General features: G+C 40.3%; 1 long non-coding RNA gene and 1 pseudogene across 1 annotated transcript; one reads left to right on the top strand and one right to left on the bottom strand.

Moving 5' to 3' along the window:
• Positions 1 to 32,423: 32,423 nt before the first annotated feature.
• Positions 32,424 to 58,352, bottom strand: LOC137617791 (uncharacterized). The gene is made up of 3 exons (XR_011039660.1): positions 58,290 to 58,352; positions 38,626 to 38,728; positions 32,424 to 33,387 (listed from the first exon to the last, which is right to left on the bottom strand). It is a non-coding gene; the product is annotated as an uncharacterized lncRNA (long non-coding RNA).
• Positions 58,353 to 61,421: 3,069 nt separating this feature from the next.
• LOC137617995 (neural-cadherin-like) overlaps positions 61,422 to 65,480 on the top strand; it is a 47,270-nt pseudogene continuing 43,211 nt past the window's right edge.

The raw sequence follows: 65,480 nt of genomic DNA on the forward strand, positions 1-65,480 counted from the left end.
AAACTCTAACTCTTAAAAAACTCCCCAGTAAACTATTCCTAGAAATGCCTTGAACTCTAACTCTTGAAAAACTCCCCAGTAAACTATTCCTAGAAATGCCTTAAACTCTAACTCTTGAAAAACTCCCCAGTAAACTATTCCTAGAAATGCCTTAAACTCTAACTCTTAAAAACTCCCCAGTAAACTATTCCTAGAAATGCCTTAAACTCTAACTCTTGAAAAACTCCCCAGTAAACTATTCCTAGAAATGCCTTGAACTCTAACTCTTAAAAAACTCCCCAGTAAACTATTCCTAGAAATGCCTTGAACTCTAACTCTTGAAAAACTCCCCAGTAAACTATTCCTAGAAATGCCTTGAACTCTAACTCTTGAAAAACTCCCCAGTAAACTATTCCTAGAAATGCCTTGAACTCTACTCTTAAAAAACTCCCCAGTAAACTATTCCTAGAAATGCCTTGAACTCTAACTCTTGAAAAACTCCCCAGTAAACTATTCCTAGAAATGCCTTGAACTCTAACTCTTGAAAAACTCCCCAGTAAACTATTCCTAGAAATGCCTTAAACTCTAACTCTTAAAAAACTCCCCAGTAAACTATTCCTAGAAATGCCTTAAACTCTAACTCTTAAAAAACTCCCCAGTAAACTATTCCTAGAAATGCCTTGAACTCTAACTCTTGAAAAACTCCCCAGTAAACTATTCCTAGAAATGCCTTAAACTCTAACTCTTGAAAAACTCCCCAGTAAACTATTCCTAGAAATGCCTTAAACTCTACTCTTAAAAAACTCCCCAGTAAACTATTCCTAGAAATGCCTTGAACTCTAACTCTTGAAAAACTCCCCAGTAAACTATTCCTAGAAATGCCTTGAACTCTAACTCTTGAAAAACTCCCCAGTAAACTATTCCTAGAAATGCCTTGAACTCTAACTCTTAAAAAACTCCCCAGTAAACTATTCCTAGAAATGCCTTAAACTCTAACTCTTAAAAAACTCCCCAGTAAACTATTCCTAGAAATGCCTTAAACTCTAACTCTTAAAAAACTCCCCAGTAAACTATTCCTAGAAATGCCTTAAACTCTAACTCTTAAAAAACTCCCCAGTAAACTATTCCTAGAAATGCCTTAAACTCTAACTCTTAAAAAACTCCCCAGTAAACTATTCCTAGAAATGCCTTGAACTCTAACTCTTAAAAAACTCCCCAGTAAACTATTCCTAGAAATGCCTTGAACTCTAACTCTTGAAAAACTCCCCAGTAAACTATTCCTAGAAATGCCTTAAACTCTAACTCTTGAAAAACTCCCCAGTAAACTATTCCTAGAAATGCCTTGAACTCTAACTCTTGAAAAACTCCCCAGTAAACTATTCCTAGAAATGCCTTGAACTCTAACTCTTGAAAAACTCCCCAGTAAACTATTCCTAGAAATGCCTTGAACTCTAACTCTTAAAAAACTCCCCAGTAAACTATTCCTAGAAATGCCTGAACTCTAACTCTTAAAAAACTCCCCAGTAAACTATTCCTAGAAATGCCTTGAACTCTAACTCTTGAAAAACTCCCCAGTAAACTATTCCTAGAAATGCCTTAAACTCTAACTCTTGAAAAACTCCCCAGTAAACTATTCCTAGAAATGCCATAAACTCTAACTCTTAAAAAACTCCCCAGTAAACTATTCCTAGAAATGCCTTAAACTCTAACTCTTGAAAAACTCCCCAGTAAACTATTCCTAGAAATGCCTTAAACTCTAACTCTTGAAAAACTCCCCAGTAAACTATTCCTAGAAATGCCATAAACTCTAACTCTTAAAAAACTCCCCAGTAAACTATTCCTAGAAATGCCTTAAACTCTAACTCTTAAAATACTCCCCAGTAAACTATTCCTAGAAATGCCTTAAACTCTAACTCTTAAAAACTCCCCAGTAAACTATTCCTAGAAATGCCTTAAACTCTAACTCTTGAAAAACTCCCCAGTAAATTATTCATAGAAATGCCTTGAACTCTAACTCTTAAAAAACTCCCCAGTAAACTATTCCTAGAAATGCCTTGAACTCTAACTCTTGAAAAACTCCCCAGTAAACTATTCCTAGAAATGCCTTGAACTCTAACTCTTAAAAAACTCCCCAGTAAACTATTCCTAGAAATGCCTTGAACTCTAACTCTTAAAAAACTCCCCAGTAAACTATTCCTAGAAATGCCTTGAACTCTAACTCTTAAAAAACTCCCCAGTAAACTATTCCTAGAAATGCCTTAAACTCTAACTCTTAAAAAACTCCCCAGTAAACTATTCCTAGAAATGCCTTAAACTCTAACTCTTAAAAAACTCCCCAGTAAACTATTCCTAGAAATGCCTTGAACTCTAACTCTTGAAAAACTCCCCAGTAAACTATTCCTAGAAATGCCTTGAACTCTAACTCTTGAAAAACTCCCCAGTAAACTATTCCTAGAAATGCCTTGAACTCTAACTCTTGAAAAACTCCCCAGTAAACTATTCCTAGAAATGCCTTAAACTCTAACTCTTGAAAAACTCCCCAGTAAACTATTCCTAGAAATGCCTTGAACTCTAACTCTTAAAAAACTCCCCAGTAAACTATTCCTAGAAATGCCTTGAACTCTAACTCTTAAAAAACTCCCCAGTAAACTATTCCTAGAAATGCCTTAAACTCTAACTCTTAAAAAACTCCCCAGTAAACTATTCCTAGAAATGCCTTAAACTCTAACTCTTAAAAAACTCCCCAGTAAACTATTCCTAGAAATGCCTTAAACTCTAACTCTTGAAAAACTCCCCAGTAAACTATTCCTAGAAATGCCTTAAACTCTAACTCTTAAAAAACTCCCCAGTAAACTATTCCTAGAAATGCCATAAACTCTAACTCTTAAAAAACTCCCCAGTAAACTATTCCTAGAAATGCCATAAACTCTAACTCTTGAAAAACTCCCCAGTAAACTATTCCTAGAAATGCCTTAAACTCTAACTCTTGAAAAACTCCCCAGTAAACTATTCCTAGAAATGCCTTGAACTCTACTCTTAAAAAACTCCCCAGTAAACTATTCCTAGAAATGCCTTGAACTCTAACTCTTGAAAAACTCCCCAGTAAACTATTCCTAGAAATGCCTTGAACTCTAACTCTTAAAAAACTCCCCAGTAAACTATTCCTAGAAATGCCTTGAACTCTACTCTTAAAAAACTCCCCAGTAAACTATTCCTAGAAATGCCCTGAACTCTAACTCTTGAAAAACTCCCCAGTAAACTATTCCTAGAAATGCCTTAAACTCTAACTCTTGAAAAACTCCCCAGTAAACTATTCCTAGAAATGCCATAAACTCTAACTCTTAAAAAACTCCCCAGTAAACTATTCCTAGAAATGCCATAAACTCTAACTCTTGAAAAACTCCCCAGTAAACTATTCCTAGAAATGCCTTAAACTCTAACTCTTGAAAAACTCCCCAGTAAACTATTCCTAGAAATGCCTTAAACTCTAACTCTTAAAAAACTCCCCAGTAAACTATTCCTAGAAATGCCTTGAACTCTACTCTTAAAAAACTCCCCAGTAAACTATTCCTAGAAATGCCCTGAACTCTAACTCTTGAAAAACTCCCCAGTAAACTATTCCTAGAAATGCCCTGAACTCTAACTCTTGAAAAACTCCCCAGTAAACTATTCCTAGAAATGTCTTAAACTCTAACTCTTGAAAAACTCCCCAGTAAACTATTCCTAGAAATGCCTTGAACTCTACTCTTAAAAAACTCCCCAGTAAACTATTCCTAGAAATGCCTTGAACTCTAACTCTTGAAAAACTCCCCAGCAAACTATTCCTAGAAATGCCTTGAACTCTAACTCTTAAAAAACTCCCCAGTAAACTATTCCTAGAAATGCCTTAAACTCTAACTCTTAAAAAACTCCCCAGTAAACTATTCCTAGAAATGCCATAAACTCTAACTCTTAAAAAACTCCCCAGTAAACTATTCCTAGAAATGCCTTGAACTCTACTCTTAAAAAACTCCCCAGTAAACTATTCCTAGAAATGCCATAAACTCTAACTCTTGAAAAACTCCCCAGTAAATTATTCATAGAAATGCCTTGAACTCTACTCTTAAAAAACTCCCCAGTAAACTATTCCTAGAAATGCCTTGAACTCTAACTCTTGAAAAACTCCCCAGCAAACTATTCCTAGAAATGCCTTGAACTCTAACTCTTAAAAAACTCCCCAGTAAACTATTCCTAGAAATGCCTTGAACTCTACTCTTAAAAAACTCCCCAGTAAACTATTCCTAGAAATGCCCTGAACTCTAACTCTTGAAAAACTCCCCAGTAAACTATTCCTAGAAATGCCTTAAACTCTAACTCTTGAAAAACTCCCCAGTAAACTATTCCTAGAAATGCCATAAACTCTAACTCTTAAAAACTCCCCAGTAAACTATTCCTAGAAATGCCTTAAACTCTAACTCTTAAAAAACTCCCCAGTAAACTATTCCTAGAAATGCCTTAAACTCTAACTCTTAAAAAACTCCCCAGTAAACTATTCCTAGAAATGCCATAAACTCTAACTCTTAAAAAACTCCCCAGTAAACTATTCCTAGAAATGCCTTAAACTCTAACTCTTGAAAAACTCCCCAGTAAACTATTCCTAGAAATGCCATAAACTCTAACTCTTAAAAACTCCCCAGTAAACTATTCCTAGAAATGCCTTAAACTCTAACTCTTGAAAAACTCCCCAGTAAACTATTCCTAGAAATGCCATAAACTCTAACTCTTAAAAAACTCCCCAGTAAACTATTCCTAGAAATGCCTTAAACTCTAACTCTTAAAAAACTCCCCAGTAAACTATTCCTAGAAATGCCTGAACTCTAACTCTTAAAAAACTCCCCAGTAAACTATTCCTAGAAATGCCTTGAACTCTAACTCTTAAAAAACTCCCCAGTAAACTATTCCTAGAAATGCCTTAAACTCTAACTCTTAAAAAACTCCCCAGTAAACTATTCCTAGAAATGCCTTAAACTCTAACTCTTAAAAAACTCCCCAGTAAACTATTCCTAGAAATGCCTTAAACTCTAACTCTTAAAAAACTCCCCAGTAAACTATTCCTAGAAATGCCATAAACTCTAACTCTTAAAAAACTCCCCAGTAAACTATTCCTAGAAATGCCTTGAACTCTACTCTTAAAAAACTCCCCAGTAAACTATTCCTAGAAATGCCTTAAACTCTAACTCTTAAAAAACTCCCCAGTAAACTATTCCTAGAAATGCCTTGAACTCTAACTCTTAAAAAACTCCCCAGTAAACTATTCCTAGAAATGCCTTGAACTCTAACTCTTAAAAAACTCCCCAGTAAACTATTCCTAGAAATGCCTTGAACTCTAACTCTTGAAAAACTCCCCAGTAAACTATTCCTAGAAATGCCTTGAACTCTAACTCTTAAAAAACTCCCCAGTAAACTATTCCTAGAAATGCCTTGAACTCTAACTCTTAAAAAACTCCCCAGTAAACTATTCCTAGAAATGCCTTAAACTCTAACTCTTGAAAAACTCCCCAGTAAACTATTCCTAGAAATGCCTTAAACTCTAACTCTTGAAAAACTCCCCAGTAAACTATTCCTAGAAATGCCATAAACTCTAACTCTTGAAAAACTCCCCAGTAAACTATTCCTAGAAATGCCATAAACTCTAACTCTTGAAAAACTCCCCAGTAAACTATTCCTAGAAATGCCTTAAACTCTAACTCTTGAAAAACTCCCCAGTAAACTATTCCTAGAAATGCCTAAACTCTAACTCTTGAAAAACTCCCCAGTAAACTATTCCTAGAAATGCCTTAAACTCTACTCTTAAAAAACTCCCCAGTAAACTATTCCTAGAAATGCCTTGAACTCTAACTCTTGAAAAACTCCCCAGTAAACTATTCCTAGAAATGCCTTAAACTCTAACTCTTAAAAAACTCCCCAGTAAACTATTCCTAGAAATGCCATAAACTCTAACTCTTAAAAAACTCCCCAGTAAACTATTCCTAGAAATGCCATAAACTCTAACTCTTAAAAAACTCCCCAGTAAACTATTCCTAGAAATGCCTTAAACTCTAACTCTTAAAAAACTCCCCAGTAAACTATTCCTAGAAATGCCATAAACTCTAACTCTTAAAAAACTCCCCAGTAAACTATTCCTAGAAATGCCTAAACTCTAACTCTTGAAAAACTCCCCAGTAAACTATTCCTAGAAATGCCTTGAACTCTAACTCTTGAAAAACTCCCCAGTAAACTATTCCTAGAAATGCCTGAACTCTAACTCTTGAAAAACTCCCCAGTAAACTATTCCTAGAAATGCCTTAAACTCTAACTCTTAAAAACTCCCCAGTAAACTATTCCTAGAAATGCCTTAAACTCTAACTCTTGAAAAACTCCCCAGTAAACTATTCCATAGAAATGCCTTCGAACTCTCTCTTAAAAAACTCCCCAGTAAACTATTCCTAGAAATGCCTTGAACTCTAACTCTTGAAAAACTCCCCAGTAAACTATTCCTAGAAATGCCTTAAACTCTAACTCTTGAAAAACTCCCCAGTAAACTATTCCTAGAAATGCCTTGAACTCTAACTCTTAAAAAACTCCCCAGTAAACTATTCCTAGAAATGCCTTGAACTCTAACTCTTGAAAAACTCCCCAGTAAACTATTCCTAGAAATGCCTTGAACTCTAACTCTTAAAAAACTCCCCAGTAAACTATTCCTAGAAATGCCTTAAACTCTACTCTTAAAAAACTCCCCAGTAAACTATTCCTATAAATGCCTTGAACTCTAACTCTTGAAAAACTCCCCAGTAAACTATTCCTAGAAATGCCTGAACTCTAACTCTTGAAAAACTCCCCAGTAAACTATTCCTAGAAATGCCTTAAACTCTAACTCTTGAAAAACTCCCCAGTAAACTATTCCTAGAAATGCCTTGAACTCTAACTCTTAAAAAACTCCCCAGTAAACTATTCCTAGAAATGCCTTGAACTCTAACTCTTGAAAAACTCCCCAGCAAACTATTCCTAGAAATGCCTTGAACTCTAACTCTTAAAAAACTCCCCAGTAAACTATTCCTAGAAATGCCTTAAACTCTAACTCTTAAAAAACTCCCCAGTAAACTATTCCTAGAAATGCCTTAAACTCTAACTCTTAAAAAACTCCCCAGTAAACTATTCCTAGAAATGCCTTAAACTCTAACTCTTAAAAAACTCCCCAGTAAACTATTCCTAGAAATGCCTTAAACTCTAACTCTTAAAAAACTCCCCAGTAAACTATTCCTAGAAATGCCATAAACTCTAACTCTTAAAAAACTCCCCAGTAAACTATTCCTAGAAATGCCTTGAACTCTACTCTTAAAAAACTCCCCAGTAAACTATTCCTAGAAATGCCATAAACTCTAACTCTTGAAAAACTCCCCAGTAAATTATTCATAGAAATGCCTTGAACTCTACTCTTAAAAAACTCCCCAGTAAACTATTCCTAGAAATGCCTTGAACTCTAACTCTTGAAAAACTCCCCAGTAAACTATTCCTGGAAATGCCTTGAACTCTAACTCTTAAAAAACTCCCCAGTAAACTATTCCTAGAAATGCCTTGAACTCTACTCTTAAAAAACTCCCCAGTAAACTATTCCTAGAAATGCCCTGAACTCTAACTCTTGAAAAACTCCCCAGTAAACTATTCCTAGAAATGCCTTAAACTCTAACTCTTGAAAAACTCCCCAGTAAACTATTCCTAGAAATGCCATAAACTCTAACTCTTAAAAAACTCCCCAGTAAACTATTCCTAGAAATGCCATAAACTCTAACTCTTGAAAAACTCCCCAGTAAACTATTCCTAGAAATGCCTTAAACTCTAACTCTTGAAAAACTCCCCAGTAAACTATTCCTAGAAATGCCATAAACTCTAACTCTTAAAAAACTCCCCAGTAAACTATTCCTAGAAATGCCATAAACTCTAACTCTTAAAATACTCCCCAGTAAACTATTCCTAGAAATGCCTTAAACTCTAACTCTTAAAATACTCCCCAGTAAACTATTCCTAGAAATGCCTTAAACTCTAACTTTTGAAAAACTCCCCAGTAAATTATTCATAGAAATGCCTCGAACTCTTCTCTTAAAAAACTCCCCAGTAAACTATTCCTAGAAATGCCTTGAACTCTAACTCTTGAAAAACTCCCCAGTAAACTATTCCTAGAAATGCCTTAAACTCTAACTCTTGAAAAACTCCCCAGTAAATTATTCATAGAAATGCCTTGAACTCTACTCTTAAAAAACTCCCCAGTAAACTATTCCTAGAAATGCCTTGAACTCTAACTCTTGAAAAACTCCCCAGTAAACTATTCCTAGAAATGCCTTGAACTAACTCTTAAAAAACTCCCCAGTAAACTATTCCTAGAAATGCCTTAAACTCTACTCTTAAAAAACTCCCCAGTAAACTATTCCTATAAATGCCTTGAACTCTAACTCTTGAAAAACTCCCCAGTAAACTATTCCTAGAAATGCCCTGAACTCTAACTCTTGAAAAACTCCCCAGTAAACTATTCCTAGAAATGCCTTAAACTCTAACTCTTGAAAAACTCCCCAGTAAATTATTCATAGAAATGCCTTGAACTCTACTCTTAAAAAACTCCCCAGTAAACTATTCCTAGAAATGCCTTAAACTCTAACTCTTGAAAAACTCCCCAGCAAACTATTCCTAGAAATGCCTTGAACTCTAACTCTTAAAAAACTCCCCAGTAAACTATTCCTAGAAATGCCTTAAACTCTAACTCTTAAAAAACTCCCCAGTAAACTATTCCTAGAAATGCCTTAAACTCTAACTCTTAAAAAACTCCCCAGTAAACTATTCCTAGAAATGCCTTAAACTCTAACTCTTGAAAAACTCCCCAGTAAACTATTCCTAGAAATGCCTTAAACTCTAACTCTTAAAAAACTCCCCAGTAAACTATTCCTAGAAATGCCATAAACTCTAACTCTTAAAAAACTCCCCAGTAAACTATTCCTAGAAATGCCTTGAACTCTACTCTTAAAAAACTCCCCAGTAAACTATTCCTAGAAATGCCATAAACTCTAACTCTTGAAAAACTCCCCAGTAAATTATTCATAGAAATGCCTTGAACTCTAACTCTTAAAAAACTCCCCAGTAAACTATTCCTAGAAATGCCTTGAACTCTAACTCTTGAAAAACTCCCCAGTAAACTATTCCTAGAAATGCCTTGAACTCTAACTCTTAAAAAACTCCCCAGTAAACTATTCCTAGAAATGCCTTGAACTCTACTCTTAAAAAACTCCCCAGTAAACTATTCCTAGAAATGCCCTGAACTCTAACTCTTGAAAAACTCCCCAGTAAACTATTCCTAGAAATGCCTTAAACTCTAACTCTTGAAAAACTCCCCAGTAAACTATTCCTAGAAATGCCATAAACTCTAACTCTTAAAAAACTCCCCAGTAAACTATTCCTAGAAATGCCATAAACTCTAACTCTTGAAAAACTCCCCAGTAAACTATTCCTAGAAATGCCTTAAACTCTAACTCTTGAAAAACTCCCCAGTAAACTATTCCTAGAAATGCCTTAAACTCTAACTCTTAAAAAACTCCCCAGTAAACTATTCCTAGAAATGCCTTGAACTCTACTCTTAAAAAACTCCCCAGTAAACTATTCCTAGAAATGCCCTGAACTCTAACTCTTGAAAAACTCCCCAGTAAACTATTCCTAGAAATGCCCTGAACTCTAACTCTTGAAAAACTCCCCAGTAAACTATTCCTAGAAATGTCTTAAACTCTAACTCTTGAAAAACTCCCCAGTAAACTATTCCTAGAAATGCCTTGAACTCTACTCTTAAAAAACTCCCCAGTAAACTATTCCTAGAAATGCCTTGAACTCTAACTCTTGAAAAACTCCCCAGCAAACTATTCCTAGAAATGCCTTGAACTCTAACTCTTAAAAAACTCCCCAGTAAACTATTCCTAGAAATGCCTTAAACTCTAACTCTTAAAAAACTCCCCAGTAAACTATTCCTAGAAATGCCATAAACTCTAACTCTTAAAAAACTCCCCAGTAAACTATTCCTAGAAATGCCTTGAACTCTACTCTTAAAAAACTCCCCAGTAAACTATTCCTAGAAATGCCATAAACTCTAACTCTTGAAAAACTCCCCAGTAAATTATTCATAGAAATGCCTTGAACTCTACTCTTAAAAAACTCCCCAGTAAACTATTCCTAGAAATGCCTTGAACTCTAACTCTTGAAAAACTCCCCAGCAAACTATTCCTAGAAATGCCTTGAACTCTAACTCTTAAAAAACTCCCCAGTAAACTATTCCTAGAAATGCCTTGAACTCTACTCTTAAAAAACTCCCCAGTAAACTATTCCTAGAAATGCCCTGAACTCTAACTCTTGAAAAACTCCCCAGTAAACTATTCCTAGAAATGCCTTAAACTCTAACTCTTGAAAAACTCCCCAGTAAACTATTCCTAGAAATGCCATAAACTCTAACTCTTAAAAAACTCCCCAGTAAACTATTCCTAGAAATGCCATAAACTCTAACTCTTAAAAAACTCCCCAGTAAACTATTCCTAGAAATGCCATAAACTCTAACTCTTGAAAAACTCCCCAGTAAACTATTCCTAGAAATGCCTTAAACTCTAACTCTTGAAAAACTCCCCAGTAAACTATTCCTAGAAATGCCTTAAACTCTAACTCTTAAAAAACTCCCCAGTAAACTATTCCTAGAAATGCCTTGAACTCTAACTCTTAAAAAACTCCCCAGTAAACTATTCCTAGAAATGCCTTAAACTCTAACTCTTGAAAAACTCCCCAGTAAACTATTCCTAGAAATGCCTTAAACTCTAACTCTTAAAAAACTCCCCAGTAAACTATTCCTAGAAATGCCTTAAACTCTAACTCTTAAAAAACTCCCCAGTAAACTATTCCTAGAAATGCCTTAAACTCTAACTCTTAAAAAACTCCCCAGTAAACTATTCCTAGAAATGCCATAAACTCTAACTCTTAAAAAACTCCCCAGTAAACTATTCCTAGAAATGCCATAAACTCTAACTCTTAAAAAACTCCCCAGTAAACTATTCCTAGAAATGCCTTAAACTCTAACTCTTGAAAAACTCCCCAGTAAACTATTCCTAGAAATGCCTTGAACTCTAACTCTTAAAAAACTCCCCAGTAAACTATTCCTAGAAATGCCTAAACTCTAACTCTTGAAAAACTCCCCAGTAAACTATTCCTAGAAATGCCTTAAACTCTAACTCTTAAAAACTCCCCAGTAAACTATTCCTAGAAATGCCATAAACTCTAACTCTTAAAAACTCCCCAGTAAACTATTCCTAGAAATGCCTTAAACTCTAACTCTTAAAAAACTCCCCAGTAAACTATTCCTAGAAATGCCATAAACTCTAACTCTTAAAAAACTCCCCAGTAAACTATTCCTAGAAATGCCTTAACTCTAACTCTTAAAAAACTCCCCAGTAAACTATTCCTAGAAATGCCTTAAACTCTAACTCTTGAAAAACTCCCCAGTAAACTATTCCTAGAAATGCCTGAACTCTAACTCTTAAAAAACTCCCCAGTAAACTATTCCTAGAAATGCCTTGAACTAACTCTTAAAAAACTCCCCAGTAAACTATTCCTAGAAATGCCTTAAACTCTAACTCTTAAAAAACTCCCCAGTAAACTATTCCTAGAAATGCCTTAAACTCTAACTTTTGAAAAACTCCCCAGTAAACTATTCCTAGAAATGCCTTAAACTCTAACTCTTAAAAAACTCCCCAGTAAACTATTCCTAGAAATGCCATAAACTCTAACTCTTAAAAAACTCCCCAGTAAACTATTCCTAGAAATGCCTTGAACTCTACTCTTAAAAAACTCCCCAGTAAACTATTCCTAGAAATGCCATAAACTCTAACTCTTGAAAAACTCCCCAGTAAATTATTCATAGAAATGCCTTGAACTCTACTCTTAAAAAACTCCCCAGTAAACTATTCCTAGAAATGCCTTGAACTCTAACTCTTGAAAAACTCCCCAGCAAACTATTCCTAGAAATGCCTTGAACTCTAACTCTTAAAAAACTCCCCAGTAAACTATTCCTAGAAATGCCTTGAACTCTACTCTTAAAAAACTCCCCAGTAAACTATTCCTAGAAATGCCCTGAACTCTAACTCTTGAAAAACTCCCCAGTAAACTATTCCTAGAAATGCCTTAAACTCTAACTCTTGAAAAACTCCCCAGTAAACTATTCCTAGAAATGCCATAAACTCTAACTCTTAAAAAACTCCCCAGTAAACTATTCCTAGAAATGCCATAAACTCTAACTCTTGAAAAACTCCCCAGTAAATTATTCCTAGAAATGCCTTAAACTCTAACTCTTGAAAAACTCCCCAGTAAACTATTCCTAGAAATGCCTTGAACTCTACTCTTAAAAAACTCCCCAGTAAACTATTCCTAGAAATGCCTTAAACTCTAACTCTTGAAAAACTCCCCAGTAAACTATTCCTAGAAATGCCATAAACTCTAACTCTTAAAAAACTCCCCAGTAAACTATTCCTAGAAATGCCTTGAACTCTACTCTTAAAAAACTCCCCAGTAAACTATTCCTAGAAATGCCCTGAACTCTAACTCTTGAAAAACTCCCCAGTAAACTATTCCTAGAAATGCCTTAAACTCTAACTCTTGAAAAACTCCCCAGTAAACTATTCCTAGAAATGCCATAAACTCTAACTCTTAAAAAACTCCCCAGTAAACTATTCCTAGAAATGCCATAAACTCTAACTCTTGAAAAACTCCCCAGTAAATTATTCCTAGAAATGCCTTAAACTCTAACTCTTGAAAAACTCCCCAGTAAACTATTCCTAGAAATGCCTTGAACTCTACTCTTAAAAAACTCCCCAGTAAACTATTCCTAGAAATGCCTTAAACTCTAACTCTTGAAAAACTCCCCAGTAAACTATTCCTAGAAATGCCATAAACTCTAACTCTTAAAAAACTCCCCAGTAAACTATTCCTAGAAATGCCTTGAACTCTACTCTTAAAAAACTCCCCAGTAAACTATTCCTAGAAATGCCCTGAACTCTAACTCTTGAAAAACTCCCCAGTAAACTATTCCTAGAAATGCCTTAAACTCTAACTCTTGAAAAACTCCCCAGTAAACTATTCCTAGAAATGCCTTAAACTCTAACTCTTAAAAAACTCCCCAGTAAACTATTCCTAGAAATGCCATAAACTCTAACTCTTAAAAAACTCCCCAGTAAATTATTCCTAGAAATGCCTTAAACTCTAACTCTTGAAAAACTCCCCAGTAAATTATTCCTAGAAATGCCTTAAACTCTAACTCTTAAAAAACTCCCCAGTAAACTATTCCTAGAAATGCCATAAACTCTAACTCTTGAAAAACTCCCCAGTAAATTATTCCTAGAAATGCCTTAAACTCTAACTCTTGAAAAACTCCCCAGTAAACTATTCCTAGAAATGCCTTGAACTCTACTCTTAAAAAACTCCCCAGTAAACTATTCCTAGAAATGCCCTGAACTCTAACTCTTGAAAAACTCCCCAGTAAACTATTCCTAGAAATGCCTTAAACTCTAACTCTTGAAAAACTCCCCAGTAAACTATTCCTAGAAATGCCTTAAACTCTAACTTTTGAAAAACTCCCCAGTAAATTATTCATAGAAATGCCTTAAACTCTAACTCTTAAAAAACTCCCCAGTAAACTATTCCTAGAAATGCCTTAAACTCTAACTCTTGAAAAACTCCCCAGTAAATTATTCCTAGAAATGCCTTAAACTCTAACTCTTAAAAAACTCCCCAGTAAACTATTCCTAGAAATGCCTTGAACTCTACTCTTAAAAAACTCCCCAGTAAACTATTCCTAGAAATGCCCTGAACTCTAACTCTTGAAAAACTCCCCAGTAAACTATTCCTAGAAATGCCTTAAACTCTAACTCTTGAAAAACTCCCCAGTAAATTATTCCTAGAAATGCCTTAAACTCTAACTCTTGAAAAACTCCCCAGTAAACTATTCCTAGAAATGCCTTAAACTCTAACTCTTGAAAAACTCCCCAGTAAACTATTCCTAGAAATGCCATAAACTCTAACTCTTAAAAAACTCCCCAGTAAACTATTCCTAGAAATGCCATAAACTCTAACTCTTGAAAAACTCCCCAGTAAACTATTCCTAGAAATGCCTTAAACTCTAACTCTTGAAAAACTCCCCAGTAAATTATTCATAGAAATGCCTTGAACTCTACTCTTAAAAAACTCCCCAGTAAACTATTCCTAGAAATGCCCTGAACTCTAACTCTTGAAAAAATCCCCAGTAAACTATTCCTAGAAATGCCTTAAACTCTAACTCTTGAAAAACTCCCCAGTAAACTATTCCTAGAAATGCCATAAACTCTAACTCTTAAAATACTCCCCAGTAAACTATTCCTAGAAATGCCTTAAACTCTAACTCTTAAAATACTACCCAGTAAACTATTCCTAGAAATGCCTTAAACTCTAACTTTTGAAAAACTCCCCAGTAAATTATTCATAGAAATGCCTCGAACTCTTCTCTTAAAAAACTCCCCAGTAAACTATTCCTAGAAATGCCTTGAACTAACTCTTAAAAAACTCCCCAGTAAACTATTCCTAGAAATGCCCTGAACTCTAACTCTTGAAAAACTCCCCAGTAAACTATTCCTAGAAATGCCTTGAACTCTAACTCTTGAAAAACTCCCCAGTAAACTATTCCTAGAAATGCCTTGAACTCTAACTCTTAAAAAACTCCCCAGTAAACTATTCCTAGAAATGCCTCGAACTCTACTCTTAAAAAACTCCCCAGTAAACTATTCCTAGAAATGCCTTAAACTCTAACTCTTAAAAAACTCCCCAGTAAACTATTCCTAGAAATGCCTTAAACTCTAACTCTTAAAAAACTCCCCAGTAAACTATTCCTAGAAATGCCTTAAACTCTAACTCTTGAAAAACTCCCCAGTAAATTATTCATAGAAATGCCTTGAACTCTACTCTTAAAAAACTCCCCAGTAAACTATTCCTAGAAATGCCCTGAACTCTAACTCTTGAAAAACTCCCCAGTAAACTATTCCTAGAAATGCCTTAAACTCTAACTCTTGAAAAACTCCCTAGTAAACTATTCCTAGAAATGCCATAAACTCTAACTCTTAAAAAACTCCCCAGTAAACTATTCCTAGAAATGCCTTAAACTCTAACTCTTGAAAAACTCCCCAGTAAACTATTCCTAGAAATGCCTTGAACTCGACAGAAAAACTTCTACGGAACTATTCCTATAAATACCTCATTTGACCTATACACAGGCAAAAGTTGTCTATCGTCGACTTTAGTAACCATATTACTAACAAAGTGAACCTATGCAAATCAATTATATTTTGTACATTATCTATAGAATAAAGGTTCAGAGAATCAACCTCTCATATATAAGACCAGTCTTACATTTCTGTCATGAGAAATGAGCAAACTCTTGGGCTTTTGGCATTTCTAATATGAGAGATATTAAGAAATAACCTCTCCTCACTAAACCCCAGGATTGCTTAAGACATATAATTTCCATTATGAATGAAGAAGTTTATTCTAATTAGCTATTCAAATACTGTACATTGTACTCAATATTATGAATGAATCATGTCCAACTCCATGACTATAATAAACCTAGAATATGAATAAAGTAGTCAGTAATGCCCATATTAGGACGACAAAAATGCTGGGCCAGCTACCTTTACTTATTAAATACATGTATTTATACCATTAGCACTGGTATGTCACTTTTTTGCCATAAATTATCATTCAGGACCCTTACTCTTGTACCTTCAAGTATTTTTGTCCGTGGCAATTTTTTCTTATGCAGTTGACATTAGTGAGCAGCACATATTGTTTACAAAATATTTGAAATTATCGTTATAAATAAATGATTATTATAAGCAATGTACATTTAAGAGTTAAATAAGCATATCTTGTCTCAAGTTTTAATGATTAATATCTGTATCTATTAAATTTGCAAATGGCAAAATAGCATTTTACTGTATATATATAAAAAAAAACTGGTTTTAAATATTTGATATCTTGGTTTTACAAAGTAATTCTACCTATAAATTTTTAATGTTTAAAAAATATAATCTACATTTTTATTACAATTGAAAATATAAAACATATCACCCTCTAAAACTGTAATTATTATTCTAATATACCCCTTCAAAATGCTACATTGAAAAGAATCTCGCTGAAAATCACTAAAATACTTTAAACCTATAACTTTTTCTTTGAGCTCCCCTATAGGTAATTATTCCTCCCATTGTCCTAAATAATTGATTACAACCAGATTACTTTTTTCTCCAAAATTTATGCAATTCCTAAATACTGTACCTTTAAGCTTAACCTAAGTATCAAGAACCAGCTATATTTAAGCACTCTCTTTACAAAATATTAATCTTAACTCTTTCATTAACCATAACTACTTGAAGTCTTTCAAGAATAATTTGTAAATTCTACATTAAAACTACTCTTAGAACATCTACTTTAAGAAATATTCTGTGAATGTTGATTTAAAACTATTGGCTGATGGTTTCCATCTATTAAGACTACCATAACTCAAACTGAATTTCTATTCCTTTCATAAATTTTTTTTTTTTATATAAACTTAATTTGTAAAATGATCCATACAACAACTGGTATTAACTATATAGGATATATTCTACACTAGAGTACGAGGCATTCAATTGCATCTTTTATATACAGAATATGCAAAAGTTTAAAACCAGAAGACAAGATATCTTATTTTAATAGCAATTTTGTCACTACTGTTTGGAAACAAATTCCTATTCACTAGAATAAAGAAAAATGGTCACGATCTACTGCAGACAAGCTCTTGGAATATTATATGTGATCAGAATAATTAAAATATTGATATTTTGGAAAAGAATTATTTAAAAAAAAAATGACTAAAACTTATTTGATTTGAAGTTTTGAGATTAAGCTCACAAAAACACTGGGATAAAGAAGTTTCATAATCTAACCTTAAATCTTTTGTTGTGGATATAATCTTAATTGCAAAAGAGAGAGAGAGAGAGAGAGAGAGAGAGAGAGAGAGAGAGAGAGAGAGAGAGAGAGAGAGAGAGAGAGAGAGAGAGAGAGAGAGAGAGAGAGAGAGAGAGAGAATTATACTAGCCTTCTAATACTTAGCGATACTATTTAAGGCCTTAAATATAGTGATCCCCTTCACAAATAATAAAAATCATTCTATACATTACTTTTCTTGCTACAAATACTGTACGATAAATGCAATAGTTGCTAGCAAAAATTTAAACCTATTTAATAAATAAAAAGCTAAATCTTTAAAGCACACTTTGTTCTCCCTTTAACTGAAATACAGTATATGAAAAACTACAAGTTTTAATACGATTTGTACTTTTCCCAGTTATGCAATCTAGAGTCATTTATATGGGTAACTACAAGACATGTTTTTCTATGACTAGCCAATGAAAGAAGAATGGTTTGATTGTACCATGCTTTGTTGCTAGGCAACTACAGAGCATGCGCATGGAACAGGAGTCCATCGCCTCCTCACAACACTTACCAGATCAAAGAACCAGGTCAAAGACTTACGGGGGAGTCGAGATAGGAACTTTGATAAAAGACTCAAAATTTGAAGTTTATTCCTATGCAGATACAAACTTCAGTGTCATTTATATGGGACTCATTCTTAAAGGTTTGAATGGCAGAGGCAAGGGACAGTGGCATTGCCTTAGCAAGCAGGAGATAGACCTAGAGACTGATCAAATATCATATAATAAACAACCAGGCTAGGAACTAGGAGGGTCAAGCAATGGCTGCTTATGACTAGGCAAGTAGACCTATAGGCTCCCCCAAAATCCCCATCCTTAGCTCACTAAGATGGTAAAGTTTTTCTTGAGCATAAAAAGGAGTGTTTCCGAACTTCCTTTTGGAGCGGCCAGAGCTCACAAACAAAATGGGGATAATAGATCCCACATATTTGTTCTATCGGAAATCTCGCACTGCTCTATGGGATAGAGTACTGTAACTAGTTATCCGTCATCAGAAACCTTTAGAGAGACAAGATTGTATAGGAGTTAAATCTGAGATAATTTCAAACTGGAGATTGTTTTTAATTCAATGAACAGACACTGGTAAAAAATAGCAGGTCCACTGATGCCATGTGATCGAGGGAAGGGAAACTGAACAACAGTATAGGAAAATTAACCTAACGGATCGGAGATTGGAAAATGTTTTTGAAAATAAATAAATTCCAGAAGATGGTCAAATTTTGGTTTGGTATCTATCACCATCAGAACTTCAAGGAGTTGGCAACTTATACACTTGACTGTTTGGTCACACCAGCCAGTAATGCTGTGGTGGAACGATTATTTTCCCTTGTAACTTCAAGTCAAAACAAAGCCTAGAAACCGAATGCAACTCGACCTTCTAGATGCAATCATTAGAATCAGAAAACACCTCGAAAATTCAATCTGCTGCAAAGATTTATGCATCACACCAAGAATGTTAAATAACTTCAAGTCAGAAATTCTTTATTCCTATGGCAGTACAACTTCAGGTGCCTCTACTTCAAAGCAAAGTTTGGAAGAACAGGAAGACTTAGCAATGTTCCTCTAATAAAAAATAAACTGAGGTAAGTTGTTTTTCTTTGTCTTTATTAAATCCATTTATTTTGGAACCTTTCAGTTTTGAGGGAAATGTAAAAAATATTTAGTATTTGGCCTATTTTTGGCCATTTTCAATAAAGATTTGGTCAAAAGCACTGCAAGTCATCTGGCAACCCTGGGGGATCCCTGTTAGGTCTTCACCAATAGCGTGGCCATGTTCAGGAGGAAGAACTTAACTTCTCATCTGTGGTCACCATATATAGGAAGATACAAAGTATCGCTGGGCAAAGGGGTCGAAGCACTCTGTTCATCAATGGACTTCTTGAGAGACAAGATCCTGAATAAGTCCAATTGAAAATTTTCCAGAATCTAGTTCCCCATTATCAAATTGAGAATAAGGTATCTCCAGAAAATATAGAATTTTCTGATGTGGGTTTCCAGGTAATAAGACCCTGGCAGTCGACTCATTTTCCCTGGCTGGCAACAGCCGATGCAATCCGACCACCCTTCTGTATAGGATACCTACAGTTAGCTTAGGACTTCCATAGTTACTAGGCAAACCTAGTTTGTGAGAACGTGTTGGGGATTATAAACTTTCCTCTTCCAAAGACGTTGCTTCATGCCTAAGGGGAAAAAGATGTTTCAACTCCAGTCTTTCCAATGGGAATCTCTCTCTGAACAAGCATGTTCATTCTCCATAATCATGGTCGATGTGCTGGGACCTGGCTCCCGGAAAGAATCTTTAACAATTGTCGGCTCAAGGTCTCACTGTGTATAATTGACACTATTTTGAATATTATAGGAGTCGTCTATTTGTAATTAAAGTTTCAGGGAATTTATAAAGGGAGGTTCTCGCAGCATAGGAAATTCGTCTCTAACTCATGTTGGGAAGAGACGCAGTAGACTAAAAAACAATCTCATCAAGTTTCCTGCGACAAGAAAAATATCTCCTATTTGGAGGAAGTCCACTCCCTACAGTACAGTACATACATGGTGATTCCCTGGAACATCTCCTATCTAGGAAGGGGGAACAAAAAGTATGCGTGTATGTCTGCCCGGCTCATAAAGATGTCACAATGGTCGCTATCTGGTCCTGGGCAAGAACATAAACAGCAAGATTTACATACATACATACATATACCAAGGCATTTCCCCCAATTTTTGGGGGTAGCCGACATCAACAAATGAAACAAAACAAAAAGGGGACCTCTACTCTCTACGTTCCTCCCAGCCTCTACTCTCTACGTTCCTCCCAGCCTGACAAGGGACTCAACAGAGTTCAGCTGGTACTGCTAGGGTGCCACAGCCCACCCTCCCACATTATCCACCACAGATGAAGCTTCATAATGCTGAATCCCATACTGCTGCTACCTCTGCGATCATCTAAGGCACCGGAGGAAGCAGCAGAGCCTACCGGAAATGCGTCACAATCGCTCGCCATTCATTCCTATTTCTAGCACGCTCTCTTGCCTCTCTCACATCTATCCTCCTTTCACCCAGAGCTCTATTCACTTCATCCATCCACCCAAACCTTGGCCTTCCTCTTGTACTTCTCCCATCAACTCTTGCATTCATCAACCTCTTTAGCAGACAGCCATTTTCCATTCTCTCAACATGGCCGAACCACCTCAACACATTCATATCCACTCTAGCTGCTAACTCATTTCTTACACGTTCTCACCCTCACCACTTCGTTCCTAACCCTATCTACTCGAGATAAACCAGCCATACTCCTTAGACACTTCATCTCAAACACATTCAATTTCTGTCTCTCCATCACTTTCATTCCCCACAACTCCCATCCATACATCACAGTTGGTACAATCACTTTCTCATATAGAACTCTCTTCACATTCATGCCCAACCCTCTATTTTTTGCTACTCCCTTAACTGCCCCCACCACTTTGCAACCTTCACTCACTCTCTGACGTACATCTACTTCCACTCCACCATTTGCTACAACAACAGACCCCAAGTACTTAAACTGATCCACCTCCTCAAGTAACTCCATTCAACATGACATTCAACCTTGTACCACCTTCCCTTCGCGTACATCTCATAACCTTACTCTTACCCACATTAACTCTCAACTTCCTTCTCTCACACACCCTTCCAAATTCAGTCACTAGTCGGTCAAGCTTCTCTTCTGTGTCTGCAACCAGTACAGTATCATCCGCAAACAACAACTGATCTACCTCCCATTCATGGTCATTCTCGTCTACCAGTTTTAATCCTCGTCCAAGCACTCGAGCATTCACCTCTCTCACCACTCCATCAACAAACAAGTTAAACAACCACGGCGACATCACACATCCCTGTCTCAGCCCCACTCTCACCGGAAACCAATCACTCACTTCATTTCCTATTCTAACACATGCTTTACTACCTTTGTAGAAACTTTTCACTGCTTGCAACAACCTTCCACCAACTCGATATAACCTCATCACATTCCACATTGTTTCCCTATCAACTCTCTCATACGCTTTCTCCAGATCCATAAACGCAACATACACCACCTTACCTTTTGCTAAATATTTCCCGCATATCTGCCTAACTGTAAAAATCTGATTCATACAACCCCTACCTCTTCTAAAACCACCCTGTACTTCTAAGATTGCATTCTCTGTTTTATCCTTAATCCTATTAATCAGTACTCTACCATACACTTTTCCAACTAGACTCAACAAACTAATACCTCTTGAATTACAACACTCATGCACATCTCCCTTACCCTTATATAGTGGTAAAATACATGCAAAAACCCAATCTACTGGTACCATTGACAACACAAAATGACAAATTCAAAGATAATTTGTATTTTTCCTAACCATACAAATCTTAGCTATTTACATAGGGTTTACTTTCGGCGTAGCTGAAGTGACGAGCCATTACATTTTAACGAGGGTTAAACTAACCCCACCCCCCGCGCTAGTTAGCACGGGGGTAGGGGAGGGGTAGCTAGCTACCCCTCTCCCCTCCACACACTGGTGAGCTGCCTCACTTCACTTAGAGGTAGGACTTGTCTCGGGGGACAGGGCTGGCGGGCAAATATGTGTAAATAGCTATGGTTTGTATGGTTAGGAAAAATACAAATTATCTTCGAATTTGTCATTTGTTCCGTAACCGAAATACAAACCACGCTATTTACATAGGGTGACTTACCCTTAGGCAGGGTGGAAAGTCCCCAGCCTTACTGGCTTTGGCTTACCCGGGGACTCAGAATCCGAGTGCGAAGCACTTCGAGAAAAAGTGTCCCTACACCTCACAAGTTTATTGCTACGCAAGAAACGAGCGACCTACATAAGTTGTGTGTGGAGAGATGAAGTGTGACTCGTCCTAGGAAGTCGACCTGAAGTCCTTTAGATGGAATTCTAGGCTAGGACGTCCCAATACCACCTCGTCAGGGTATGGGGGACGCGACAGTATTAATCTTAATACTAGGAACACCAGGAAGCATGGTTTACCTGCAGAGGTTTGAGGTCAGCTATGCAGAGACCCAGGATGCTGCATTCCCCAAGAGAGGGGAGGATGAAGAAAGAAGGGCCAGACATACTCTTTCATTCAAGCAGACTAAAACCGGGTAACAGTGCCCTCAACCTTCTGCTACCTGTCCATTAAGGAGCCTGAGGGTAGACCAGCTGTTGTGCAGCCACCACAGGGCCGATAGAAAAAGTATCGAGGCTCCTGTGGGTCACGTCCTGCAGGTAGTGGGCTGTGAAGGTCGTCTGACGCTTCCAGACTCCAGCTTGTAGAACCTGCGTCAAAGAGAAGTTTCTCTTGAAGACCAGGGACGTGGCGATGCCCCTGACATCATGTGCCCTAGGGCGACGTGACGGAGGAGGGTCTGGATTCAAGGCATGATGGATGGTCCGTCGAATCCAGGCTGAGATGGTGTTCTTGGTGACCCTCCTCTTCGTCCTACCCGTGCTCACAAACAGGGCTTGAACGCAGGGACGGACTGCAGCTGTTCTCTTCAGATAACGTCTCAGACTTCTTACTGGACAGAGTAGCAGGTGATCTGGGTCATCTGTTACGGAGCGGAGACTCACAACCCTGAAGGAGTCGAACCGTGGGTCCAGAACTCCAGGGTTCTGAGTCTTGGCAACGAACTCAGGGACGAACTTGAACGTTACCTCCTCCCATCCCCTTGAATGGGTGACGTCGTATGAGACACCATGAAGTTCACTGACTCGCTTGGCCGAAGCCAGAGCGAGCAGGAATACCGTCTTCCAAGTCAGATGTTGGTCAGAGGCCTAGCGTAATGGTTCGAACGGAGGTCTCTTCAGAGCCCTGAGGACCCGAACCACGTTCCAAGGAGGCGGTCTCACTTCCGACTGAGGGCAGGTAAGCTCGTAGCTTCGTATGAGTAAGGAAAGTTCTAGCGAGGAGGAAATGTCTATTCCTTTCAGCCTGAATGCAAGGTTTAAGGCTGAGCGATAGCCTTTCACCACCGAGACCGAAAGACGCATTTCCTCCCGCACATAAACGAGGAACTCCGCTATTGCTGAAATAGAGGCATCAAGGGGAGAGATACCCCTCCCACGACACCAACCACAGAAGACTCTCCACTTCGCCTGATAGACCCCTGCGGATGACTTTCGCAGGTGTCGAGACATCCTTTCCGCAACTTGATGCGAAAAGCCTCTCTCAGTGAGGAGACGCTGGATAGTCTCCAGGCGTGAAGCCGAAGCGATGCTACAGCTTTGTGGAAGATGTTGCAATGTGGTTGTCTGAGTAGCTCGTGTTGTGGGGGAAGCTCTCTCGGGGGTTGCGTCAGGAGCTGCAGAAGGTCCGGAAACCACTCTGCATGATGCCATAGCGGAGCTATTAAGGTCATCGACAGGTTGACCGATAGTCTGGTCTTGTTGAGCACCCTTCTCATCAGACAGAACGGTGGGAAGGCGTAGACATCGATGTTGTCCCACCGTTGTTGGAAGGCATCTTGCCAGAGTGCCTTGGGGTCCGGTACTGGGGAGCAGTACAGCGGCAGCTTGAAATTCAAGGCTGTCGCGAACAAGTCCACTGTCGGGGAACCCCACAAAGTCAGGACTTTGTTGGCTACCTGAGGATCCAAAGACCACTCGGTACTCACTATCTGCGAAGCTCTGCTCAGATTGTCGGCGAGCATATTCCTTTTCCCAGGAATGAAGCGAGCTGATAGACGTATCGAGTGGACTTCAGTCCATCTTAGTATCTCTACTGCAAGATGGGATAGCTGTTGTGAAAAGGTACCTCCCTGCTTGTTGATATTAGCCACTACTGTGGTGTTGTCGCTTATCACCACCACAGAGTGACCCGCCTGGGTCTGTTGGAACTGTTGAAGGGCCAGGGAAACGGCCTTCAGCTCTAGCAGGTTGATGTGGAGGTACTTTTCTGATTCTGACCATAGGCCTGAGGCCCTCTGGTTCAGAACGTGGGACCCCCACCCTTCTTTTGACGCGTCCGAAAACAGCATCAAATCCGGGGGGAGGACGAGAAGATCCACTCCTTTTCCAAGGTTGTCGTCAGTCAGCCACCACTGCAGGTCTGCCCGTTCAGCGGGTCCTATCGAGACCAGGAAGTCCGGGGAATCAATGCCTTGATCCCACCGGGACTTGAGCCGCCACTGCAGGGATCTCATCCTGATGCGGCCGTTGGGAACTAGACGGGCCAAGGAGGCTAGGTGACCTAAAGACGTAAACACGATTGGGCTGGAAGATCTTCTCGACTGAGGAAAGGCTTTGCAACCCTCCTCAGCCTTGCTATCCTGTCGTCTGATGGAAGGGCTCTGTGGACATCAGTGTCTAATATCATGCCTAGATATACCAGTCGTCGTGTTGGGAGCAGAGAGGACTTCTCGAGATTTACCATGATCCCTAGATCTTGGCAAATTTCCAGAGGCCTGTCTCGAGGTTGAAGAAGGGTCGACTCCGAGTCTGCCAGGATCAGCCAGTCGTCCAGATAACGAAGGAGACGGATGCCGTTCCTGTGCGCCCACGAAGATATCAGTGTGAACACTCTGGTGAACACCTGAGGTGCTGTGGAGAGACCAAAACACAGCACCTTGAACTGGTAGATCTTGCTGTCTAGGCCGAATCTCAAGTACTTCCTGGAAGACGCATGGATTGGGATCTGGAAGTATGCGTCCTTCAGATCCAGTGTGCACATGAAGTCTTGCGGTCTCACTGCAAGTCTGACCGTGTCCGCTGTCTCCATGCTGAACGAAGTTTGCTTGACAAACTTGTTCAGGGCTGAGAGGTCGATGACGGGTCTCCAGCCTCCAGACGTCTTCTTTACAAGAAAGAGTCGACTGAAGAAGCATGGGGAGCCGTCCACGACCTCCTGGAGAGCATCCTTCTTGAGCATGGTCTCGACTTCTGCCCGAAGGGCTAGCCCCTTTGCCGATTCCGTGGCATAGGAGCTCAACGACACTGGATTCGCTGTCAGGGGAGGACGAGATGAAATGAACGGGACCCGATATCCTTGTCCGACCACAGAGATCGTCCAGGAATCGGCCCAGAGTTGCTGCCACCTGAGCACGCAACTTCGTAGGCATCCCCCCACAGGTGGACACGCAGGGGGATTGCCAATCCTAGTGCTTGCGGCCTCAGCCGCTCCTTCTAGGATTTTTGCCTCCCCTGGAGGACTTTGCGCCTTTCTTGTCTTTGACAGGGAAGGGCTGCGGTTTAGACACCTTGGTCTTAGCTGCCAGAGCCTGCTTCGGTGTCCTGCGAGGCTGCTGTTATTGTTGAGGAGCTGGAGGCTTGTAGGGCCGAGATGTAAGGGCCTTCTGGAGGAGCGAATCTTTACTCGTCTTCCTCCACCTCTCAGCTGTCCGTTCTACGTCCTTGGGCTCAAACAGGCTTCCTCCAAGGATGGAATAGTGTCTGAGCTTGCTGACATCCATAGTGGGGACCTTCGGGTGGAACCTCTTGGTCACCGTGTCACGGCGCTTGAGAATCGAGTTAGCCCACAGGTTAGTGACCTGGTGAGCTAAAAACTCGATAGAGCGCGTTCCAGAGAGGAGGAAGGTCTCCAGGGCCTTCCTATTGATCTCCTTGGACAAGTCCTCAGAGCGCAATAGGATGCCCAGAGACCCTAGCCAGACATCCAGCCATGAAGTGGCCTGCATGGCACACTTCGCGACCTTCTCCTGGCTCAGGACCTCCGACGCTGTGAATGTCACCTGCCGGGCGTTGAGTTTCTCTACAGAGAGACCCCTGGTGAGCTCTTCCATGGAGTGGTGGAAGGGAAGAGCTAAACAAGGCTCCTCCATGATCTCGAAGTACCTCCACTGCTGTACGCGAGGAGGTGGGAGGAGCTTGTTCCCGGCAGAAGAACGGCTGGAGGAGGCAAGCTCGGAAAGCTGGCCCTCAACCTTGTCCCTGGCGCTCTTCACCCCTTGGAACCAGGGCAGGGTTGCACTGGTCTTGGGGGGCTTCTGAATGCCATAAACCTGGTCCAGGACCGTATCCTTGCCTTCGCGAGGGGCAGTCTCGGGATCCTTGAAACTATTGAGTTGCCTCATTAGTCCAAGGACCTGCCAGAAGGCGTGCTCCAATTCGCGCTGCTCTCCTCCTTGTGGACTGGCAGCTAAGTCTCCTGTCCCCATTGGCTCTTCATGGGGGGACACGCGGACGTTCTCCCGGGGAGGGGCTGGCTCTGGACGAAACCTCGACGATGATTTGGGTAACGTCTTGGAGTCCTTGGGCTCCCTCCTGGGAGGGATACAAGACTCCAGCAAAGTGGTCTGGAAGGTCCCTCCTACGCGAGACGTTTCTCTTCCTTGAGGTGGGGTTCCTCCCATTGGTGCCGTGGGAGAGTGTCTCACCTCGCTGGATTCTCCCGAGGTCGGGAAACGTTCGTCCACAGGAGAAGGAGAAAACGTCTGCGAGGGGGAAGGGGCCTTCCCGACGGACCTCTTGAGAGCCAGCTTAACTCTGGGAGAAGTCACTGCGAAATCCACTCCTCTCCTTCTCTTCAGTGGGGGCGAGGGAGCCTTTGGTTTCAGTCCCAGATCAGCGAGGGCTGGCTTCATAGCCTGCACCACCGCTTTCATCAGGGAACCGAACCAAGGCTGGGAGCTGACCGACGCAGTGTCAGCGACCCCCGCTGGAGGGAAGGGGATCGGTTGATCCTTCGGAGTGGATACTACAGGGCCTGCCTGAAAAGAAGAAAGGGAAGAAGAATGTTGTCCGGACCTCTCCGATGACTCTTCCTGCTCCTGGGCGCGTGCTCGGCGCTTCAGCGATGGTGATCGCGAGGACGATCTGGAAGTACGCGGCCCCGGTGCCTCGCAAGGCTGGGCGCGCTGCGAAACCCGGCGGGAATCGCGCTGGGGGTCGCGCGATGGTAGGATCGCTAGTTCGCGCGATGGTAGGATCGCTAGTTCGCGCGATGGTAGGATTGCTAGTTCGCGCGATGGTAGGATTGCTAGTTCGCGCGATGGTAGGATCGCTAGTTCGCGCGATGGCAGAATTGCCGGGTCGAGCTGACGCTCGCGCAATGGCAGAATTGCGCGTGGGTGCTGGGTTGCACGCAGGCGACCGTTGGCGCGCAGGCGCATGGAGATGCGGGCGCGTGTGGGCGTGCTGGCGACTTGGCGCGTGGGCGCGTTGGCAAGTGGGCGCGCTGGCGAGGGTGTGCGTGAGTGCACAGGTGAGCGCGAGTGCCTGGGTGATCGCTGGCGATCAGGAGAAGGATGGCGCGTAGGCGAACGATGTAGCCTAGGCGAGATCAAGCGCGTTGTCGAGCGATGGCGCGTTGGCGAGTGATGGCGTGCTGGCGAACGACGGTGCGTTGGCGATTGATGACACGTGGAACGCGTGGGCGACCGACCGCGCACAGGTGAGTTGGCACGTGGGCGAGTCGGAGCCCTGTGGCGATCATAAGCGTGGGCGCGTTGGTGAGCGTTTGTGCGCAGACGAAGGATCGCGCGGGCGCGTTGGTGAGCGTTTGTGCTCAGACGAAGGATCGCGCGGGCGCGTAGGAGATCGCTGACACGTAGGATGGCGCGCCGCGGCTGGAGGTCTTGAAGGTGAAGTCTCGTGGGCGCGTGGGCACGCATGCACTTTAGTGCGCGCTGGAGACTGGAGCGCAGGTGGTGGTCGACGCGTAGGGGAACGCTGACGAGGCAAAGGAACAATGTCCTTGCCTGCTCCCAGATCCAAAGATCAAGGGCACGGGGACCAACGTTGGCGCGCTGGGCGCGCATCAGGAACTGGGCGTGCCATAGTGCGCTGATGCGCCGGAGGTTGACGGCGCTCAGGAGACCGTTGACGCACAGGACGCGCAGCAGAGGCTGAAGTGCGCGTGCGCGCAGGCAAGCAGGAGAGAGCTGAAAAGCAGGAGCGCGCTGGCGAACAGGGGCGCGTTGGCGATCAGAAGAGCGCTGGCAATCAGGAGCGCGCTGGCGGTCAGGAGCGCGCTGGCGAGCAGGAGAGCGCTGGCGATCAGGAGAGCGCTGGCGAGGAGAGTCAGGAGAGACTACGGCAGGAGAGCGCTGGTGAGCAGGAGAACGCTGGCGAGCAGGAGAGCGCTGACGAGCAGGCGGGCGCTGGCGATCAGGAGAGCGGTGGCGCTTGCGCGCTACTGAAGGGCGATCAGAAGAGCAGTGGCGCTTGCGCGCTACTGAAGGGCGCGCAGGAGAGCGGTGGCGCTTGCGCGCTACTGAAGGGCGCGCAGGTGAAACCTGGCGCGGAAGGGCCTCACCCACATTGTGAGAGGTCCTTCTGCCCCGAAGGGACCGGTGCTTGCGTAGGCAAGGAAGATCTGGCAGGCACAGGAGATCGCGACCGATCAGCAGACAGGTCCAGAGGAGTTACTGCTACGGTCTGCTCCCAACGAGAAGAATCCTTCACAGGGAACGACGAGGATGACGACCCGAAGAGGAGGCGCCTCTTGACTCTCTTGTAAGAAGAAGGAAGGCCTCGGCGACGAAGAGGAGGGCGAGCCTTACGGCGAAGACGACCTCGTGGCAAGGTATCGGCATCGTCGGTCCTCCGAAGAGGAGTCTCTGTTAGTGCACTCCCCTGAGGGGGAGCAACACTCACAGGAGAGACCGTTGAACCCAGCTTCCCCCTCGAAGGATGTTCGGAGGGGGAACCTGGGCCTTCAGCAGCAACAGCAACAGTAGCAGCAGGGGTTTGACCCGACCCGTCGGACGCCTCTGTCACAAGAACGTCGTCAATAGCCAGGGGATTTACCTCTGGTATTACCGGCGATTGTTGGACAGCTTCCCCCAACTGGATCAGATCAAACAGGGCTTCCTTGGAGGGCGAGCCTTTAAGCCCCGAGGAAGCCCAAAGCTGGAAAAGATCATCATTAGACACAGTTTGGTCGTATTCTACAAAATCAATATCATCCTCCCCCGGAGGAGGGGGAGCTGCCTCGCTATGGGAGGCAACGCCCTCTCGCACACACCGAGTTTGGGAAACAAAAGAAGGGCCTACGCTACCACTCGGCGGCCTCTCACAAGAGACCGAACGAGTGGGAGCTTCGGAGGAGGTTCGGGCAACAGAAGAAGAGTCTTTGGAGCCTTCCTTCCCCTGGGTGGAAGAACGGTCTCTCTTAGAACTTTTCTTACGGCGCCGCGCAAACCTCTCCCACTGGGAGGTAGGCCACTCCCGACATTCCATACACAGATTATCACTACTACACCGTTGACCTCGACACTGCGGGCAAAGGGTGTGAGGGTCTGTCTCGATCGCCGACATAAAAGTTCCACAGGGGTGATCGGGAAGTCCAGGGCATTTCCGCATGGTGGAAAGCAAAGGTAGAGGCCAACTTCAAACACACACACACTGGAAGAAAAAGCAAACAAATTAAGGCCGTCAAAATGCGAGGACGGGACAGAAACGTTTGTACATCGTCCGAGCCAAAAGTGAAGTGAGGCAGCTCACCGGTGTGTGGAGGGGGCAGGGGTAGCTAGCTACCCCTCCCCTACCCCCGTGCTAACTAGCGCGGGGGTAGTTTAACCCTCGTTAAAATTTAATGGCTCGTCACTTCAGCTACGCCGAAAGTAAACCCTATGTAAATAGCGTGGTTTGTATTTCGGTTACGGAACAAACACACATTAAACAATCTTACCAACCAAGATTTACTAGACAAAGTACTCTCGTACCTCACAGATAATGAATAGTAATGCAAGTGACCGTGAATAAAGAAAAAAGACAAGTTAAAAGCTCTAGGCACTATAAGGGTAAGCAAGTTGAATGCAAAAGGCTTGATCGTAGAGAGGAAGTGAGAGCATAACCTATTCACTTCACAACCATCAGTATTGTGGGGAGGCGATGCGAGCAGGAATCCTCTTGCTCCATGTGCACGCGCATTAGTTGCCTAGCAACAAAACATGGTACAATCAAATCAATTTTCTTTGATTGGCCGGTCGTAGAAACTTATAACTAGCAGTTACCCATATAAATGACTTGGGTGGTTTGTATCCGAGTAGAAATAAATAATTCCAGTTCTATCGCTTCTTATGAAATTTTTAGTTAAGCAGAATATCTGTCATTTATGCAAGAGGGAAGGAAATATGACAATTAGGTATTTTGAAACATATAAGCCAAAATCATTAAGTAGTATAATTTCTACTTTAGTATATTTAATAAAAGCTGTACTTAATACACATGCCGATTGCTAGAATAAGATGAGCTATTATTCCCCCTGGCTCCCTCCAAGGAAAGAAGTAGCCTAACTGAAAAGCACTGGCAGGATGTGGCTAATAAGAATGGTAGGTTCCCCCCCCCCCCCAATTTCTACTATTTTAGGCATATGTCCTAACACCTTTAGGGAGAACATGGACCTACTATATTAGATATTGTGTAAAAGAAAATTTAATCAAAGTTGCTAATAATTAGATGACAGTCTTGAAAGAGATGTAATGGTATTACAGACAAAAATGAAATGATATTCATAGTTTAAACAATTGAAGGTTATATTCACATGCACTTAATGTACTTTAATATAGATACTAGAATGAATTTGAATCAATTACTAAAAAGGTGATTAAAATCAATTTCCCTTCAGACACACATTTAAAGAACTTGTTTACAGCCATACCATATACCAAAGGCACTTCCCCCAATTTTGGGGGGTAGCCGACAACAACAAGAAACAAAACAAAAAGGGGACCTCTACTCTCTACGTTCCTCCAGCCTAACCCGGGACTCAGCCGAGTTCAGCTGGTACTGCTAGGGTGCCACAGCCCAACCTCCCACATTTCCACCACAGATGAAGCTTCATAATGCTGAGTCCCCTACTGCTGCTACCTCCGCGGTCATCTAAGGCACCGGAGGAAGCAGCAGGGCCTACCGGAACTGCGTCACAATCGCTCGTCATTCATTCCTATTTCTAGCACGCTCTCTTGCCTCTCTCACATCTATCCTCCTATCACCCAGAGCTTTCTTCACACCATCCATCCACCCAAACCTTGGCCTTCCTCTTGTACTTCTCCCATCAACTCTTGCATTCATCACCTTCTTTAGCAGACAGCCATTTTCCATTCTCTCAACATGGCCAAACCACCTCAACACATTCATATCCACTCTAGCCGCTAACTCATTTCTTACACCCGTTCTCACCCTCACCACTTCGTTCCTAACCCTATCTACTCGAGATACACCAGCCATACTCCTCAGACACTTCATCTCAAACACATTCAATTTCTGTCTCTCCATCACTTTCATTCCCCACAACTCCGATCCATACATCACAGTTGGTACAATCACTTTCTCATATAGAACTCTCTTTACATTCATGCCCAATCCTCTATTTTTTACTACTCCCTTAACTGCCCCCAACACTTTGCAACCTTCATTCACTCTCTGACGTACATCTGCTTCCACTCCACCATTTGCTGCAATAACAGACCCCAAGTACTTAAACTGATCCACCTCCTCAAGTAACTCTCCATTCAACATGACATTCAACCTTGCACCACCTTCCCTTCTCGTACATCTCATAACCTTACTCTTACCCACATTAACTCTCAACTTCCTTCTCTCACACACCCTTCCAAATTCTGTCACTAGTCGGTCAAGCTTCTCTTCTGTGTCTGCTACCAGTACAGTATCATCCGCAAACAACAACTGATTTACCTCCCATTCATGATCATTCCCGCCTACCAGTTTTAATCCTCGTCCAAGCACTCTAGCATTCACCTCTCTCACCACTCCATCAACATACAAGTTAAACAACCACGGCGACATCACACATCCCTGTCTCAACCCCACTCTCACCGGAAACCAATCGCTCACCTCATTTCCTATTCTAACACATGCTTTACTACCTGTGTAGAAACTTTTCACTGCTTGCAACAACCTTCCACCAACTCCATATAACCTCATCACATTCCACATTGCTTCCCTATCAACTCTATCATATGCTTTCTCCAGATCCATAAACGCAACATACACCTCCTTACCTTTTGCTAAATATTTCTCGCATATCTGCCTAACTGTAAAAATCTGATTCATACAACCCCTACCTCTTCTAAAACCACCCTGTACTTCCAAGATTGCATTCTCTGTTTTATCCTTAATCCTATTAATCAGTATTCTACCATACACTTTTCCAACTACACTCAACAAACTAATACCTCTTGAATTACAACACTCATGCACATCTCCCTTACCCTTATATAGTGGTACAATACATGCACAGACCCAATCTACTGGTACCATTGACAACACAAAACACACATTAAACAATCTCACCAACCATTCAAGTACAGTCACACCCCCTTCCTTCAACATCTCAGCTTTCACACCATCCATACCCGATGCTTTTCCTACTCTCGTTTCATCTAGTGCTCTCCTCACAGTACTTTACACAATTCTAAAAATGATACCATCTAGAAGTACTGTATGTTAAAGACGTCCTAAGAAAATTGACATTAGATATAGTTGAAAATTGAGAACATGAGCAGCAAATTTAAAAGATAAAAGTCCTTCTTTATATACATTTGTTGGTCTTAATTTGGGTCTTAATATTTGATGTCCTCATTTTTCAGACATCTAAAATACTAATAAAACCATTCCATTTTAACATCACCTGTAATAATTCTGGCTGATAATTATAAGAGGTAATAGGAATCCATTATCCTTCGGTATACTGTGTTCCTACCTGCAACTAGTTTGCGAGGAACTAAACAAATGATTGTGCTAGTTTAATATCAAATAATTATTAGGAAATTGCAATCTGAATTTTAATTACAAAGTGGAAAAAACTCAAATGTTGATCTGAACCTAATTTTCAAGTTAAATTTTGGGCGTTAAGAATTTACTAGAAAAAATAGCATCATCTAGATGGAAATAAAAAAAAAAGTTATTTAAAATTAGCTTTACATGAACTAATTGTAAAGATTAAGAGTGAATAAAATTCTTGGTACTAGACTCAGTCAAAGTTAATAGCTTTAATATTATTAAATTCACGGCTTCCAGAAATAAACACACTTTGACGAAACTTGACAATCTGGAAATATCGTTGTTATAGAAACTTATATTACTTATTTACTGTAACTCAACTAGTTTTATTTTCTTCCTTAATTATTTATTGATTTGAACCTATGAGATATACTATAAATGAAGTAACAATTTGAACACACAACCCCCTAAAATCTTATTAACTCTGGTCAATTGACCATTTAACTATATTTATAGTACTGTAATGATATTTCTCAAGGGCATTTCAATAATCCAGTAAAGTTTGATGATAGACTGGCTGCTTCAGTTGAGACAATTCGCCGGTGCTCCTATAAATAATATTCTTCTCTCATGAAGATTCTAGTCTGGAAAATAAATAAAAATGTTAATTGTACAGAACATTAGTGTTATTCAAATATTTTACAATGCACTTATATATCAAGACACTACTTTTTGTAAAATAATGAGCGTGATAAACTATAAAAAATATAAAATACTTGTATTAAATATAAAATAGAGGAAATGACAACCTAGACATGTCTTATGATATTCATAATAGCAATTATTACAAGTGAAAATATATCTGGTAAAGTATTACCTCCTAAATCCTAACAAGGAAATATTTCACTATAATAATTGAATGACCAGCCTCTAGTAATCCACTGACCAACAGAACTGCCTTATCCTTCAATTTTCTTCAGAAATACACAATAAACCATAATTCCTTGTATAAAACTTTCTACCTTAAACCACACAGGGTACCTGGTTAAACTCTCACAATATAGTACTCATAATATACTTATAAAAAAGGTATTTAAAAATAAGATTCACTGACATGGCTGCAACAGTTTCAGGTGTCAAATATTAGTTCAGTATACACTGTTTTGTAAATGAATAACTTGCCGTGTTTTCACTATGAACAGACAAAAATACCACCTTCAACTTCCAAAACTTATCAAGCAAATTTATTATTCTTGTAATTAAAATGGCATACTAAATTTTCATTATATATTGTATGGCTTGGCACCTACATCAACTAACTCCAGCTATCCTATCATATTAATCCATCTATCAAAGTCGATTTCCTGGTTAACCTTCTACCCATCTTCACCATGTTACTTAGATTAAACTAAGCAAAAACTTATCACACACACACTGACTCACTAACCAAGTCTTGATTAGATAGTTCAATGACAAGCTTATTCACTGTTATTATTTTTTACTTACAGGGTATACTTCATCCATGGACTGACCTATTTAACACCAATAAACCAACAACCTGGTCTTACCAGGGACACATCATCAACGTTAATACACAGAACAACAATGTGCGTCCTTTTGCCAACGATTAAACAATGTTACCTTAAATCAATGAAAAATCCATCTAATCTTATTAATTATATAATCCTCCCTTAATCCAACACTGGCTACCCTATCATGCTTTTGTCCCCAGATTGACTTTATCACTGTCTGATCAAAATTAGCCTACTATTATTCTTACATCAACTAAAAGATTAATTGTTGTTTTGACTATTATAGCATGTTTGTATCACCAAGTCTTTGGGAAGAGTCGACATGACTCACAATTGCAAGTTCCTAGTACTGTATTTAGTATGAATCTCAGTTTCTGATTATATACTGTAATAACAACAAACAACGGCTTAGGTTAAGCCACCTATCCTACAACACTAAGAATTAATAAAAACATCATAGTCTTTTAATGTATTCCTCTTAGTTAATTGGAAGTGTGACAAATTCACAGATAATTTGTATTTTTCCTTAACTTATACAAGCCTGTAGTTATTCAAAGGGATATTTCTTCAGCAAAATCTGGAAGCCTATTAGACTTTTTAGAGCGAGGTGGCAACTCTACAGAACCACTGTAGTGATTAGGTAGGGGGTAGCTGAGTTGTTACCAACTTGATGAGCTGGTTACTTTTTCTTTGGCTGGCAGAGAGTAGACGTCTCCTCTCTCTCCTCCTCAAGGCTTAGCCATTCAGACAATTGTTTTACGCTCCTTTCCCCCCTGGAGGCGACTGACCTCCAGTGGTAACCATCTGTCAATACCACTGAAGGTTGAATCAACAGAAGGAGAAAGAAAAAAAGCAGGACGTGTCACCCCACGCAGAGGATTGAGACCCGTAGGGTCTTTAATTTTCATTCCCAACTCCCAAGGCATCCTCCCACCCAGCAAGTCTAGGGAGAGGGATGCCTCTCCTTAGCAGGAACGATCTCATATCCTATTCTGCCTTTAGTGCAGGTGGTATCTTTGACTTTAGATTACAATCAAAACTTTGTAAACTTCATACAGTTTTCAGGCTACCTGATTAGCCTACTACTTGGTAGAGCAGCCAGTACCGACCGGGGATTGTGTCTGTCAAAAACCCCCGAAGGGTCTGACGCTTCAATTGAGAGGAACAACGATCACCTGACTCTCAATTTGAGTGCTCAAGGGTGCTGATAGGTTGTTTGACAAACAAAAATTTTAAGTTGGTCACTGTCAAGTTATGCGATCGGTAGCAAGCAACTGTTTCTGTAAAGGGAGGATGTAACATTGTCCTCCAACTGCCCTCGCTAGGATGGGAGTTGTTCGCATATGTCTGCCCACAGACCGGTTAACACCAGAGTAACTCGCTATCTCAAGCTTATACCTGTATTATACCTCCCAAGCCAATAATTGTCAAGCAGACAATCTGTCGCAAGCAACTACTGTACTGTGCTTCCAAAAGACAAGATTAGAAAGTATCTGTAATCACACTTGTCAGGAAGGTAGTTGTGTGCATATGTCCGACCAAAGACCAATAGACAGAAAAACTACCTCTATAGAAAGTATACGTCCCCCTAATTTTACAGAAGCAATCACCTGTGATGGGTCCCAAGAGGCATAGCGAAGATCCGGGAGAGGAACGAATGGTTTGTAACGCCAGAACTTGATCAGCGAAGCCTGTCTCGGATCTGTCCATCCCTCATCGGATTAACTACAATAGGCTCCAATTGTTACTTCCTAACCCCCGGGAACCAGATTCCCTTTGCGAAATTCTTGAGTCCAAGTACCTTTGATGCTTATACATACAATTCGGATATATTACAGAGGGCTTAATGAGGATGAAGAAGAAGCCCATTTGAGGGCAGACCTACTATGCCCGGGGTCTATGAGAAGGTAGGGGTCTTGGGAGAACCTGATTTCCCCCAAAGGATACAACCATTGGCTGCGAAAGAGAGCAACTGATGAATTTGAACAGGGTTCCAACTTGCCTCATTTACAGCTTCAATTGGTGTATGATGGTAACAAGTCCTTGCTATTCCTCATGAACGTGGATGCGTATGCCCGCGAGATAGTGTATGTAACTGGCAAAGGGAAGAACCTTCGTCGGCAGTAGGAGTTCACCCGCATGTATGCCGATATGTCAAATCACAACTTCACTGCCCCAGGGGAAGTGATCATTCCCCAGTTGTAGCATCGTGAACAAATTTGCATGTGTGAGCTCCCTCGAAGTAGCTTGTGCAATAGCTTACGGGGTAATGAGTTTGTGTCGATGCACGTCATTGCTCAGACCTTTGTCCACGCTGATGAATATGTTTCTCTGGGCGAGCGTACCAAAGTGCAAGCACGCTTCAGCCAGTGAAGAAAACAGACTTTCGTCAGTGGTTAGAGTTCGGTCACCCACCTCGCCAGCACATGGTGGGTGAGTGAGCGCTGACGCACAAGACTCTCCCACGCGACTGGGTACTATTTGACGGCGAGGCGAATCATAGCGAACTGGGAAGCAAACACTGTCCAAGGATCCTGCTAGAGGTGGAAGAGTTGCCTTGCGTGCTCCTGCAGGAGGCAGCGTGTACTCGGTTGGTAATGAGCAAGCTAGAAAAGGCTTGTCTATGAACAGTGAACAAGATACAAGCTGCCTCTGCACCGTATAGGGTACAGGTCTCGGGGTAACGCACCACAACACTCGTCTGTCGGCTTCAACATGTGAGCGCTCCAAAGATCTCTCTCTCCTGTAGGGAGTAGAGGACTGAGGCAGTAACCCCAAAGGGTTATGTCTCACAAGACTCAATGTGCCATGGGGGCATGATGGTGAGAGACAGCGACCACAAGCAGTTGTCAGGCATCACCATGATGGTGCTCCAAAAAGCTCTCTATCCAGTGGGGAGTAGAGATCTGTGGCAATAACCACGAAGAGTTATGGCTCCCCAGTCTATAATGATGAGAGGTGGCAACCGCAAGCAGTCGGCAGGCATCAACATCTGGATGATACGAAAAGCTCAACTCTGAAGAGCTGCAGCGAGGCATATACGAGAAGTATAATAGCCGCTTGCGAGGAGCTCAAGGGGGGGTGCCCCTCAAGAAAGGTAGCTCTTTCACGTTAGCAAGAAGGGCGAACCGCCTCGTAGGTGGGAGGAACAGCAAATACGTTTCTAATGCTGAGGGAACTCTGGGCACTGAGCAAGCTCAGGCCATCGAGTGCTCACAGCTGGTCAATCGAGATCAGCTGGTATGCTCATACCGAGGGGATCACAAGCCTGGCTGGGGCTCCGAGGAGACGCTGCCAACAACTCCCCTGCTCCCAAGGAGTTGTGGAGGTGGAGGCGGCAAGGAGGAAAAACAAAATTTCTCCAGCCAAGGGAACCTGCTCAGGCAACTAAATGCACTGAGCAAGTTCAGCCGTCCTGCGACCCCTGAAGGGATCGCAGGCTCAACAGGTATTTTGGAGAGAACAAGCCATCAACTCCTCTGCTGCCGAAGAGTTGGGTAGAACGCATCAACTATGGGCACTAGACATGGAGAGAAACCCTCTCCAGAGGGCTCAGTGGGGAAAGGCCAAAGCCAAACCCTGAGGGGAGGAGATTTCAAGAGCCGTTCCTTAGAAGAAGGAGACACAAAAGCCCAAGGAAGGGACTTTCTTAGGGTTGCTGTTGGCGCTGCTTTGCTACAGGAAGCAGCAGGCCCTCCAAAACTGAGGGTTATCTAGCGATCAACAATCAACACTTGCTCATTCATCCTCCGAAAGAGAATGAGCAGAGGCCGTGGGGAGGGAATGAGGCGTCAGAGAAATAAGTGGGGGAATTCCTCTGTCAAGGAAATCCCCCAGGAAGACGAATCCTTTCCGACTTATTCTTCCTTCACTTACCGACCCGCTCGCCTGAGAACACTTATGTTTACAGCAAGTTCATTTTTACGGTGGCGGTGGAAAGAGAAAACACATCCTCCTTCATGAAGCCCAAAACTAAATGTGGCACGATACACTAGGCGTGTGTGCGCGTGGGGTGGCTGGTCTATCGCCCGCTAACCAGCGGCAGGTTGTCAACCTCACATAAAAGTTTATGGGTAGTTTTCTAGCAATCCAGAACAATACATCCATAGTAAAGAGCAAATGGGGTTTGTACTGTGTTGGAATAATTATAATTTAAATCAAATCTAAAGACTCAGTCCAAAACCTTGCCTGTCCTGATGCAATCCATTGACAATCTATAATCATCATGATCCATAAAAGAGCTAACCAAAGTTTAATTTACTTAAAAGTCAATGTGACCTCAATCTACTAACTAGCCAACAATTTTTGATACCATTCAAATTAACGTATAATGCTCTTTATTAACATTACCTTTAAAATTCCAGCTAATGTAGCTAACTGGTTTTCATTGAAGAGCAGCAAAATTATAAACCTTCAATTTCCAGTCTAGTATAGCTCAATGCTCAGAATGCACCTGAAATAAAAAAAAAATAACGTGAAAATATTTCAAACCTTCCATCATTTTTCATCATCATATAATAGAATTGAACATGACATTCTTGCTTTTATAATTATCTCAAGGGAACTTTCAAAAAGCAATGGTACTCATTCATTCATGTCAATAGATTGACTATCAAAGTATAAAGTTTTCAAAATATCTGAATTTACCTATTGACATATAATTTTCAATGAACAATACTATTAAATAGTCATCTAAATACCTGGATATTCTATTATTTTTGGTACAAAAAAATTCACTGCTGTGACAACAATCTATGATCCCCATCATTAAGAGGGGCACACACATATAGACATCCACATGAAGGTGAACAAGAGGATGTCTCTGTCTGTGAGGTACAGAAACTTTACAGATAGGGGACACACTGAAGCAGAGCCAAGAGAGGAGCCCATCCAAGTTACATCTCCCTAGGAACCTACCCAAAGAGCTAGGAGATCAGGACATCACTAAGATTAGGACCCCCCACTGCATATGCCTCGGAGTCTACTAAGGATTGGAAAGGTAGACCGAGACATTCCACCTACTGGCATGTAAGTAGCCTCTGAAATTCTAGGCTCATGCACTGGTTAATCAAACCAAGGGGAATCAGTCACAGGGTTAGTTCTGTTGCTCCCTTCTCGAGGCAGCGAGTGGATTCCAAGGGAATTGTATTTCTTACCCATACAAGGCCAATAGTGATGGGTCAGTATGGAACTGCTTACCAGCAACCTGTGTAACAGCCTATCTGCCAAAATAAGGTCTTCCTCTGCTTGATGAGCCCCAAACCCATGGTCAGGTCAGCGCCATTACTCCCTCCTGGCAAAGGAGTGTGACTCTCTAAAGGCAAGAACCTTCCTTCTATGTCACAGCATGAATGGAATGTGGGGGTGTAATAACTCCCTTCACCGGATCAACGGTGCTGGAGCTCAGTCCCTGGTAAGACTGTTCAGCTGCAACTGATCAAAGAACCTAGCCATCACAATGAGCACCTGATCTGCTCAACCGGGTCCAATGATACCAGTTAATGGGAGTTCAGATACTTCGTCCTGGAGAGTGAATGCAGCTTCCTTAGGCCCAAGGTGGTCCTCTCATGCCACACCAGGAACAATGAAGGTCACTGCATAAGCTCATCCTCACCTGGCTTACATGCCTGGACCGTTCACCTGAAACCTTGGCAATGACTGTACCTGTTATACCTGGCTCATCATCCCCTTGACCAAACCTGGAAGTACCGGCTACTTGATAAGATCTGTCACTCCCTCCATGAAATGAAAAGTGCTCACTGGAAGTTTCAAGAAACTTGTTTGAAAATGCCTCCAAGCTTTATACTACTACTACCTCCTTTTCTGAGATGTGTTCAGAGAAGAGAATAGGAGGAAGGAGGCATTTGTAAAGGAGGAATAATGGAGTAACCTTGCATGTTCTCTTGCCAACCTTTCTTTCCTGTTACTGTACCACGTGTGATTCAATGGTTCCTGAATGAAAAGGAAGCAGTATGCTACAACCCTATGTTTGCTGATACAACAACATTCCCAGGTACTCCATCCTCTGTTTGTGCTTGTGATCAATTTAAAAAAAAAAACACTGTCTGAAGAGGTATCGGCTCAGCTGAGTGTGTTAAGGATTTGTCCACCATCCAGGCGACGACTTAACGAAAAGACAACAGGAGAGGACTGAAGATCGACCATACATAGGCTTCCAGCATGAAAATGCAAGATTGTTCCACCTGTGAACTTACCCATATGGAACCTAGAGGGTAGAGATGGAATAGATTTGGAATGAAGAGAGGGTAGGGGAGGAGGAGCTAGACCAGAGTACAGTAGGTCTTTTGTCATTGATAATCAACCAACCCTACTGACAAATGTAGTCATGGACTGCCTACATCAGCAATGCTCACCAGATTTTTACTCCGAACACCCTCCTTAGATAAGACTGGGAGGGGGACAAAAACATTTGGAGAAAATTCTGACTCTTTCTGGAGGAAGACACTGCCAGCTGCTATTGCCTTTGGGGAACTAGTGCCTTGAGAAATACTAAGGAAGAAAGGAGTCCAAACACACATAACTCCCTTCACACCACTGCCTTGGTGTCAACCTTAGAAGTAAACAGCATCAATCCACTCAGCATCACAACTGTCATGTTAGTACAAAACTGCCTATGAAAGAGAATCTCATTCATTATAACACAAACATGCATAACTTTGCCCGAAAATCCAAAGTTGAACTCTGTCATTAAACAAACAGGTGATGTTCATTGTTCTATCATATTTTTAGCCAAATCATTGTGGAGGAAAGATCAATCCAGATCAGCTCATCGTCAAAATTTTCAGATATCAGATCTGAGAAGTCACTATCAAATTTTTCCTAGAAGATCCAATCCTGGAGTCAATGTCAATGGCATTTCCACCCTGAATTGAGTCTGTTACCTGAATTCTCAGAACTGAGATATCTATTACAGCACTGTACTAAGTCTTCAGTCCCCCGAGGCCTTTTTGATAAAAAAACAGATGGTCGAAGAAAACTGGAAATTAGTCTTGTACCTCCTCCACAGTGGCCTTTATGGATTGAATTGAATATGGGATTTAGGCATTAAGCCAAGCACTGGGGCATCAAAGGCCATTCAGCGCTATATAACGAAAATCATTCAATCATATCTGTACACTCACACCATTTAGTATCATTTTAACCTTTAATACAAATCGTAACACTTTCATACAATAAAATCTAGATGTGAAATAAATAGGGATTAAAAGGGTAAAATAAATAAATAAATTAATAAAATCAATCATAGCTCGTAATATAACCCAATACTTTGTATAAATTTTCTCAAGTTCAGGGTATTACAGTTTTCCCCCAGTATATCTCTTAACGGTTTGTCCTGGAGTAAATGTGTCCTCCTCTGGAGATTAAAAACAGGACAATCGACTAAAATATGTTTAACATCCATTGTCACTTGACAGGTATTACAAAGAGGGGCCTGTCTCCCTTCCCCACTCTTCATTAAATAATTGTGCGTTGCATGTGTATGGCCAATACGCAGCCTAGTTAAAATAATGGTATCCCTTCTACTTGTAGAATTACAACATGACCATTTATCCACCAATGGGTGGATTTGTTTCAATTTTGTATTGGTGGTCAGTTCAGACCATCGAGCTTGCCACTTATTTTTACAGTAAAGATGAATCTCACTTTTAAGATCTTTGTAAGGAATACTCAAGGGGGATGGATTACTTAGCCCTGAAGCTTCCTTTGCTGCCTTATCAACTTGTTCATTCCCATCCACCCCAACATGGGCAGGGACCCAACAGAAGTGAACACTGATACTCTTCCTAGATTGCAGAAGTACTAACCAGTCCTGCACCTCTTGTACTAGATGATGGCCTGGCATAATTTGTTTTAATGAGAGTAAAACACTATTGGAATCCGTAAAAATTGTATAAAAACTATTTTGGTTGCCATTTTTAAAAATATGTTGGACTGCGAGAATTATTGCGTACAGCTCAGCAGTAAAAATTGAACAAGAGTATGGGAGTTTCCTTCTAATAACAATATCCCCCACCACAGCTGCACTTCAACTCCTGCAGCCGATTTGGAGCCATCTGTAAAAACATGTTTCCCATGATGTTGAGCAGCATGATTTAAAAACTCACTTTTCATTACCCTACTAGGTAAGGTATTTTTCCCTCCTGCCGTAAAACATACTTTAACAGGTGGATTACACCAAGGAGGAGACTTGGGATATCCTACCTCTGCTATCTGTGCTGTTAACAAGCCTACTTCTCTAGCATCATTTTTCAGCTGTACTTCCAAAGGCTTAGGCACTCTAGATCTGTTAGGAGCCCGATCTAAAGGCGCCCTAACATATTTACAGTTAGGATTGTTTCTCACAGCAAGGGACCTAGCTAAAAACCTCAAACTCAACTCCTCTCTGCGAATGGAAAGGGGAGGTATGCCAGAATCAACATAGAGACTGTCAATGGGAGATGTTCTGTAAGCACCTGTGCAGATGCGAAGCCCAGCATTGTGAACAATATCAAGTTTTCCAAGTAAAGTCTTTGTAGCTGACCCATATATTTGGCATGCATAGTCTAACTTGCTCAGACACAAAGATGTATAAATTCTAAGCAAAGTTGTTCTATCAGCACCCCAATCAAAATGCGATATCACTTTCAGAATGTTCAGTGACTTCTTAACCCTGATAGATAGGTCATTTATATGGGGACCAAATGTCATTTTCTTGTCGAAAATGACTCCAAGAAACTTGACACTATCCTCATATGGCAAAATACAATCATTTAAGAAAAGGGTGGGGATCTCTTCCCTTTTACGAGTACGAGTAAAGCGAATGGCTTTGGTCTTCTGAGGAGAAAACATGAATCCGCGAGAATTTGCCCATGCGGAAGCAGCATTTATTGCAATTTGAAGATTTTGGCATGCTTGTAGTGCAGATGATCCACTACAATAAATTGCAAAGTCATCGACAAATAGTGATCCTTGTATGCCAGGAGGTATGTGACTAATGAGACTATTAATAGCAACAGCAAACAAGGTCACACTCAATACGCTGCCTTGGGGGACACCTTCTTCTTGCATGTAGGATGAAGATAGTTCTGACCCTACTCTCACTTTAATGGAGCGGTTTGATAAAAATTCTTCAATAAAAGAGAACATATGTCCTCCTATACCCCACGAGGCCAATTGCTTTAAAATACCACCCCTCCAGGTGGTGTCATATGCCTTTTCAAGGTCAAAAAAGACACCCACCACCTGGTTTTGGTTAGAAAAAGCATTTGAAATTTCCCTTGATAACATCAGCAAAGGGTCTAGAGTACTTCGGTTCTTCCTAAAACCAAACTGTCTGTTAGATAAAAGATTTTTTGATTCTAGATACCACACAAGTCTATTGTTGATCATTCTCTCAAATAGTTTGCATATGCAACTGGTCAAGGATATGGGCCTATAACTAGATGGCAGTTCTGGGTCTTTACCAGACTTGTGGCCTGGAATTACAATTGAAGTATGCCAGGAATCAGGAGATGTATGGGAAGCCCATAGACCATTAAAGGTTTCTAATAAAAATTCCTTGGTATCCACTGGAAGATGTGATATCATTTCATACCGGATGCCATCCTCACCTGGGGCAGTTAAAGAAGAGCTGGAGATAGCATTTTGCATCTCCTCCATACTAAAAGGCAGGTTAAAAGCTTCAGTATTTGAAGAAGCAGGAGGAACAACAGATGTTGATGCTCTAATTTGTTGAAATGCTGGGGAATAGTTGTCAGCACTTGATACATGAGCAAAGTGCTTAGCAAGAACCTCTGCTACATCTTTGGGGTCAGATATATATCTATTATTTTCCCTTAATATTGGTAGAGGCTTAGGGACGAATTTACCTTGAAGTTTTCTAATCTTGTCCCATATTTCCTTTGAAGGAGTTTTGGTATTAATATTAGATATATATTTCTTCCAAGATGCTCTCTTTGCTTTTTTAAAAATTCTTTTTTGTTTGGCACAGGCTCTGAGATATGCTATTCTATCTGCTAAATAGTTTGTCCTCAAGTATCTTCTGAAGCAAGTTCGGGTCACTTTTCTTGCGTTGGCACATTCTTTACTCCACCAAGGAACTACAGAGCGATGAAGTAAACCGCATGTTTTAGGTATAAACTTGCTAGCATTATCATCAATAATATTTTCAAGATGTTGATAGGCCTGCACTGGAGATGTAAATTCATCATATTCTTTATCAGTGTGTGAACAGTTTTCATAAGCTGCCCAGTCTGCCTCATCTATCTTCCATTTTGGTGGACACTGAGAAGGAAGATTATGGACATAATTTAACATTATTGGCCAATGGTCACTGCCATGTAGGTGTTCATTTACTGACCAAAGGTAGTCCAATCGAATGGATGAGGAACAGATTGACAAATCAATGGCTGATGTAGAGTTGTGGAATACATCATACCTAGTTGGAGAACCATCATTCATTAGTATTACATCATTGTTGTCGATTAATTCTTCAACAAGATTACCCCATCTATCGCACACATTTCCACCCCATAAAGTATGCTTTGCATTAAAATCACCCATTAAAATAAAAGGGGCAGGAAGCTGATTGATCAAGTCTTGGAGGTCAGAAAGTCTAAGCCTTCTTGGATTACCAGCATGATCTAAGAGGAAAAGTTCTAAGGATGGTTCAATATATAGCGAGCATAAAGTAATTTTTTTCCCGATATGAGTTCTAACTGCACATGCCTGTAGTGGTGTATTGAGTGGGATTGTTTCAAATTTTACAGATTTGTGAATAATAAAACCTGTACCACCTTGAGCTCTTGCAGCTTGCAAAGGAGGGGATCTACAAAGATGATAATTGAGTCCAGGATTAAATGGTTTGTCACCGATCTTGGTTTCCTGTAGGCAAATTACCTTCGTGTCTGAGTCCCTGGTTAAAGTTTTTATTTGCTCAATGCTAGTACTTAGACCTCTGCAATTCCACTGGATGATAGACATTATCTTTTGTTATTATTTTTCTTTGTCTCATTTGTCTTTTGGGACTTTTCAGATGAAGCCATGTAAGGCCTGGAGATGGAAGGCTTTACTAGGCCACTACTCTTCTTTTCTTTCTTTCTAGAATCTTTATAAGAGTCAACCTTAGGATCATGAGCAGTAGGGCACTTACCTGACTTAGATGAAGGTGAGGATGATGGGGACCTTTTCCTCTTTGGAAGATCTTGTTTTCCAATCTCCATCAAATCAGGTAGAGATTCTGCCTGAGACAATACATTTAAGGTGGTGGAAGCCACATTGGCTTCCTTGGAGGATTGTGCTAGAACTTCTACAGTTCGAGCACTTAACCCAGAAGGCTGGGCTACTACCTCTAGGGGAGATGCTCCTATCGGTGACAATACTTTTGGTGTGTTGGACACCATATTGACCTCTTTGGAGGTTTGTGCTCTGGCTTTTATAGCCTGAGCACTTGACCCAGATGGCTGGGCTACTACCACTAAGGGAGATGCACCTGACGGGCCAGGTGCTGCCACTGGTCCCCCTGTGGTAGTAAGGGGTAGTGGATTATAATCTTTTGTTGGCATCTTAACCGCGCGAGCAAAATTAAGTTGCCGATTGAGTAAATGCTTTGCATAACCTACACTTATATGTTCAGCATTTGCTTTCAAGATTGCAGCTTCTTCATTCTTGTATTCTCTACATCTTTTATCATTTGGTTTATGATTATCTTTACAGTTTGCACAGGTTGTATCTCTGTTGCATTGGCCATGTTCTAACAAAGAACAGTTAATACAGATCTTCGTATTATTGCAGTACCGGGAAGGGTGACCGTACTTGAAACAATTAAAGCATTGTAAAGGCCTAGGTTTATATTCTCGAACACGTACTCTTTCATTCTCAATAATTATATGATCTGGTATAACAGGGGTTTCAAATGTTAAAACTACCATGCTTGTTTGAGGGATCTTACTTACTTTCCAAACATTAGCAGGGCACATGTCCAGAATTTCTGGTTCTGAGAATTCATATAGATCTTTATCAAAAACTACTCCTTTACCATAGCTGAAGCTCATATGTGGTTTAATATCCTTAATAGGATCAATTTCTGCAATCTTCATGCCACAAAGCATGTGAGCTTGAGTATCTGATTTTGCATTAATCAAAACAGATTGCTTACCGTATCTACTAATATCCTTACTTTTAATTAATCCAACTTTTTTTTGTATAAATTTACTAATCTTATAATAGTTATAATTATCTATCTTTCCAGATGCAATTATCCATGTTGGGGGCTTGGGGGTTCTTACTTCTGGAAGTCTATGCTCTATTTCTTTTTCCATCCATTCTTCTGGTTTATATACCTCTAGGTGTCTTGGTGCTTTATCACATAAAGCTCCAGAAATCAAACAATTGTCAATTTTTATGCTCTCTAAATTTTTATTTGCTTCTAAAGCAATCTCAAAACTTGAAAATGATACCCAAGCTTCCCAAAAGCCTTTACTACCATTAAGCTCCATTAAAATTTCTTTGATTGCTCCAAATCTACAGAAGGCTTCATGAATTATGTCATAGCTACAACCAATTGGTATGTTTTTTAAGTGGAGAATTTTCAGATTTTTTGTTGGATCTGGTAATGAGCCAGAACCAGAGAGTAAAGTATTACGGTTATTACAAGCATCATTTTCCACCAGTGTCGATAAATTGTCTTTAACAACACTGGTCAGAGAAGTATTGTTGGAGGAATCCTTTTTATTGCCGAGGTTGTCAACAGAGCTTTCCCTATTTAAACAAGCAGAAGTCGTCAACGGTGTCTGGGGTTCGCCATTTGATCCAGGGGTACGGGGAATATTAAGTTTACTCATTAATTATTTTTTCAGGGGGAGGGAAGGGGTCATAATAACAATGAAAAAAAAACAATGGAAAAAAATATAGTTTAAGGGAGAGAAAAAATTAAGACTGTCTGAAATTCCAAAGAAGACACCGTTAGCCTTTCCTGGAATTAATTTCTCCACCAATGACACCTGTGAAAGCTGCTTACCAAATGTCCACTCCCTACCCTACCACAAAGGGATGGTACCACTATGATTAGAGTGGCTCAAGTGTATGCCAAACCCGCTTGATGGGACTGAGAGCATTTCAAGAATACAATCATCCCCACTCTAATCATAGTGGCAGGCAAACCGGACAGAATGCCGAGAGTCCTATCTCTATAAAATCGCCAACCCCTGGAATCCGAAAGCCAAATTTCCTAAGAGATAGTTCCGCGTGCCAGTATGGGAATACTGACACTCCTAGGTGTCCAAACATTTTCGGGCAGTTGGCAAGACCACCACAGCTCCCACAATTGATTTTGAAATAAAAACCGATCATGGATACAATGTCCCCTCTAAAAAACCTGGACAGTGAAATGGGTAAAAGAGTTTTGACAGCAAGGTTGGAGACAGCTGATAATTATGAAGGAGGAATAAGCAATAAGAGGTAATAGAAAAAGAATGAGAGAAATTTAGAGTCAAACTGAGGAAAAGAAATTCCCCAGTTCGAGAGCCCTCTTGCCCGTCACAAGCCTTCAGCACGGGAATGATATGCCGTGCTGAAGCCCAATGACTTCATCAAGGCATTCTCTCGTTAAGAGGGACAGTGGCCTTTAGCAGCATAGTCTGCACTTCTGACTGAAGGACAAGGTCTTTCACCCTTCCTCTTCGATAGTAAGACCACGTCATAAGAGCTGGAATGAGGGGTGGGGGACAAACTGGTCGGATTCCAAATCAAAAGACATCCACCGTCCCCTGCTCTGCCCTATAAAACTGACACCACATCCATTTTTCTGCCAGGTATCACCCATATTCTGAGGCTTTGCCTACTTTTTTCCACTGCAATTCTATTTCTGACCCTTGTTGGTAGAATGGTAATTTAGAATCAGAGGGCTTTTGAGTCTCCTATAGTGTGGTTCTAGGGTCAAGTCTACTTGTATCCTGTTTAGGGGCTAACCTGGATGCTTGTCTAGATGGAAGAGATGGCCTAGCATGGTTATTGGAGGCCGAAGGGTCCTAAAAGTCACCGTTAGATGGAAAAGTAGATCCTGTTTAGATTTCTATTGAACCAAAACTTCAGAGCTTTTGTCCCAGAAGGTGAGGTCTGTAAACTGCCTCTTCTTCTCTGCATCGGAGAGGTCTGAGTTCCACATAATACTTGACCAGTGGTCCAACCAGAAGGCTGTATCTTCCCCATTACAAGCCTCTGGAGCAATGAAAATTACGTGTTCAGAGGCTAGCTTCTTGGCTAAAAAGGATGGGACTAGGGTAGAGACTGCTGTTCCAGGGGCATAGGAACGAGATGAGTCCTATATTGCATAACAGCACCTCTGCTTCAGAAAAGCTGGTGATCGTATTGTAGATGATCAGCCTGCTTTCAGGGAATCTTTCCGAGCCAATAGTATCTGCAAACGGAGCTTGTTGAATGCCTCCTTAGCTTGCTCTAACAGAGAGGAGTTCTAGTCATCCCAAACTCTGGGGAGCAAAAGACAATGTCTATTGTCCCTTTCCAGCCTTTAATCAGTGATTTGGGCCTTTGCCAAGGTTGTTAACCCTCCTGATTAGGGACAGAGCCTATAGAAAGGATGATTAAGACTAGACAGAACACAGACCAGTTACTTGTGGCATCCATCCTACGGAGTTAGAAGTCCTCTCCCCGGGAGAGACCGTTCCCTTCTGGAGTAGAATCATACTGCTTCCTGTCTTCCCGTTCAGAAGCTGTACCCAGCCGGCATCAAAGTGGTTCAGGGATTAAAACTTGCCTCCTATCTCCCTAATCTAGGGAATTAAAAAGTCTTGTGGGTGAAAGGTTTCCCTTGCTGGGGGACTCCTCTGCCTACTAAGTGACAATCAAGGAGAAGGATCGTCAGTATTTATTCTACGAAAAGACCAAGGGAAGTCTGCCAATCTCTTACCCTTCTTCTTGGAATCTTTATCTTCCCACTTGGGATTCATTTGAAAAGGGTGGACAAGGGTCCTCTGTCACTTCTGAGTGGGCAACATCTTTCTTTAGGAGACTGAATCTAAAAGTAGTTGCCTAGATGAAAATTGCTCTAATGATGATTCTGTGCTCTCAAAGGGCCGACCATAGACAGCATCAATAAGTGACAATCCGTAGTTCTCAACATAGGAGATCTTGCTGATCTCTATCCCTTATGTACCAACAGGCGAGGATCTAATGCCAAAGCCCAGTCAATCTCACCGGAGTACTTTCCTTGTTTTCAGCAACAGTCTTTGAACTGTACCAAAGGGCCGTGTCTTTATTGTCTATCCATGTATATCCAGGAGCAAAGGGATGAGAGAGCTCCAGGAGCAGAAGCGCGCATGTGTGTGGATGGATAGGAGCAAACCAGAATGTGACTGCTCTTAGATGAATGAGTGCCTAAGAAAAAAAAAATGAACTAGCGGAGGTGCTCCAAAGGAGACCACCCTAGCAGGCAAGTGAGGGTGCGCAATTAATTGTGAGCAGGTGTGAGGGTGGGCAATCAATCGTAAGCAGGCAAGATGGTGAGCAATTGATCGTGACTAAGTGAGATGGTACCGACTGATCGAGAGCAGGTTAGATGGTGCATGGCCGATGGCAACAGTTAAGGTTGTGGCATGCAATCACACACACGTGTAATGGTGGTCTCTTAAGAGCGTGTAAATACCTAGCAGCATGCCTAGTGTTGCTCTAACTAGAGCAAGAGCTGGTGAGATGGCGTTAGCATAGTAGCACTTTCACCAAAAGTTCTGCAGTTGCAAGCTTATGTGGTGACATTCCCCTAGATGCTCGCTATCGTGAAAAGTTGAGGAGAAAACAAAGTAACACGTCTCTATGTCCTCAGGGAAGGATGGACCAACACTTTCTCCTACGGGAAGAAAAATGGTAGTTGTGACTTATATGAAACTACTATCAATCGATCTAAAAGGACTAATTGTTCAATAGGGGAAAAGGAAGTGGTCCTGTTTTCTCCTGACATGCAGTGTACGAAGTCAACTGACGTGTCTGAGACAGAGGTACTGTATATTGGAGGTATGAACATGTGCTTTTAGAAAGTAGTTTCCCTCTGTTCAGTAAGCATCTTAATATAGGCTAATAGTGTGTGGAAGTTGTACACTGACACACTTCTTTATCAGCTCCACTCTGCTTCAAATGAGTGTGCCCATCATTAACACTAGCTTTGCGATAATCAAACAGGTTAGTATAATCGTGAGGACTCATTCAGGACGTAAGGAAATATCTCCCCTTATGGAGATAGCGCACGAATCCACGGGATCACATGAAGTTTTGTCACTTGAGTGGGCTGTTCTGTGCACGCTGAGCACATAAGGTTTATTGAGGCAGGGTTTTCCAATCTAGCCGGAAAAGGTTATGCACATGAAGCAGCCCATTCATCAGTAAACAATGATTCATAGTCCAAACCAAATGAGCATTCAAAACAAATTGTTTTCAATTTGGGTGAGAGAAATTGTTTCTATAACAACTAACTACTGGCTATTGCTGACACCTTATTGTAAGTTTTTCACTGCAGAGTTCTAGCTGCGTTTCAATTAATTCTTATATTGAAGGACAAAAATTTGAATTCAGAAACTATAGTGTAGTACATTATATGTACGTACACATGCCAGACATGCATAAATCACACCCAAACCAGCTGGAAAAATACATAGCTCAAGTGTGTCATGAGAAACCTGGGCTTTGAGAGGGGAGAACTGAGTGAATGACTGAGATGAAATACAGACAGTCCCCAACTTATGAACACAATAGGGACCGAGAGTCTGTTCGTAAGTCGTATTGTTCGTAAGTCGTTAGTGTTAAATTTTGGTCTGGAGTAAGCGTAACCTAACTCAGATGTCTACGATTTTCAGCAGTAGAAGTCAACAAATAGCCCCATTTCATATAAAATAGGTTATTACAAATATTTTACTTTATCATATTACAGTAGTCTGTATAATACTGTAAAGTTCAGTACAGTATGTTGTTTTATTATCCTGTACTGCACACTACATAATGGAAACTTGCACAAACAATCGGCCATACATATGCACTGCATTTCTGAATCAGCTGACTTTAAGTAAAATCGTAGTAAATATAGTGTACTGTACATTTAGTACAGTACTGTACATTAATTCCTTTTTAAATAAATGTACTGAAAGATATTTCATTGTTCCATTACCCAATTTTTTTGCTAGAAACTTACGTAAGCAAGCGGCCATTTGCATTATGTAGTGTACTGTAACGTTTACCTTTTCACGCTTATCAAATCAGCTGACTTGTACCGTACTGTATTTACTGTATGTAACAGTACTGTGCATTTAACTGCTTCATGGTTGTTTTGGGATTGTTTTGGTATTGTTAAATAAAATGCAAGAGAGAGAGAGAGAGAGAGAGAGAGAGAGAGAGAGAGAGAGAGAGAGAGAGAGAGAGAGAGAGAGAGAGAGGGGGGGGGTTGCGTATTCCGTTTATAACTAATAATAAGGTCTATCAACGAACTGTATGGAAAATGTGATACCCTATAATATATTAGCGCTGTTGTAATATTCACTATGAAGAGATTTCGAATATCAAGAAAATTATATAAATCAGTGTTATTCGTACTATATGTGCGCATAATCGTAATACTGCAGCGTCACCTTGAGATCAGCTGATCTCCCAACCAAAAGTAAATCAAAAGTAATTGTTGATTATTGAAATGCTCAAGAAATTAAAAAAAAATATGAACGTGCTTTAATAAACCATAATTAAACACAATAATGTCTAATGAAATGTGAAGGCTTAATATTGAACGAAAAATTGAATACTGTATGAAGCTTTAGAATTAACTACCCAAATGCGATTGACAGAGCGAGCACACACACACACAGAAAGAGCTACAACGATTTCGCATGATACCTAATAATAACTGTAAGGAAACTGATTTTCTGTAACATATTGGCGCTGATGTAATATTCATCTTGAAGATATTTCTAATATGTTAAGAAATAAAAAAAAAATGCCAAAAGTCTGATGACGTTATATTTCTTCTGACGGAAGGCGAGAGGCAAATCGAGTGTTCTTCCGATCCGTTACTATTCCCTTAATTGAAACATCGAATAAGGATATAAAATTTTTTTTAATCATTTTCAAAGAAATATGAAGATTTAACTGCATTAAAAATCAAAATAGAGAGAGAGAGAGAGAGAGAGAGAGAGAGAGAGAGAGAGAGAGAGAGAGAGAGAGAGAGAGAGAGAGAGAATTTAACTTGAAATGAAATCTACGGATGTTTACGAACATGTTTGGACTTCCTTCAATTTGTGTTCGTATGTACCGTTGTTCGTAACTCGAATGTTCGTAAGTAGGGGAGCATCTGTACATCTAACCCCCGCCAACCTAACATAGCCTAACGTGCTAGGAGGTCGTACTCATTACAAGTCTCCACCCTCTGTATCTTTCCCCATTTCTTAATGATGCCATATCATTCAATAAAGCTTAAAATAGCTTCTTATGTAGGCTACATCATGTTTAATCTAATTAAATGCCACTAAAAATAAATCGTATTCCCCCTCTAGCCCTTATTACCTGTGGCAGCCAGCAAGTAAATGAACCCTACGATATTTTTTCCCACAAGCACTTTCTACAAACATATAAGCCATTAACCGTACAGGCACTGAAAAATGGCTCTTACATAAACTCCAAGGCCTGTAGCATAAAACATTTGGAAGTTTCATTTACTTCAAAAGGTCAGTTAGTAAATATGTCAGACTAAAAGGTCCTAATATGCCAATAGTAAAAGCCCAATTATTCATCATTGATTTATAAAGCAACAAAATCATTTGAGACAACAATTCTTTCACATTTGTCTTGCTCTATATATAAGTTACAGCATTATTAACCTGCCTCTTCAAATTGGAACAAAATATCCCAAACCAGTCAGAAATCTATCACTTCTTGGGAGCAAATCAGTGTTGACAAGATATCTAAATATTATGCAGTTCAAGTTTTATGTTATGAATCTTTGCTAGTTGTATAGTTTTGGTGAACCCAATTGTATGATTCTTTATATTACAAAACTTCGGGTTGTATAATAAAGCTTTGATAACTATTTCCATTAAGTTTTAAACAGGGATTTGTGTTGTGTGGTCGGTTAACTTAGGATAAACCTCCATAATTTGATATATTCATTCTATCTACAAAATTTCAAGTCACATTAGATGGGGTGAGACTGCCTTAGTCTGGCAAGGTAAAAGACCCAGCATCCTACGTTATTACATTCCTGTAATTTAAATATGTGATAAAGTAAGAAAAGGTAATACATCTTGGTTAAACATATGAGGCAGCTCCCCTTTTGCTTTATGCAATAGGCAGCATTGCAAGTTATGCTTTGAAAGGGTTGCCTTAAATTTTATGTCTAGACCAGGATTTTGGTTGTAAATAATGATGTAGGCTAGATTATTGAAGGTCATGTTAGGATACACCCACCTAACTTTATTCAATTTGCATTTTCTTAGGTCTCACTAGGGGGGAGAGAAGTTCAGATTAGCTAGCTCAAGTAGACGGTCAGGCATCCCTTTTGTTCTATGTATTCATGTACATTGGAGATTTTTGGGGCACTATTTCATAATGAGCGATGAATTTTGATGTTGAAGTCATGAAAAAAGTGTTTGTACATCTTTTCCTGATTAGTGCATTCAATATGTGCTCAACTGTACCCTAAAATCCCAACTTCTCAACCAAGTCATTCTTAATCTGGGAGTTATGATGCATACTTAAGCCACATTTGGGTGGTTTACGCCTACCTAACAAATTCAATGCTTATTCGGCTTATTTTTTAATGATCTGATACACTGAACAAATTATCTGTAGCATAAACAGACCTCAAGCTATTACATACACACAATCACCCAAGCTACCAGAATTATCAGATCTAGGTGATAGGAGGATAGATGTGAGCAAGGCAAGAGAGCATGCTAGAAATAGGAATGAATGGCGAGCGATTGTGACTCAGTTCCGGTAGGCCCTGCTGCTTCCTCCGGTGCCTTAGATGACCGCGGAGGTAGCAACAGAAGGGGATTCAGCATTATGAAGCTTCATCTGTGGTGGATAACGGGAGAGGGTGGGCTGCGGCACTCTAGCAGTACCAGCTGAACCCGGTTGAGTCCCTTGTCAGGCTGGGAGGAACGTAGAGAGTAGAGGTCCCCTTTTTGTTTTGTTTCATTTGTTGATGTCGGCTAACCCCCAAAATTGGGGGAAGTGCCTTGGTGTATGTATGTATGTATGTATAAAATATAGCATACCCATACCACCTACGCAGTTTAATTGGGTATAGGCGAGATATTTCATACTCTTACCTATTTCTAGTTGAGCATTATATCATAAAAGGAAAAAATGCCAATCAGTATTATTCAGTCTAAGCTAATTGAGCTTAATCAAGATGGTCTACAACTTTAATACAAGATAAAACCCTAGTTGAAATAGCAGGATGCTATATGCCCAAGGGCTCCAGCAGGGAAAATAGCCCAGTGATGAAAGGAAATAAGGAAACGTAGAATAGTATGTCCGAGTGTACACTCAAACAATAGGACTCTTAACCCATGGCAGTAAAACACAAATAGGAGAATCTATGAAATTACTCAAGGTTAGAGAAGAATGGTGTGATTTTGAGACATTCTAAAAGAGCTGCTTAAGATGGCTAAAGTCTCTCCTCTACCCTTGCCAAGGGGAATGTAGAAACTGAACAATTACAGTAAAGTTGTTAACAACTTAAGAAGAAGACTGGTCTGTTGATTTTTCATTTAATATAGGTACATTACAATTGAGAATTTGTCAAAATACTTCAGTATCCTAGCAATCAGAAAAATTGCAAGATTTAATTACAGAATAGCACAATATTTGGTAAAGTTTTAGATTCAACCAAATTGGGAAATGTATTATATTAATATATTTTCTCTCAATACATTATTGACGCTGATGTCTACTTACAGAGATAATTATTTCAGTTATTGTAGGTCTGCATTTTATTTCTAAGTGTTCTGTATACCTTTACGCTGCCACGGGACCTAGCTCTTGTTCGTTTGTATGTCTGTTTTCATCTTACTTGGCTCCGCCCCATTGCGTAATGTGACAATATTTGCTTGAATGCGCATTTGCTCCTCCCACTAATGTCGCTCCTCCAATCTAAATACTACTGGGTTCTTTTCAAGGGTTATTATTGGACGATTCATTGGTCTCTCAGTCTTGTTTCAAGGATCTGTTTTTCGTGCAATATAACATTGTAAACGATAGTATTTTGTTTTTTTCCCTATTTCATTATGGGAGAAACCCGTGATTGTCGTTTGTTTTCGGTTTTCAAAAGTTCCGGTTTCTATATTTTCAGCACACGTCACTTAACTGTCATGGATCCTCCGGTACGGTTGTGTGAAATATGTCGTTATTCCTATTTTGATGTGATCGGCCGATTTCATGGGAATTATAATGGAACTCCTGAAGTAGTGAATCGTTTTCTAAGGGAGCATTTCGTATTACCTTTAAGTGTCCAGTGTGGTAAATGTGATTCGCCTTTACATTTTCGTGAGGATAGACATGTGCGTCATCTTCCGTTTAAGGTAAGAAGTGATTTAACAAAATATATATATTCAAATTTACCCCTGGTTAAAGGGGGGGTCGCAGGGGGGGCGAAGCCCGCCCCGGTAGGGGTACAGGGCCCCTAGGTTAGGTTAGGTGGGTTTGTTAGGTTCTGTGGTGCCCTGAAAATTACTGTGGCCTTAAGGGGGGGTCGCAGGGGGGGGGGAAGCCCCCCCCGGTAGGGGTACAGGGCCCCTAGGTTAGGTTAGGTGGGTTTGTTAGGTTCTGTGGTGCCCTGAAAATTACTGTGGCCATAAGGGGGGGTCGCAGGGGGGGCGAAGCCCCCCCCCGTAGGGGTACAGGGCCCCTAGGTTAGGTTAGGTGGGTTTGTTAGGTTCTGTGGTGCCCTGAAAATTACTGTGGCTTTAAGGGGGGGTCGCTGGGGAGCCCTACCCCCCTCCCCCCGGTAGGCCTAGTTAGGGGTATGGGGGAGGGGTGCTGGAACATTAATTATTCATTTATTGCAAATATCATTCAATGCCCCAACACCCTCCCCCCCCCCCTTCCCCCACCCAAAACCCCGGTTCCCAAAGGGTGTCCCCCATAATTGGTGGGATGAACTAGGGTATACATAGTAAATCTCTAAATCGGTTGGTTTGCAGTCAAAATAAACGTTAAATTCATTGAAACCACACTATTTCTGATGCAACAAATATATTTTTATTGCATTTTTCCAAATTTGGCTGAAACTAAAAATTTACCCAATATTTTAGTTAGGGCACTGGAACTCTCATAATTCAATTGATATTTGCAAATACTGTATGCTATTTTGAATCCCAATTACTATTGACAGAAATGTTAATAAAACAAAATCCCGTTTTACTCCTTAATACATCTTAGCACATGACACGAGAGCCTCCTTCAACCCGGTAATCAGAAAGACTGATAGGTGGTACTTCTATCGTAAGTTACTTGCTCGAACAGAATAAAGGGACCAATGTTTTAGTGTCTAAACCTTTCAATTATTTGTTTTCATTATTGGAATACAGTATACGATGTAGTTATAGAGTTTATTTTATTAATCATGTTAATAATGAAAGGTTAGGGTAAAATTATACTTGCTATATCTAAAGTCAATTCTTTTTAGTGAGGCAGATGTACACCGACTTGCAGGGGTGCCCTTTTCGCTCGGTAAAGTTTACTGATCGTTGATTGGTTGGACAAGATAATTCTAACCAATCAGATAGCAGGAAACTTTTCTGAGCTAAAAGGCCACCGTTGCGAGTCGGTGCAAATGCGCCTTATTAAAAACAATTGACTATAGTTCAATAATGAGAAAAGGAAGTCAAGCTCATGTTCATACAGAGGCTGGAGCGCAAAGCTATAACTCGCACCTTTCTTGTTTTTCTAATTGATAATTGACATTGAAATACTAGATCACAGGGAAAACGCAAGTAGTAAAATATGTCAGGCATGCCAGAACATAGGAACAATAAGATATTAAATCATGAGCAACACGAGCTACAGAAGAGTAAAAACCTATTGAAGTGAGTGATAAATTAGAAAAATAAAATAACGGCAAAATAAAAAACCGCGGGGCTAAGGCGCTCAACAAAACATGTTTGCCTGCCAGGGCATTAGAACAATGCAGTAGATCATACAGGTAAAAAAGCTCACTAACTTAAGGAGGTATTTTCAGTACGATGAGCGCGGCTACGAACGACCATAGAAAATGGGGTTTAAAAGTCATGTTGTCTATACATCCAGAAATCTTGGAAAACAAAAGCTAGAGTTGTGATTATGTTTCATTCCTTTTACTGGGTTTTAAATGCAGTAACGTTTTTGTGACGACGACTGGTTTTTTACAATGATGACTGGAGAAAAATTTTTAAAATTCGGTAAAGTTTTACTGTATTACAGATTCTGATTTCGAACAGAAAATTTATGTTTTTCTGTAGTAAATAATGTGATTTGATAATACAGTAAAATAATACCAAAAATTCAATTTAAACAAATATAGACTGATACAGTATATATTTTTCAAGTGGTTTCAAATATAATTGAAGACAGTATCTTGTGCAAACCCTTATCATCACGCGTACATAGAACACCATCTAACCTTAAGTTCCCCACCTAACCTAACGTAGAGGACTTCGTCCTTACTTACCTAAAGGGGGTTGGCGACTATCCCTTAAGAATGCCGTATTCTTAGCAATAGGGTTAAACATAAGGGATTTACGGGGGCATGACCATCACCTTACATACATCTCTCTTTTCAAAAATAAAATAAATGTCTAATTTCCTACAAGCCGTTTATTGTAGTTCTGTAATTTTACCAAAACGAAGTAAGCCTACCAATATTGCAAATTACATATCTATCCACTTTTAAATCAGTATATATCTAAAGACGCTTTAATATACCTGACCTGTTATCTAAATTAACGAAACCAACCTTGGGAAAATGCATAACTTATAATTACCTAAATTGCCATAAACTCGGAGAAGTTACTTTACTTCCGTTGTACTCCTACGACAGTCGACAGACGATGGTAAGAAATGCAGTGTTGCCAGAAATGGATAATCCAAATATCCCCAAAACTCATGATAAAAAATCCCCAAATACACCCAAGAATTCCCATTTCCACAAATATATTTTCTGATCATGTAGGCTTTGCTAATATAGAAATTACTCATTATACTTCATATATATATGCAAGCAAAATAAATGCAACAATATAAAGGTTTACGCACCTTTGTTTCTTCATAGAAATTTGTAAAGCATATCCCCATCAGACACACCCAAAATCCCCAAATCTAGGGATAAATTTCCTTTTCTGGCAACACTGATGAACAGACACGTTTCACTGCGGAACTATATTTGCAGAAATACTGGAACGTGGATACAATTTTCTTAAATAACTATTAATCGAATCTTTCTGTTGAATACCACATATAAAGATAGAACAAAATATACATTAAATACATACTTAATTCTGCTGGTTTTACGATAAGACTGAAGAAGTACAATGAACTACTTTTCTGACTTTTCCCCAGAGTTTTTCTAATTTTCATGCAAGCAAACAAATGCATGAAATCCCCTGAAGAATGCAATGCACACTTACAGTATATATATATATATATATATATGTGGTGTGTGTGTGTGTGTGTGTATTATATATATATATATATATATCTGTCCATCTAAGGTAAAATATGCCTGCAAAATACGGTAACAATGAATTCCCTATTTATATTTATTCTAAAATATGACCTGAAAATGAAATATGGGTGACTAAGTGACAATCCACTTTTGTTCCAGGTAAATTGCATAAGTCTCTCCCTCTCTCTCTCTCTCCTCGCTCTCTCTCTCTCCTCTTCTCTCTCTCTCTCTCTCTCTCTCTCGGGTTAATTGGCACGAGTGATAGGCGATGTAGAAATAATTGTCACACCCAATTCTGTATTAATAATCAGGCGGTGTATTATATTTTGGTAAACACAGTCTTCTATAACATGCAGCAAGAGAGAGAGAGAGAGAGAGAGAGAGAGAGAGAGAGGCACTATGGGGATACAAGTAACTGACTGGTTGAATGACTAAACAGAACAGAAATTTGGGCATTCACGTTATCAAGCACATACATATATATATATATATATATATATGTATATATATAAACATATATATATATATATATATATAATAAATATATATATATATATATACACATATATCGATATATAGATCATGCTAGAATCATACTGAAACATGGTGGATCTTTCTAGCACGAATCAGCTCTGATACTTTTTTCATATTAAGTTTTTCGTTTTTCGAAATTTAATATTTTTCCGATATTTAAATTTTATGCTGATTCTATTTAATATAATTTGGTTAAAAAATAGATGTATTTTTTTTTTCGAAAACTTCCCTTTCCTCAAATCCAAAGGTATCGCTCTACACACAACACACACACTAGCCTACATGTACCAAATTTTACGCCTTTGCCTATTTATAGCTGTCGTCTCTGACACTTAATACATCTTTCAGCATAACCATAACATTAAAATCATAATATTAGGAGCAAAACTTGAATGCAACAAATGTTTATTCACGAATACCACATCGATAAGGAAAACTGATTATCTAGGCAAAAGGAAATCATAGAAAATGGTAGAATTACTGTATATGGGAGACTAAATTAAATAGCTTTTCCCTGGAATGTTTGAAGAAAAGGTAAATAAATAGTTACTCTGGCTGTGACTGATCGCGTTTTTCTTGAACATACAAAAGAACATTTCAGGAATAAAGCGAACTGTTGTTATTAAATAAAACTATTTTAAACATGAAATATAGACGCGCTCCTTTCCAAAAAGTGCAATAATCTGAATTTCCAAAATTCAAAACCACAAGTCGTGACTCGTGAGTCGCACTTCTTAACTTAAAATTTGCTAAATTGTTGAGAAGTAATTATTATTATTATTATTATTATTATTATTATTATTATTAGCCAAACTACGACCCTGGTTGGAAAAGCAAGACACTTCAAGCCCAAGGGCTCCAATAGGGAAAAATTAGCCCAGTGAGGAAAGAAATAAATAAATCCTGAGAACAAATTAACAATAAATCATTCTAAAAAACAGTAACAACGTCAAAACAGATATGTCCTATATAAATTATTAACAACGTCAGAACAGATAGCCTATGTCATACATAAACTATAAAAAGACTAATATCAGCCTGTTCATCATAAAAACATTTGCTGCAACTTTGAACTTTTGAAGTTCTACTGATTAACTACCCGATTAGGAAGGTCATTCCACACTTGGTCACAGCTGGAATAGGCTAAACCTTCTAGAATACTGTGTAGTATTGAGCCCTCATGATGGAGAAGGCCTGCGTATTAGAATTAACTGCCTGCCTAGTATTACAAACAGGATAGAATTGTCCAGGGAGATCTGAATGTAAAGGATGCGTGTCTTTTAAATATTTTTGTTGTTCTAAACATATTATGCATCGATGAAAATAACAACAAAACTAAATGAAATAATTATATATGCATATAGACACATGCGTTTATATAGAATAATTGCTACAACTGTAGGCCTACTCCCATAACTTTTGAAAGTTGGACCTTGGGTTACAAATATCAAAACTAAACAGTTTGTGAACCGGTTCACTTTCAGTGTCGAGTGTCGAGCAAAACTGTGTTTAGGAGCACTTTTCATTTATTGAATTGTAAAATTTCATCATGATTTGAAAAAAAAAATCTGTTGTGATTAACCTGCTGTTCTTTTTTTTATTTATTTAAAATAAGAATAATATATCAATAGGCCTAGACTTTAAAAAAAAAATACATTGTTTTTTCCATTTCCACATATAAGTATGGAATTTAAATTTTTATTGAAAAAGAAAGTATCAAATACATCGTTTTCAACCTGCTGTTATGAATTTTGCATCTTAAAGTAAAATTGTATTAAATAAAAGAATAAATTTTGTTTAACCTACTGTATAAGTGTTATTTGGGTGTTAGTAATTGTTTTGGTGATGTTTTGTGTGTGTGCATTCCTTGTTAGGTCCAGTCACACATGCATGTTCTCACCCGGTATGTCCTCACCGTATGCCCATAGCGCGGCCAAACGTAGTTTTAACCACGCCCACACAGGTATTGAATTGTGCCGCACAACGTTGCACCTACGTTGCACCTACGCACGTCAGTATAGACGTTAGTACTGCGTTAGTGTGACGTAGTGCGTGAGTGGCAGCCGTTGTGCGTTGTACTTACTTGTGCATACGTTATGTGGACCTACTGTATGGACATACTTCCAGGTAGTACGTGAAGGGTCACGCAAGCATAACGTCCTTTACTAGGTATGGTGACGTAGGTGGTACGTCAAGTGCCGTCAGAGCTACGTCAGAGCTACGTCAGAGCTACATAAGAGCTACGTCAGAGCAACGTCAGAGCTACGTCAGACTTTCGTCAGAGGTATATCAGCGCGGAGGTTGGTGCCAAGCATATGCCTCCTCTATACTCCCAGGTATAAAAAGGGTGCTGGGCGGTACCTGACAGTCATTCACCATCCAACTACTATTTTTTAAAATATTTTATTTTTCCTTATTTCCTTTCCGCACTGGGCTATTTTCCCTGTTGGCACCTGGGCTTATAGCATCCTGTTTTTCCAACTAGGGTTGTAGCTTAGCATTTAATAATAATAATAATAATAATAACCGAAATCGAATGGTTATTATCGGATGAAGTTTCACACTTGCTCTGGTTTTACTATATTTGGTAGCTCCTTTGTTTCTTCTGTGCTTTTAGGGTTTTTTTTTTTTATGCATGTTTAGGCCAGCCGTACGGCTCTCTCTGTCACACTGAAGCCACGTTGCCGCGCCGCTGCCTTAACCGTACCTGGCGGTGGCGTGGGTTGGCGTGTTTGGCGGGGGAAACAGCCACAATACGTGAAGATGGCGTTGGGCTTCCTTAGCACTGACGTTATACATTACGTATGTTCACGTATGTTCCGGTTGCCCCTAGGTTGCGCTCCCGTGCGCCCAACGTATAGTCAAGTACAATCACGGATACGTGACGACCCAGCTATATTGTGAGCTGCCCACAATATACGTGGCCCTCGCCGTACCGCCAGGTATCCACGAGGTACCGTTCATACGGCAAGGTAGCTCTAGGTTGCTAGGACGTTTCCACAATTACTGCGTTGCACGAACCAGCGAACTGCGTTGTACTGACGTTATACGTGCACTTTTTGATACGTGATAATACGGCTGGCCTAAACATGCATGTGTGACTGGACCTTTACTGTTTCTGTTTTTGCTAATAAGCTTTAAAACTAATTTCGAACTCAACTGAGAAGCAGAATTATTTTTTTTTTTATGATTGGTTTTCGCCAATTATAACCTCCAGATTGCAAATATGGAAGTACTATTGACTTTAGTTCCACATAGTAAGAAGTCTAGTTGGCCAGGGCACCAGTCACCCCGTTGAGATACTACCGCTAGAGAGTTACTGGGTCCTTTGACTGGCCAGACAGTACTACATTGGGTCTTCCCTCTGTTTACGGTTAATTTTCCCTTTGTCTACACATGCAGCGATTAGTCTCACCTATTCTTTATAGCCTATTCTTTACAGATTCTCCTGTCTTCATACATCTGACAACATTGAGATTACCAAACAATTCTTCTTCACCCAAAGGGTTGACTACTGCACTGTAATTGTTCAGTGGTTACTTTCCTCTTGATAAGGGTAGAAGAGACTCTTTAACTATGGTAAGCAGCTTTTCTAGGAAAGGACACTCCAAAATCAAACCATTGTTCTCTAGTCTTGGGTAGTGTCATAGCCTCTGTACCATAGTCTGTCTTGGGTTAGAGTTCGCTTGCTTGAGGGTACAATCGGGCACACTATTCTATTTTATATCTCTTCCTCTTGCTTTATTATTTTTTATAGTTTATATTCATATTTTAATGTTACGGTTCTTGAATTATTTTTTTTTCCCTTGTTTCCTTTTTATCACTGGGCTATTTCCCATGTTGGAGCCCCTGGGCTTATAGCATCCTGCTTTTCCAGCTAGGGTCGTAGCTTAGCAAATAATAATAATAATAATATAATAATAATAATAATAATAGTCTCGTATGACATTTTCAAATTATCAGATTTTTTTATTTTTGTATTTCCATGGTCGGTTAGCAGATTTATTTTTTTTTATTTCAAATTCTTCTTATTATTGTTCAGTAGAAAATGCTCATGGTAGCAACAGTTTTTTCTTTGCTTATTCAATAAAACTAACGATGCAACATCAGCCAAGGAATCCATTGTATCAACTGACAAACGTGAACAGGTGCCTAGGCCTATGTGACAGGGTGACATGAAGTTTATCCATGATCTCATTCTCACCCTTGAATAACTAATAAAGAACCAGATCTGATGACAGCTTAAGTATATGAAAGATCACGGAAACATTCAAGAGATCAGTATTGCCAGATATGGGAATTTATTCCTAGATTTGGGGATTTTGGGTGTCTAATGGGGATATTCTGTACACATTTCTATGAAGAAGAAACACAGATTAGTAAATCTTTATATTGTTGCAATTAGTTTACTTGCACTTATATGAAGTATAGTGAATAATTTCTATATAGTAAAGCCTGCATGATCAGAAGAAAATATATTTGTGGAAATGGGGATTTTTGTGTTGTTTTGGGATTTTTTATCACGAGTTTTGGAGATTTTTACACTAACCCATCTGGCAACACTGCAAGAGAGTTCAGACCGCCGATGAATCAGGAATCATCCAAAATTAAACGAAATCAAACTAATGAATATCCCAAGGCAACTGATTTGAAGCATCACACGATGAGAAATATCCCTACAACTGAAAGCAATTATAAAGATTTCAGAGCAATCAATTTCGTTGGCAATATGAACCTTGTCCAAAGGGAGAATTATGGGAAAATTTCATCAGAGCCTTTTCAAGTCCGCATCAAACCGGTTAATTCCACCGGGAATCCGGGATTATCGGGATATCCGGCCGTTACAAAGAGCCATATTTGGAGTTCCTATCTGTTGCCATCCAAGAGATAAAAGCGGGGTGTAGATATATCTAGAAACAACTCTAATGTTTCTGCAATAATCTAGTTTTTTCCGCTTAAAGATTTGACATTCTTCTTCTTTTTCTCCTCTTTTTTTTTTTTCGGCGTCAATGACCATAGATGTCAGGATGCCAGAAAACTGATATTCAATCTCTTCTTCTTCTTCTTCTTCTTCTTCTTATTATTATTATTATTATTATTATTATTATTAACTGCTAAGCTACAACCCTAGAAGGAAAAGGTGGAGACTATAAGACCAGGGGCTCAAACAGGGAAAATAGCCCATTAGGAAAGGAAACAAGGAAAAAATAAATTATTTTGAGAACAGCAACACCATCAAAATGGATATTTCTTATATAAACTATAAAAACTTTAACAAAACAAGAGGAAGGTAAACAAGATATAATAGTGTGCCCGAGTGTACCCTCAAGCAAGAGAACTCTGATCTAAGAATGTGGAAGGCTGGGGTATAAAGGCTATGACACTACCTAAGACTAGAACAATGGTTTGATTTAGGAGCGTACTTCTCGAGGGACTGCTTACCATAGCTAAAGAGTCTCTTCTACCCTTACCAAGAGGAAAGTGGCCACTGAACAATTACAGTGCAGTAGTTAACCCCTAAGTGAAGAAGAATTGTTTGGTAATCTCAGTGTTGTCAGGGAATGAGGACAGAGAAGAATCTGTAAAGAATAGCCCAGACTATTCGGTGTATGTGTAGGCAAAGGGAAAGAACCGTAAACAGAGAGAAGGATCCAATGATGTACTGTCTGGCCAGTCAAAGGACCCCATAACTCTCTAGCGGTAGTATCTTATCACGTGACTTGGCCTGGCCAACCTACTACCTTTATGTATATGTATATAATGTACACACACACACACACACACACATATATATATATATATATAAATATGTGTGTGTGTGTGTATTTAATATATATATATATATATATATATACATATATATATATATATATATATATATATATATATATATATTATATATATATTAAACACACACACACACACACACACATATATATATATATATATATGTGTGTGTGTGTGTGTGTGTGTGTAT

This window comes from Palaemon carinicauda, chromosome 24 (genome assembly GCF_036898095.1).
Source record: "Palaemon carinicauda isolate YSFRI2023 chromosome 24, ASM3689809v2, whole genome shotgun sequence".
In the NCBI taxonomy this organism is placed as follows: Eukaryota; Metazoa; Arthropoda; class Malacostraca; order Decapoda; family Palaemonidae; genus Palaemon; species Palaemon carinicauda.